At 36.1% G+C, this 72,089-nt stretch overlaps 1 protein-coding gene across 1 annotated transcript; it reads right to left on the minus strand.

The window, feature by feature from the left end:
- Positions 1 to 27,938: 27,938 nt before the first annotated feature.
- On the minus strand, positions 27,939 to 50,197 carry LOC129880618 (uncharacterized). The gene is made up of 5 exons (XM_055954722.1): positions 49,941 to 50,197; positions 49,634 to 49,768; positions 48,407 to 48,514; positions 47,945 to 48,040; positions 27,939 to 28,470 (listed from the first exon to the last, which is right to left on the minus strand). Exons 1-5 carry the CDS (start codon positions 50,103 to 50,105, stop codon positions 28,306 to 28,308), a joined length of 669 nt encoding a protein of 222 aa, XP_055810697.1. The 5' UTR covers positions 50,106 to 50,197; the 3' UTR covers positions 27,939 to 28,305.
- Positions 50,198 to 72,089: the final 21,892 nt, after the last annotated feature.

Genomic DNA, 72,089 nt, shown 5'->3' on the forward strand with positions numbered 1-72,089 from the left:
GAGTCTTGCTTAAGGGTGTGTCGTGCACTATATTTATAATGAGGAAGCTATAAGACATTAGGAATTATTTCACTTCTTCATATTCTGAGTTCATTTGAAAAAGTCTAACTTTGAAAAGTTCCTTCCTTATTCATACGTCATGCGTTTACAAATAATGCCTCCTAAATGTAACAATAGTAAAAGGAATACTATCAGTACTGAGGTTCCACAGTCTGAGATGCCCCCACCTCTGGAGTGAAGATTAGGGGTCGACCTGCCTGAGCTACGGAGGAACCCCAAATGCCTACTACTCAGTCGATTCCTACTTTAGAGGCTAAATTTGAAGGAGAAATTATTATGCTTACTTAGTTGGTAGTAGTCCGTAATGGTAACCAGAGTTCACCAGCTCCTATCTTTTGCTCTCAAGAGTCTTCAGCTTCGGTGAGGATTCGAGATTTCTTAAGGATGAACCCACTAGTCTTCATGGGTTTTAAGGTTGAGAAAGACCCCTAGAACTTCATCGATGAGATGTAGAAAATTCTTAAAACGGTGTATGCTACTAAAGTTGAGGGAGTTGAGTTGGTTTCTTATCATCTCAAGGACGTGGAAAATGTTTGGTATAACCAGTAGGAGGAGAGTAAAGGTGAGGATGTTGACCCTGCTATTTGGGATGAATTTGAGGGTGCTTTCCTTGATCATTTCTTTCTTAGAGAATTGAGGAAAGCCAAGGTTGAAGAGTTTGTGAACCTAAAATAAGAGGGTATGATAGTAAAGGAGTATGGTCTTAATTTCATCCAGCTATCCAGATATGCTCTAGAGATGATCCAGATATGAGATAAAAGATGAAGAAATTTGTCTCTGGCCTTGGTAAGCATGTGAAGAAAGAGTGTAAGGTCTCTCAATTGATTTCTTACATAGATATTTCCAGGCATATGGTGTATGCTTAGTAGGTTGAGAAAGGAAAAAATAAGTACAGAGAGGAGCACTTGAGAAAGAAAGCCAAATCAGCCAAGCAAGACAGTGAGCAAAAGCAAGGTAGAGGCTGCAAGTCCTTCTTTCATAAGAGGTTGTCTAACTATGCTTTGTCATCCGCCATTACATCTGTAACCAACTAAAGGTATGAGCATAAGTCGTAGAGCCAACAGAACTTCAAGCCTAGGGTTCTCAACCCTAAGAAAGTGTGGCTCAAGTTTCAAAGGAGAAGCCACCTTGGTGCAAGTGTGGTAGACTCTATTTGGAAGAATGTAGAGAAAGTTCAAATGGGTGCTACAAATGTGATAAGGTAGGACATTTTAAGAGAGAGTGTCTGATGTAGGGTGATAGAGCCTAGTATTCTACTGCGACACCCACAGTTTAAGGAAATCAGAAAGGTACCACTTCAGGTACAAGCGGAGGTTCAAACTGCCTATATGCTATGGCTAGTTGCTAGGATCAGGAGAACTTGTCATATGTTGTTACTGGTATGCTTTGAGTCTTTTTTTTCAATTTTTATGCTTTGCTTGATCCGGGTGCCATGCTGTGTTTTATGACTCTTTATGTGGCTAGCAAGTTTGAGATTCTTCCTTAGTATTTTCTTGATCCTTTCAATGTTTCTACTCCTGTTGGTGAGTCTGTTCTAGCTGATAGTGTATATAGAGATTGTGTAATATCCATCTATCACAGAGATATCATGGCTGACTTAGTTGAGTTAGACATGGTTGATTTTGATGTAATTCTTTGCATGGACTGGCTCTATGCTTGTTATGCCTTGGTTGATTGTAGGACTCAAGTTGTCAAGTTTTGATTTCCAAATGAACCTGTCATAGAGTCGAAAAGTAGTCCAGTAGTACCTAGGGGTAAATTCATTTCTTACCATAGAGCCAAAAAGTTAATCCCAAAGGGATGTATCTAACACATAGTTTAAGTGAGAGATGATAGCATGGAGGCTCCATCCCTTGAGTTAGTTCTTATAGTCAATGAGTTTCTCGAGGTCTTCCGTAATGATCTTCTTGAAGTCCCTTATGATAGGGAGATCATCTTTGGGATTGATGTTCTTCCTAATACCAACCTATATCTATTCCACCATATATAATGGTTCTTGCCTAGTTGAAAGAGAAGCTGAAAGATCTCTTAGATAAGGGATTTATTAGGATGAGTGTCTCACTTTGGAGCGCTCCTATCCTATTTGTGTGAAAGAAAGATGGATCTTTGAGAATGTGCATTGACTATCGTCAGCTGAACAAGGTTACTATAAAGAACAAGTATCCCCTTCTGAGGATCGATTATCTTTTTTACTAACTTTAGGATACTACTTTTTTCTTTAAGATAGACCTTAGATCAGGCTATCATCAGTTGAAAGTAAGAGAATGTTACATCCCGAAGACAACATTTAGAACCAAGTATGGTCACTACGAGTTTCTAGTCATGTCCTTTAGTTTGACTAACGCACCTATAACATTTATGGACCTTGTGAATAGAGTGTTCAAGCAGTATCTAGATATGTTTGTGATTGTATTTATCAATGATATACTAATCTATTCGAGGAATAAGGAGGAGCATGCTAACCATCTCAAGATTGTCCTCCAAACCCTCAAGGAAAATAATTTATATTCTAAGTTTTCCAAGTGTGAGTTCTGGCTTGCGTCAATAGCATTCTTAGGCCATATTATTTCTGTAGATGGTATTTGAGTTGATACACAAAAGATTGAGGCACTAAAGAACTAGCCAAGTACCATGTCCCTGACTGACATTAAGAGTGTCTTGGGTTTAGTTAGATACTACCAAAGGTTTGTTGAGGGGTTTTAATCTATATCATCTCCATTGACTAAGTTGACTCAAAATAAGGTCAAGTTCCAATGGTCAGATACTTGTGAGAAGAATTTTCAGGACTTGAAAATAAAGTTGACTTCTGCTCCAGTTTTATCCCTACCCGAGGGAACAGATGGGTTTGTTATCTATTATGATACTTCTAGAGTTAGATTAGGTAGTGTTTTGATGTAGAAAGGTAAGGTTATTGCATATTCTTCTAGATAGCTTAAGATCCATGAGAAAAACTACCCGATTCATGATCTAAAGTTGACAGTCATAGTATTTTCTCTCAAGATTTGGCGTCACTACCTCTATGGTGTGCATGTAGATGTGTTTACTGATCAAAAGAGCTTGCAGTATGTGTTTATCTAGAAAGAGTTGAACCTAAGGTAGAGGAGATGGCTCAAGCTACTCAAATATTATGACATTAGTATTCTCTACCACCTCGGTAAAGCTAATATGGTTGTGGATGCTCTTAGCAGGTTATCTATAAGGAGTATAGCCCATGTGGATGAAGGAAAGAGAGAGTTGGATAAAGAGGTGTATAGACTTGTATATTTGGGAGTACAACTTATTGTATCTAGTGAAGGTGGCGTTATTGTCCAGAATTAGGCCGAATCATCTCTAGTCACTGAGGTAAAGGAAAGGTAAGACCAATATCTTATCTTATTTCAGTTGAAAGATAATTTTCATAAGCAAAAGTATATCGCTTTTCCAAAGGAGGAGATAGAGTGTTAAGGTACTAAGGCAGGTTGTGTGCTCCAAGTATTGATGTCATTTGAGAGAGGATTATAGCAGAGGCCTATAGCTCCAGATATTCTATCCATCGAGGTTCTACAAAGATGTACCATGACTTGAGGGTAGTCTATTGGTGGAATGGAATGAAGAGAGAGATAGATGATTTTATGTCTAAGTGCCCGAATTGCCAATAAATTAAAGTTTAACATCAAAGGCCTTGTGGTGTAGCTTAAAATATTCAGATTCTAGAGTGGAAGTGGGAAATTATCAACATGGACTTTATCAAAGGTTTACCATAATCTAGGGGGCAGCATGATTCGATTTGGGTGATTGTGGATAGGATGACCAAATTAGCCCACTTCTTTCTTGTTAAGACTATGGACTCAACAGAGGACTATACAAGGTTGCATATTCAAGAGGTAGTCATATTGCATGGAGTTCCCTAGTCTATTATCTCAGACAGAGGTACCCAATTCACTATAAAGTTTTGGAAGTCATTCCAAAAATATTTAGGGTTGAAGGTAAATCTTAGTGTCGCATTTCATTTATAGATAAATGGTCAGATGGAGCGCGCTATTTAGACTCTTGAAGATATATTAAGAACTTGTGTTATCGATTTCAAAGGTAGTTGAGATGACCACTTGCCACTTACTGAGTTTGCCTACAATAACAGCTTGTTTTCATAATTTCATTTTTTTCTCATAAATAATCGCTAACAAGAATTTCGAGTATTCAGATGGCCTGTATGAGGCCCTTTATAGGAGGAGATGTAGATCTCTGATCAATTGGTTTGAAGTTAGTGCAGCCGAGTTGATAGGTCCAGACTTAGTTCATCAAGCCATGGAGAAAGTCAAGATCATTCAACAAAGGTTGAAGACTGCTCAAAGTCGATAGAAATCTTATACCGATATTAGGTTAAGAGACTTGGAGTTTAAGGTAAATGATTGGGTGTATCTGAAAGTTTCAGCCATAAGGGGAGTTATGAGGTTTGGCTAGAAAGGGAAGTTGAGTCCGCATTATATTGGTCCGTAGCAGATTGTGAAGAGAGTGGGTAATGTAGCCTATGAGTTGGAGCTACCGCCAGAGTTAGGTATTGTCCATCTAGTGTTCCATATCTTCATACTTAAAAAGTTCTTGGGATATCCTTCACTTAATGTGCCTACTGACAATATTGGGCTGAAAGAGAGTTTGACTTGTACAGAGTTTCTAGTTCAAATTCTTAATTGTTAGGATCACAAATTGAGAACTAAAGAGGTCCTTCAGTCAAGGTTCTTTGGCAAAATCAGTTCGTTGAGGAGGCTACATGGAAAGCTGAATACGATATAAAAGCTAAATACTCTTATATATTCATTCCTTCTAATGACGATATTGATTATGATGTCCTTTTTCCTATCATTGAGTTGATGTTCATTCTGACTTTGAGTATATGATATGTTTTCTTGAGTCTGAGTAGTGATTGTGTGATTGTTTGAATGTTTGAGTATCTAAGTTCTTATTTTTTATTCCTTTCTTGAGCGAGTTCCCAGCTTGGCCATCATTCGAGGATGATTGATCCCAAGGGGGAGATATTGTAACTCCTCCAAAGTGTCTAGCCTAAACTAACTCTGAAATGATCTGAAATAACACTAGGCAAGGAACACGAGACCAACCATGATCTGTATTTCACTTCACAGTACGTAGAGAGATCCCGTAAAAGGGACAAAAGTCAAGGGAGAAGTTCACGAAGGAACCACAGATCATGGTGAACACCACAGACCATAGTACCTTCTATGGAGTTCACCCCTCAAGACTCCCAAGTCTAGAGATGACCACGATCGAGGATCACAACCCGTAGTGGGGTTCACGAACCATGAAGAGGTTTGTGAATCTTAACCATCTGAACCTTTGGGATGGTTCGACTTCACAAGAGCCTTCATGTCCCGTAGTGACCTCTGTGAAGGTCAACCCCTCCTAATAGATCCCAATTCAAGGACCATGACTACTCAACACAGATCATGGTTAGTTATACGGATGGTGGTGGACGTTCTTGATAGTGCCTGACTAAGTTTTAATGAAGGGCATTCTAATCGTTTCCCATATTTTTCCAATTGAACCCTGTACGTCTAAGGACAAAATATCAATCCTTTCCCATACGCAATAGGGTTTTCTTCTCATTCACACTTGAATCTTCTTAAGAGAAGTGATTGAAGAAAAAAGAAAGAAATCTAGGGTTCAAGCTCTTCGAGCAATTCCTTTGATTTTTGATCGTCCCTTCAATTTCCAGGTATGTAAGGCTAATCACAATGCTAGAATGAGTTCGTCCCATGCCCTACATATTGGTTTCATCATAAATTGAGACAGAGTTTAAGTTCAAATCTTGTTTAATTGGATTCTTAAGTTGTTTATGTAATTAATTATCAAGTTCTATATATATATATATATATATATATATATATATATATATATATATATATATATATATATATATATATTTGTGTGTGTGTATGATGTGAATATATCATGTTGGTGCTTATGATTGGAGTTCTTAATTGATTGTTCATGATTTCATTCCCATGAATCCTTACTGAGTTGATGATTTTTACGGTCTATGCATTTATTTTCAGATGAGGAGAATGGTTTTCATGTATTTAACATATTATGACTTTTAAACTGAGTCTATGCATATTTTATTGAGGTTTGAAAGAGCATGAACATTGAGTCTGAATGAGTTGAGCATCGAGTTACATGATTGATTTGAGATAGAGTCTTGAGTAGTTATGAATGAGTCGAATGTATGTTTCACACATAAGAGTTTGATGATTGAAATGAGTTGAGATTGATAAGAGTCCATTGAGACAAAATGAGTTGATTTGATTATAATGAGTTGATTGAGGTATGAGTATATTGAGTCTTTTTGGAGTAGTATTGAGCACCTATTTGTGTAAGAGTAAATAACAACTCAAACCCCATAAATTACGTGGTTAGTGTAGGATAGAGGATATGCCCATCAAGTTCCTAAACGATTGACTTTGATTGATTGTGGATCCATTGAGGTGATCATCCCTTACCCTGGCAAGGTATTGGATGACTGCAGCAATGGAATTACAAAGTGTTGTATCATCACTAGCTCATAACTGATGGTTGTCGGTTAGAGAAGCTCCCTAAAATGATTTGGTTTAATTTGGTTAAGTTGGATACTATTGAGTCTATTTTCAAAGCACTATTTATTTCTATATTGCATGCTTAGTGAGTTGACTAGATTTCAGAGTTGAGTCTTTGAGTTGAGTTCCTTTGGTGTTGAGTTGTTGAATTATGTTTCTTTCAGCTATTTTACATACTCGTACATTTCATGTTCTGACACCATTTGGCCTGCATCGTTTTATGATGTAGAAACAAGTGTTAGAGATCATCAACCTGTTGATGCTACAACACCGCTCTTACCGCGAAAAAGCATCTAGGCGCTCCATTGAAGATCATTTCCTTCCTGATAGTGGTGAGACCTCCGATTTTTGGAGAGTTTGGGATTTCATCTCATGATTTGAAATAATGAGATGAAATTGCATATGCAAACGTTGATTTCATCTAATGATTTCAAATCACGAAATGAAATCACATGTTTAAATGCCTACTAAATCTCATACACTATATTTTAATTTTAGAAGTATGATTCAATCAACAAGTTGTACAAAGTTAGAGAAAAAAGAGAATGAGAACAAGCCACAAATTAAAACACTTACTTTTTGTAAAAAAATTTGTATAATTGCATATGTTGGCTAGCAGGAATAAATTTACTTAAGGCTAAGGGGTGTCACGTGACACTACTTCATTGAGAAAAAATATTAAATACGTATATATAATCGAAAAGAAAAAACAAACAAAAGGATAAACTTAATTGTGAATGCTTGTCACAAAAATCATTGTAGCTCATTCGGTCAGGCCTCATTTTTCAACTTGAAGTCATGTGTGTTGGTGATTGATTTGAAAAAAGAACAAAAAAAATTTATTCAAAAATGTTGGTTATCCCACATCGGTGGGATAGTGTAACACTCCCTAAAAACATTGTATATGATGTTCCAATTCTCGATGAAAATGATATCGCTTCTGTATTTTGGGCATAACTAATAATAGAATGGTCCAAATTAGGTGATTCAAATTTCTGAATAATTTGAACTTCATTACCTACAATTTTTATAAAAAACAAAATTTTAAGTTTTGGAGGTTATGTAGGTCAAATAAACTAATTGTTGCAAGACATGGTCTTGTGATGAAATAAAGTATTAGTAGAAGAAAAATCATATCTCACTGTAGGATGCTCCAAATCGTTTAATTCTTAAACGACATAAAAGTAGACTTCTAGATAAACAATTCATATCAAGACACCAAATCCTAATGAGGAAGTTATCTTTTTCAAATGCAGCTCCAAAAAAGGATATTCCGTTAAAAGAAAGGTTCATCTCACCAACCATGGAAAGATCTAGATCCATTTGACATCACCCATGATATCAATAGTCCTACATTTGACATCACCCACGACATCATAATCTTCTATTAAATTTTCAAATTTTTCTTTATAATTATTTTAATTATTGTTAGGTCCCTCATTCACACCTATAAATACCCACTTTATTTCATCATTTTATTCATAAAGCTTTCTCAAGAAACTCTTCTCTCTATACACTCCTTTACTCATTCTCAAAATATAGTTTTAGTTCTTAGTAGTGTAGAAATACTATTTCAATAATTCATATACTCCGGATAGTACACAAAATGCTCCGGCAAGGAGAATATGCTAGGATTCAAGAGTGTTTATTAAGTTCTTCGATTCTGAGTAACGCTTCGGATTCCAGGTATGTAAGTCTTCATGAGATTATTTCTTTCATTCTCATGCCTAAATTATTTTGATTATATGATAAATTATGTTTATTTTCTTTAAAATTTACTCTAAGGTATGTGGACGTTTATCCATGAATTCTTCCACCCACGGAGTCTAAAGCTCTTCCAACTAAACATCTTGATTTCAAAAAGGATTTTCTTATGGGTAATTCTTATTTCTACTTAATAGCATGAATCATGATTAAACTAATAATTATTATTCTATTTTAATGCAAAATAATTTCATATGTATGAATTGATGGTTTTCAAATATTTTTCCCTATTTAGCTCTTTAAAGGTTCTTGAAATTCATGGTGGTTGTTTAAAGCATGATTTTTAATTGATAAATTTCAAAGTATTTATGCATATTCATTTACATACATGTTTGCAAGTTGAAGTTATTTGAACTCACCTAGTTTTACTATGTTTTCAATGAAGTTTGACTTAAAAGCTTTGACTACAAATGAATGTTTATGAAATTAATGTCTATGATAAAAAGAGAGTCTGATAAAATGAAAGAATGATGAAATTATGAAAGCCATGTCAATGATCAAAAGGGAGTCTTATGAAATAAAAGAATGATAAAATGATATGAATAATGGATTCTTTATGCAATAAGGACAATTCTTGCATATTTGAATAACCAAATGTTTTAATGAGTTATTCCACTGAATATGATGTTTTGAATTCTCAAGCTATATGCTATGAATATTTTGAAGTATTAAATTATTCTGTGGGATTGACTTAGCATCGAATGGGGCATTGAGGTGGGATTCAAGGGAATCCTAGTAGAAACCCTTTGTCTCATTAATTATGTGCCAACATTGGAGCCCTTGTAGTCTTAGGCTAATGGATCCACAAATAGATCTTAAAGTTAAAGTTAAAGAAATGAATGAAGTTGACGGAGTTCTACCAGGAAAATAGTCTCTCCAACCAACGTAGGGGTTATATTGGATTCCATGATTTGATTGGTTGGTTTGAACTGACCAATCAAATTTCTTTGGTGAAGAGCTTTAATTTGATTGGTCAGAACATGTCACATATACATGTGACATTATTCTAGTGACTCATTTAATTTGACTTAATTTGCAACATAACTTTGACATGTAGCATGAGTTTAGTGGCTTATTTTATTTGACTTGGATTGCCACCTAACTTTGGCACATGGCATAATTCTAGTGGCTTATTGAATTTGACTTGAATCGCCACATAACTTTGGCACATGACATAATTCTACTGGCTTATTTAATTTAACTTGGATTGCCACATAACTTTGACACGTGGCATGAAAGTGGGCCTCTAGGATGAGATGATATCGGGCTTAACAAAGTGGGGTCATCTTTATAGCCCAAATTAATGAATTTGGATTTTTTAATTAAATCCACATATATTGAACTTAAATAATTGACCAAATTTTATTAATCTAAAATATTTATTTGGACTAATATATCTTGAATTTAATATAAATTGAATCATTCTATAAATTTATATTTAATAAATTTTAAATGATTACAAGTGGTATCAGAGCTTTTGGTGTGGAATAATTCTTTTGAAATTTTAGTATGCTATGTGGAATAATTCTAAGTGTATTCGTTGTGATCCACCTCTCTTTCTTAAGAACTAATTTAGTGGGTACTAGATTTGAAAAGTTTGGTTAGAGAAAGAGTTTTGGAGCTGTTTGCGTGAGAAAATAAAGTCAAAGTTGATGAAAAATTATCTGCAAAGTATTGTCAAAATCTAGTATGCATTAGTTAAGGGATGAAGAAGCTTCAGCAGTGTTTCTTGAACTATGGCGGATGTGATTTATGACATGTATGATTGCGGTGGGGATGTAGCTTTGAGAATTTTGTGGTTCTTTGTTAATGCAAGGAAGAATCAAAAGAGCTGGTCAAAGATTCAAGTCTGCTCAAATGGTAAAAATAAAATTGAGGATTTAACTAGTGGAATTTTAAAATCTCTGTGGACTAGAAATTTTGATCAATAACTAGTAAACTCGGACAAGGTAGGATTGTAAGGAAAAATTTGGCAAAGGCTCCGACAGTACGCAGGGATAGGTATCCTTATGACATGTTGTGATTCTCCAAGGTTTGACATGATAGAGGATAGTATAATTCTAGTGTGCCCACATTTTCCCATGGGCATTGGTTGATAGGTGATGCTAAGGTGTGTGGTGGAAATCATGTCGAGGGCTAATGCACTCTCAGGAAATCAACAAGAGGGTTGCACCATAAGTTATTAGCAGGTGTAGTCATTTAAAATTTATTAAGTATAAATTTATAGAATGATTCAATTTATATTAAATTCAAGATATATTAGTCCAAATAAATATTTTGAATTAATAAAATTGGGTCAATTATTTAAGTCCAATAAATGTGGATTTAATTAAAAAATCTAAATCCATTGATTTGGGCTATAAAGATGACCCCACTTTGTTAAGCCTGATATCATCTCATCCTAGAGGCCCACTTTTATGCCACGTGTCAAAGTTATGTGGCAATCAAAGTCAAATTAAATAAGCCACTAGAATTATGCCATTTGCCAAAGTTATGTAGCGATTCAAGTAAAATTAAATAACCCACTAAAATTATGTCATGTGCCAAAGTTAAGTGGCAATCCAAGTTAAATTAAATAAGCCACTAAAATTATTCCACATGTCAAAGTTATGTGGCAAACTAAGTCAAATTAAATGAGCCACTAGAATAATGCCACATGTATATGTGACATTTTCTGACCAATCAAATTAAAGCTCTTCACCAAAGAAATTTGATTGGTCAGTTCAAACCAACCAATCAAATCGCACCCTTATACCACTCCCTACAACTATAAATAGGGGTCCTCATTATTCTTAGAGGAGGGTTTTTCAAGAACAAGAAGTAAGAAGAGAGCTCGTGAATCAAAGACCACAAATTCTCTACAAAGATACAAAGTTCAAGTAATCAAATTCAAGTTCAAGTTCACGATCAAGTTCAAGATCAAGAACGAAGAAAAATATCAAGAATATCAAGATCAAGTTACTTGTTCATATTTACTATTCTTCATAACCACACAAGTGTTCGTGACGAATAATTCAAATCCAAATTTGAAGATGAAGATTCAAGATCAAGCTATTCAAGCCCATGACTCTAAATCAAATTCAAGTTCAACATGTTCCATATTATTTGAAGAATCAGAGGATTATCATAGAGATTGTAACACGCACTACATTTTAAAATCAAATATTACACTTTTACTCCAATTTTCCAATTTTGATTATTTATTTTTCTCAGCTCAAAAATGTGTTGTTTACACCACTTATTAGCACGCCCAGTGGGACGATCTCTACCTTTCATCTCTTTACATCGATCATCAAACTTCAAGAATACTTAAATGGCATCTAAGAAGTTTGACTCCAGAACTATTATTGCTAAGGCTACTGATTCCAAGTTTTCCTCTAAGGTGGAGAACATACTTGATGCAACTATGGGGAGTTTGGGACCCATCAGTAAGAACCGAGCAAACTTGCTAGGACAACAAGCACTCCAAGTTCCGTCCGTATTGGTTCCTTTTTTTGATCCTTCATCTTTAAAGGGGCAAGATTCTTTCCGAATGAATTGAAAGAAGGAGAGAATATAGCTGATATTATTGAAAAGACGTTGGCTGGACTTAGTCTTTTTAACACAAGGAATTGCACTATTCAAGATGAAGATGATGTCTTGATCACTAGATCTTCCCCAATCACTCCACATAACTTGTTTCAGACAAATTTCAGTTTGAGGAAAAATTCATGCTTTGATCCATCATCCATAATGGTCATCCAAGCGATGATGACTAACGCCTCAACTATTGAAGAACAACTGGCGAGTTTGACAAAGGCAATTGAAGGTCTAATAAAATATGTGCAAGATCAGGATAATCGAATTGTCAAGTTGACGGACAGAGTTGAAAATGTTATGAAAGGGGACTCAAGTAATGCACCTGGAAAACGTCCGATGATACAAGAAAATGGAGATTCAGTTATAAAGAAAATAAATATGGGTGATGAGCCACAAGTATCTGCTGAAGGAGGAATCCTCATTCATCAACTAAAGGACTTCATTATGGGAACTATCAAAGATAAGTATGACGTGTCTTCAAAGTCATCATTTACGTATGCAAAGCCATACACTTCAAGAATCGATATTTTGAAGATGTTTGTAGGTTATCAACCTCCAAAATTTCAATAATTTGACGGAAAGGAAAATCCAAAGCAACACATTGCCCATTTTAATGAAACTTGCAATAATGCTGGAACATATGGAGATTATCTGGTCAAGCAATTTGTGTGCTTCTTACAAGGAAATGCCTTTGACTGGTATACGGATCTCGAGGCTGGCTCTATTGATAGTTGGGAACAACTTGAGCATGAATTTCTCAATCGTTTTTATAACATAAGGCGTACTGTGAGTATGATTGAACTCACAAATATACGTCAATGAGAAGATGAACCTATCATTGAGTTCATCAACCAATGGAGAAATACAAGCCTCAATTGTAAGGATAGGCTTAGTGAAACTTCTGGAATAGAAATGTGTATTCAAGGAATGCGTTGGGGACTTTGTTATATCCTATAGGGTATTAAAAGAAAATTATTTGAGAAACTAGCCATACGTGCTCATGATATGGAGTTGAGCATGTCTGCAAACGGGATTGAAGGACCACTTATTTATGGGACTCGCAAGGGAAAAGACAAAACAGAGGTAAAGAAAGGAGAAAAATCGACACCTAAGTTTGGAAATAAGGAGTCGATAAATGTTAATGTCGTACCTTTGAAAGTGGCTACAAATCTAAGTAAGAATCAAAGGGTGAAGACCACGACTTTTTAAAATAACACTGGTAGAAAGCTGACTTTGAAGGAAATGCAGGCAAAAGAGTATCCTTTCTTGGACTCAGATGTTCCAGCAATTTTTGAAGAGCTTCTAACATTAAAACTCTTTGAGCTACCTGAAATGAAGCATCCAGATGAGGTTGGGAGGACTAATGATCCAAATTAATGCAAATATCAGCTTTGATAGACCATCCTATCAAAAAGTATTTTATCTTTAAGGAAAAGATCGTGGATTTGGCCCGTGAAGGAAAGATATTACTTGAAGACAAGAAGGAGAGTTCAAATCAAGTCTCTATCACTTTTGGTTTACTCGACCCCATAGCGCTTTGCAACTTTATCGAAATATATGATAGTGGTGATGACCTAGCCACATCACCACCAAAAATGATTAAATTTGGTGACTTCAAACAAATAGATATTAACGCATCATTGCTTGTTCCTTTGATGAATGAAGTAATAAGGGAAGATAAACCTCTAGAGGAAAACTAATCTTGCGATGCTTATACTGATGATGAAGGATGGATTTTAGTGACACAATGAAGATGTTGTAAAATGAGCTTGAAAAGAAAACTAAATAAGCAAGTGACAAGAGAAAAGATGAAGAAACTACCTGAAACTCAAAGGGTAAAGAAGAATGTGAAGAAGTCAAGATTTGGGGGAAATTACTATCAAAAGCAACGTCCTCAGGTGATATTAGAGAAATTCTTGCCAAGTTGGTTTCGTGAAAAGATTTTTCATTATGAGACCAAGGCCTCATGTTGTAACATTGATAAATAAGATACAATGGGAGAAAACCCATTGCCATCATTACCTCTATCACATAAAGGCCCTATAAAGCCTCACTCTGAAGAAGTGGACACTTGTGATGCAAAGTTTACATTCACTAATGATGATCTTTTATTGGGTGAAGTATTGCATAATCGTACTTTATATATGATAGGTTTTGTGTGTGGACATAAAGTAAATAGGATCATGGTGGATAATGGATCTGGGGTCAATATTCTCCCTATTCGTACTATGAAGGAACTTGGAATCCCGATAAATAAACTGTCTGAAAGTCATCTAACGATTCAAGGATTTAACCAAGGGGGCAGAGAGTCATTGGTGCTCTCAAATTAGATATAACGATGGGAGATATGTGTTTGAGTGCATGGATGCATGTTATTGACTCAAAGACCTCGTATAATATCTTGTTAGGAAGGCCATGGATACATGAAAACAAAGTGGTGTCGTCCACCTACCATCAATGTTTCAAATACTTTGAAGATGGGGTTCAAAAGAAGGTAGTTGCTGTTGATTAACCTTTCACCGAGACAGAAGCACACTTTGCTGACGCAAAATTCTACTTAAAGAATCATGTTTCAAAAGAAGTCAAAGTTGATAATGCGATACCTGCTGACATTACAAAAAAGGTTGATGTAGCACCTGATAATGTGAGGGTCATGATTGAAAAGAGTAAAATGTTTTCAGATATGAGTAAAGTACTTAAGATAAATGAGGCATCTTCAAGTAAGAGAATGATTCATATTTCTCACTATGTTCCAAAGACAAACAAAGTCAAGATCCCACCCTCTGAGTTGCAGAGTAGCAAGTTGACATTTCCTATCAAGCAAATTGATGCAATTAAATCACCTTCAAAAATGATACAAGGATTTGTCAGACCATCGAATCATGATTCACATGAATCACTTCCTAAAAAGAGTACAAATAAGGGTTTTGACCCGAATGCATATAAGTTGTTGGTGAAAGTAGGATACAATCCCAATGAAGCTTCTAAAGTAGGGAAGCTTCCAAATGAAGTTATTGAAAGGGCAAATCATGGCCTAAATCTAACTCAAAGGATGATGATAGAGGGGGGTATGATGTCAAGAAATCGCGCGAAGGCTTGGGTTACAAACAACTTCACCAGTCCGAATCTCTATAAAAAGGATGAGCATCAACTACATTACCCCTGTGGAAGAACCGATGATATTCAACAAGAAGCCTTCTGTATTTGATCGACTTAGTGGCATGACTCCTAACATTTCTACATCTGATCAGCTAATAGAATCAACTCCAAAAACTTGAGTGTTTGATCGATTGGGACCAATGAAGAAGAAATACAAGCGCCAAGGAAATTATAGAACAATGGAAGAACGGGTACATGCTCGGGAGCATAATTCACCCAAGAATTGGCCCAGTGTTATCCCTTCTAGAATGAGGCGAGAAACAAAACTTGTAGTTTTATGTAGACATGTCTTAAGAGCAAGAACTCATAACATAGTTCACACTAGGGAGCGAGATGAAGATGAGAAAAGTGTGGGATCATCAAATAACATCACAATTTGTGACGAAGAAAGTACTCCACTATATGCAAAAATTGAGGATGGGTTTGTTGATATTCATGCATGCCATCACATATATTTTAATGATGGTGATCCTTAAGAAGATGAGGATGCTGAAGATGCGCCACCTTAACTCGAGGAAGGGATAAAGAATATTGTTGATGCATTAAAGGAAGTAAATCTTGAGGTTGATGATGATATAAGGCCTACATATGTAAGTGTTTCACTAGATGGCGATGAAGAGAAGAAATATATTGAGCTGCTTATGGAATTTAGGGATGTATTTGCTTGGAGTTACAAAGAGATGCAAGGATTAGACCCTAAAGTTGCAGTTCATCGTCTTGCTGTGAAACGAGGCACTCGTCCTGTTAAATAAGTGCAATGTCGCTTTAGATCTAAACTGGTTCCTTTGATCGAAATTGAAGTTAACAAGCTCATTGAAGTAGGTTTCATTCATGAAGTCAAATATCCTACATGGATTTCAAGCATTGTACCTATAAGAAAGAAGAATGGCCAAATACAAGTTTGTGTTGACTTTAGAGATCTTAATAATGCATGCCCTAAGGATGAATTTCCTCTTCCAATCCCTGAGCTTATGATTGATGCTATAACTAGATACGAGGCAATGTCTTTCATGGATGGTTCATTTAGATACAATCAAATTCGCATGGCACCAAGGGATGAAGAACTTACTGCATTTTGCTCTCCTAAAGGTATATATTGCTACAAAGTAATGCCTTTTGGTTCAAAAAATGCTGGAGCTACTTATCAACGAGCCATGCAGAATATTTTTGATGACATGCTTTATAAAAAAGTTGAGTGTTATGTCGATGACTTAGTGGTGAAATCAAAGAAGAGTGATGACCACTTGCAAGATTTGAGAATGGTGTTTGAACGACTTCGAAGATACCAACTCAAAATGAACCCTTTAAAATATGCCTTTGGAGTTACTTCGGGAAAGTTTCTCAGTTTTATTATTTGACATCAAGGAATCGAGATTGACCAAGATAAGATAGATGTTATTTTGAAGATGCCTGAGCCAAAAAATATTTATGACTTGAAAAGCTTACAAGGAAAATTAGCATATCTTAGGAGGTTTATCTCAAATCTGGCTGGGAGATGTCAACCATTCAGTCGCCTTATGAAGAAAGATATTCCTTTTGAATAGGACCAAGCTTGTACCAATGCTTTTGAGAACATAAAGTCTTATTTGATGAAACCTCCAGTACTTGTAGCTCATATACCTGGAAAACCATTGATTTTATACATTGCAGCACAAGAAAGGTCAGTAGGAGCACTTCTCGCACAAGAAAATAATGAAGGGAAAGAAAATACCCTATATTACTTGAGTAGGATGATGACACAAAACGAGATCAAGTATTCACCTATTGAGAAGTTATGTCTGGCACTCGTATTCTCAATTCAGAAGATGAAGCATTACTTTCAAGCTTATATTGTGCAACTTGTCTCTAAAGCAAATCCTATCAAGTTTCTCATGTCCAAGCCTGTCTTAAGTGATAGACTAGCAAGGTGGTACCTCCAGTTTCAATAATTTGAAATTGTAAATATATCTCAGAAGGCAGTAAAAGGACAAGTGTTATAGATTTCTTGGCCAATCATCCAATTCTGAATGATTGGGAGTTATCTGATGAATTACTTGATGAAGATGCAATGCTAGTGGAAATTTAACCACCTTGGAAGATGTATTTTGATGGTGATACACATCGTGAAGGAGATGGTGCTAGAGTGGTATTTGCCACTTCCCATGGAGAAGTTTTGCCGTACTCCTTCACTCTAACACAACACTACTCCAATAATATTGCTGAATATCAAGCACTCTTACTTGGGCTTGAGATGGCCATTGATATGAAACAATTGTAACTATAAGTTTTTGCGGATTCCAAGTTGGTGATCAATCAAGTCTTGGGTAATTATGAAGTAAAGAAGCCTGAGTTAATCCCATACTGCAATTACTCTCAAACGATGATAGGGTGGCTTGGAGAGGTGACTATTCAACATGTCCCAAGAAAGGAAAATAAAAAGGTTGATGCATTGGCAGCTTTAGCTTCTGCATTAGTATCTCCTGATGAAATGCAAGTTGTGATTTGCCAAAGATGGATAACCCCACCTCCTGATGAGCATGAAGAAGAATTTCGATAAGTGATCGCCACTTCGGAAGCTGAAATTGATGATTGGTGACAACCAATAATAGATTATTTATGTTATGGAATATTACCAAAAAACCTTTGAAGAAGAACAGAAATTCGACGATGAGCCCCTCGTTTTCTTTATTATAAAAATATACTTTACAGGCAGTCATTCGATGGAGTTCTCTTACGATGTTTGGGGGCAGATGAATCTACTCAAGCTATGCAAGAAACACATTCTGAAGTATGTGGAGCGCATCAATCTGGGCCAAAACTTTATTTTCAAATAAAAAGGATGGGATATTACTAGCAAAGCATGGTGAAAGATTGCCTGGATTACGTTCAAAGATGTAAAGCTTGCCAATTTCATGCGAATTTTATACATCAACCCCCAGAAGTATTGCACCCAACTATTACTTTATGGCCATTTGAAGCTTGGGGTTTGGATGTTGTTGGACCATTGCCTAAGTCCTATGGTGGACATTTGTACATCCTGGCTGCAACTGACTACTTCTCAAAATGAGCAAAAGTTGTTTCTCTTAGAGAAGTAAAGAAAGAGAATGTCGCCAACTTCATTCGAGTCAATATTATCTATCATTTTGGTATTCCTCGATACATATTGACAGATAATGGCAAGCTATTTGATAACAAGTTAATGACAAAGATATATGATCTTTTTGGCTTCAAGCAATGCAATTCCTCTATGTACTATGCGGCTACTAATGGTCTTGCTGAAGCATTTAACAAGACACTTTGCAACTTGTTGAAAAAAGTTATTTCCAAGTCTAAGAGAGATTGGTATGAAAGAATGGAAGAGGCTCTTTAGGCATATAGGACTACGTATCGCACGCCAACACAAGTGACTTCCTATTCTCTTGTTTATGGAGTTGAAGCAGTTTTTCCACTTGAATGTCAAATCTCGTCATTGCGCCTTGCCATTCAAGAAGGGCTCACTGATGAAGAAAATTCTTGGTTATGCCTTGAAGAATTGGAGGCTCTTGATGAAAAAAGACTAGAGGCCCAACAAAGTATGAAATGTTATCAAGCTCGTCTAGCTAGATCTTTTAATAAGAAGGTTCGTCTTAGATGCTTTCAAGTGGGTGATCAAGTTCTTGTTGTAAGAAGGCCCATTATTACTTCTCGTTGGTATGGAAGCAAGTTCTCTGCTAAATGGGATGGACCATATATGGTACAAGAAGTATACTCAAGTGGCGCTTACAAACTAGTTGACTCAGAAGGATTGTGCATTGGCCCTATTAATGTAAAGTTCATAAAGAGATACTATCCTTGAAGAAAAGAAACACTCCTTAAGGTACGAGTATAAACTGCATGTTACTCCTGGCCCACAAGAGTATAAACTGTGCACGACACCCAAAAAAAAAAGCAATGTCTGCTAGGTTGAAAATCTCAAAAGAGGCGGCCTAGGCAAAAGCTAGGACACCAAAAAATATATAAATAAAAAAATCACTCTTTCAGAACTACGTTATAACTTGATCCTCTTCACTGAGGTATGTAGGTGCTTAGAATTACATTCTGAGTTCAGTCGCATGAGTATCCAAAGAACTCATAGTCTTTCTTGACCCTCTTCACCGTAATTCATAAGTTACATCCTAAGTTTAGTCTTATAAGTTTAAAAGAAATGGGGCACGCTATTATTTGAGCATCATAATGTTCTTGTAGATTATCATATATAACGTGTGAATTAGAGAAGGCCAATCAAGACAGAATTTGAATTGACTTCAAAGAAATATTTATACAAATCCATAAAGCTATTAGTTGTGATTATTGTACACAGTGTAGCTTTATGAACCTTCTTTTCGACTTCTCTACACTGAGATATGAGTGTTTTTTTAATAAGATCATGCGAATATGAATCTGTCAGTTTTCCTGCATGTGAAGTTCATTTTTGAAGTTTGTTTAGAACGATCCTAAGCGACTTGAGCTATACATTTTGGATATGTTTTATATTAAGAAGGTTGGTTTCTGATAAATTAAGTCTCTCATGGCTTTGGTGCTCTCATACAATGATATATCTCTTGTACTATCGAAACAAAAAAGGTATCGCAACTCTGAAGAAGAGGAAGTCAAAACTCTAAAGTAAGCCATGATTCAATCTGTAAAAAAGTGTTTTATTAGCAATTAAATTAGTAATTCAATAATCATGGTCATGAATCTCAATAATGAACGATTATATTCTTTGAGCAAGACCTATGTCTGATCTAGATGGTGGAAAGTCTTTATAAATCAGGTAAAGTCTTTGCCTTAGATGGTGTAAAGTCTTTCGCTTGGACTATGGAATGCCTTTAACTCAGATGGTGTAAAGTCTTTGCCACAAATCATGTAAAGTCTTTGCCTTAGACGATGTAAAGTCTTTAGCTCGGACTATGGAATGCCTTTGACTCAGATGATGTAAAGTCTTTGCCACAAATTATGTAAAGGCTTTGCCTTAGACAGTGTAAAGTCTTTAGCTCGGACTATGGAATGCCTTTGACTCAGACGGTGTAAAGTCTTTGCCAAAAATTATGTAAAGTCTTTGCCTTAGATGGTGTAAAGTCTTTAGCTCGTACTATGGAATACCTTTGACTCAGATGGTGTAAAGTCTTTGCCATAAATCATGTAAAGTCTTTTCCTTAGACGGTGTAAAGTCTTTAGCTCGGACTATGGAATGCCTTTGACTCAGATGGGTGTAAAGTCTTTGCCACAAATCATGTAAAGTCTTTGCCTTAGATGGTGTAAAGTCTTTAGCTCATACTATGGAATGCCTTTGACTCAAATAGTGTAAATTCTTTGTCACAAATTATGTAAAGTCTTTACCTTTGATGGTGTAAAGTCTTTAGCTCGGACTATAGAATGCCTTTGACTCAGACGGTGTAAAGTCTTTGCCACAAATCATATAAAGTTTTTGCCTTAGACAGAAGTCTTTGCCACAAATCATGTAAAGTCTTTGCCTTAGATGGTGTAAAGTCTTTATCTCGGACTAGGGAATGCCTTTGACTCAGACAGTGTAAATTCTTTGCCACAAATCATGTAAAGTCTTTGCCTTAGATGGTGTAAAGTCTTTAGCTCAGACTATGAAATGCCTTTAACTTAGATGGTGTAAAGTCTTTGCCACAAATCATGTAAAGTCTTTACCTCAGATGGTGTAAAGTCTTTAGCTCGGACTATGGAATGCCTTTGACTCAGACGGTGTAAAGTCTTTAGCTCGGACTATGGAATGTCTTTGACTCAGACTGTGTAAAGTCTTTGCCATAAATCATATAAAGTCTTTGACTTAGATGGCGTAAAGTCTTTAGCTCGGACTATGGAATGTCTTTGACTCAAACGGTGTAAAGGCTTTCCCACAAATCATGTAAAGTCTTTGCCTTAGACAGTGTAAAGTCTTTAGCTCGGACTATGGAATGCCTTTGACTCAGACGGTGTAAAGTCTTTGCCACAAATTAAGTAAAGTCTTTGCATCAGACAGTGTAAAGTCTTTGGTTTGGACTATGGGATGCCTTGGCCTCAGATGGTGTAAAGTCTTTGCCACAAATCAAGTAAAGTTTTTGCCTCAGACGGTGTAAAGTCTTTGGCTTCGACTATGGGATGTCTTTGCCTCAGATGGTATAAATTTTTTGCCACAAATTATATAAAATATTTGTCTTAGACAGTGTAAAGACTTTGGCTCAAATAATGCGGCACCTTCGGGTCAAACGGTGTAAAGTCTTTGCCAAGAATAATGTGAAACTATTTCCAGCAATGCGACACCTTTGGTTCAAATTATAAAAAAAAAAGAAAAAAAAGAAATAAAATAAAATAATGCATGGCTACGAAGTCAACAAAAATTAGCTTCTTCAACAGTATGATTGAAGTCTTTAAATCATACCAAATGTGCATGTTGAAGTCTTTAAATCCTCCAAATATGCAAGTAGATAACAAAAAAAAAACTACTACCTGTCAAGTCGAGGAAGCCACACTAGACTAACCAGGCTAGACTTGAGATAAGATTTTCTTAGTGATAATAATGTCCTTGAAGTCTAATTTCTAGCAATCCCAATCCTTTTCGGTAACGATGTTCCTACATCATGATATAAAGTATTTTGTGAGGCAACAAAAGAAAAAAAAATTAGAACGATATTGAAGGAGTTTAAATCTAAATTTTGGATATGTTGTAGTCGTTCTTATCTAGTTTATGGAAAATTGAGAGAATTGCAATTTTGATACTTTTACATTGAGATAAAAAAAATGGTGCCTTCATGCAAATCTGAAACTTTTGGTGCGCCCAAATCTACAGTTGACTTCATAAAAATATCTAAAATAATTATGAAGGTATTAAATTTTGAATTTCGGATATGTTGTAGACCTTTGTGTCTAGATTCAAAAAAATTAAGTGGCTTGTGATTTCATCATTCCTACATCAATATATAAAAGTTCTAGTAAAGCCATACAAATCTAAAAATTTTAACATGGCAGAATCTAGAGCTAACTTCAAAAAATCATACAGAACGGTTACCAAGATATTAAATTCTGAATTTTGGATATATTGTAGACTACGAAGACTAGTCTCTGGAAAATCAAACCGTTCATGATTTCAACGTTTCTACAATAAGATATGAACTTTCTACAACAGACATGTCAAAATGTGAAAAAGGTTGGTGAAAATCAAAGAAAAGAGAAGAAGAAAGTATCACGGCGCTGATTGTCAAGCCACATTGATGCAAAACAATGAAGGTCAGGCGTCTATTTATAGAGGTTTATTAGCACCTATTGTAACTAGACTCAAACTTGGATTAGGCTTCTACAAAATTGACTCCTAAGCGAATTCCAATTAGTGGTGGAATCTTGCACAACAAGCAAATATATTATTTTTTTCCTCTAGCCTAATTGGTCAAAAAAAAGGCTGGTAACGTGCAAAAAAAAAGAAGTAAAAAAAACGGTTGGTAACGTGACAAAAAAAATTCTTTCCTAATCCTGATTGGATAGAACTAATTTGCTACATCTCTACTCCAACAATGATGAAAGGGTGTATCAATATAGTATGAATTCACGGTGCATCTCAAAATACATGGCATGTCATTATCCTACAATTAATACTTCAAGCCTAGTCTTCAAAAGATAAAATATCTCGACAAGACTTGAAGTAGGAGGCATTTGTAATCATTTAAAATTTATTAAATATAAATTTATAGAATGATTCAATTTATATTAAATTCAAGATATATTAGTCCAAATAAATATTTTGGATTAATAAAATTGGGTCAATTATTTAAGTTCAATAAATGTGGATTTAATTAAAAAATCCAAATCCATTGATTTAGGCTATAAAGATGACCCCACTTTGTTAAGCCAGATATCATCTCATCCTAGAGGCCCACTTTCATGTCACGTGTCAAAGTTATGTGGCAATCAAAGTCAAATTAAATAAGTCACTAGAATTATGCCATTTGCCAAAGTTATGTGGCGATCCAAGTAAAATTAAATAACTCACTAGAATTATGCCATGTGCCAAAGTTAGGTGGCAATTCAAGTCAAATTAAATAAGCCACTAAAAGCATGCTACATGTCAAAGTTATGTTGCAAACTAAGTCAAATTAAATGAGTCACTAGAATAATGTCACATGTATATGTGACATGTTCTGACCAATCAAATTAAAGCTCTTCACCAAAGAAATCTGATTGGTCAGTTCAAACCAACCAATCAAATCGCACCCTCATACCACTCTCTACAACTATAAATAGGGGTCCTCATTATTCTTAGAGGAGGGTTTTTCAAGAACAAGAAGCAAGAAGAGAGCTCGTGAATCAAAGACCACAAATTCTCTACAAAGCTACAAAATTCAAGTAATCAAATTCAAGTTCAAGTTCAAGATCAAGTTGAAGATCAAGAACGAAGAAAAATATCAAGAAGATCAACATCAAGTTACTTGTTCATATTTACTATTCGTCATAACCATACAAGTGTTCGTGATGAATAATTCAAATCCAAATTTGAAGACGAAGATTCAAGATCAAGCTATTCAAGCCCTTGACTCTAAATCAAATTCAAGTTCAACGTGTACCATATTATTTGAAGAATCGGAGGATTATCATAGAGATTGTCACACGCACTACATTTTGAAATCAAATATTACACTTTGTTACTCCAATTTTTCGGTCTTGATTATTTATTTTTCTCGGCTCAAAAATTTGTTGTTTACAGTCGGTTTTCTTGACATGAGCCGAAACTAAAAATGCTTGAAATTGGGAAATAATTTCAAGTGAAAATTCTTGGATTGGTGATACTCAATCTGAGTGGAGGTACTCTTTATGGTGGGGGTATGATAATTCTTGATATTAGAATTATGATTTTCGGTAACAGACAATGTGATGGTTACAGCTGCGCATAGTTGATCGGATTTTGAGTCAGGTGGAGAATTGACTCTCTTATGTGTAACTAAACAACTGTAAAGGCCAACGGGTTGAATTTTTTTCTTCTTCTTTTTCAAAGGTGGAGATTTGTTGGTGATTGATTTGAAAAAAAAGAAGGAAAAAAATTCAATAAAAAATGTTGGCTATTCCACATCGGTGGGATAGCAAGTGAAAATAGTTTTTGTTAGCTATTTAAGGAGCTTAGCTCCGTTGTTTGTATCTACACCAAATATACACCAAATACAAAAATGTATAAAATACATGATATAATATTTTTTTTACCATTGAGAGATTTAGGGTACGTTTTCTTGGAGATCTCTTGGGTATAGTATTTTAGGTATTTGGATGTGTGAGAGAAATATTGTGTATTATATGGTTGTAACAATTTTTCATATAGTGAATATTTTTCTGAGTGGTCCGTGTTTTTCCGCATTGGATTTCCACGTTAAATCTTGTATTGTTTTTATTCTCTTTAAATTTGTCTGTTATTATTTTCTACTTGAAGGCAGTCCGAAAGGGACAAAAATTAGTCGATGCTCTTTTCCCAACAGTGTATTCTCTTCATCTGTTTTTTTTTCTCAAAAATATTTTCGCCTCATTTATACAAATAAAAAAAGATGGCTTGTTCATGTTCAAACCGTAGACCTCTCGTAAATTAACAAAACTTTGAACCAAATAGGCCAAAATAGCACCACTAAAATTATGCGACAAGATTAATTAGGTCTTTGAAAATGATACTACTTTTCCCTATTTAGTTTTTTCTATTCGAACTTTCCCTGGTTAGTTCATAGTTGTTGTTCTATTATTTATTTTTTCCTATTCCTTCTCGTCAATGAAATAAATTAAGATTAATTTATTGAATTAAATAAATAATGAAATTTTCGTTATCATTGTTTCAACAAAAAAGTATTTTAGTATTATTTTTAACGGAAAAGGTTCAAAAATGCCCTTAATTTATTTGAAATGGTTCAGAAATGTCCTCCTTTCGTCTATTGAATTAAAAATGTTCTTAACGTATAAAAATGGTTCAAAAATGTCTTCCTTCCACCTATTGGATCAAAAATACACTTAACCTATTAGAAATGGTTCAAATTTATCGTCCTTCTACATAAAAGTATGTTTATCAACTATTAAAGACTATTTACTATGCCTGCATTTCGTGCGATCTTAATATATTTTATCAATAAATATAATATTTTTATAATATCAAAATATTTTTTAAAATTCTTTTAAATTTGAATAAATTAAAACTCAATTTTTTAATTCATTTTACTTCTATTAGCATCTTACTCAATTATATTTTTCCATTGTCTAACAATTTTAGTCTTTTAACACTACTGAAATTTTTGTATAAATTATGTTAAATGATGTTGTATTTACACTTAGAAAAAAATTCAACAAAAATTATCTTTTTATGGGCATACATAATGAAACTCCTCTTCTTTGTGACGAAGACAATGTTTTTATACAACATACATTCGAGTTAATTCACACATTAGTTCATATATTTTATTTAAAGCAAATACTTCTATTATGTAAGACAAACAAGCAATAATTTTTTTTAAAAACAATACAAATAAAAAATCAAATAATTGTCAAAGTACTGTTAAAAAAATTATTGACATAAATAATTAGAATTAGTAAGTTTTTGAGTCATTTCTAATATGTTAAGGGATTTTTTATCTAATAGGTAGAGGGAATGACAAATTTGAACCATTTCTAATAGGTTGAGGACATTTTTGATCCAATAGGTGGAAGAAGGGCATTTTTGAACCATCTCTAATACGGTAAGGCATTTTTGACCCAATAGATGGAAAGAAGGGCAAATTTGATATAGATAGAAGGAGGGTATTTCTGAATCATTTGTAATACGTTAAGGACATTTTTGAACCTTTTTTCATGAGGTTATTTTCAATCCATTTCAAACAATGAAAATTCGAGCAGAGTGATAGTCATATACGTGAGTTATATTTTATTTTTGTTGTATTCTATTTTCAATAGAGATAGGTGTCAAAAACACACATAAACTATTATCTTTTTTGAGTTTCATACCTAAACTATTGGAGTGTGAGAGAAATATTTTAAATTTTATTTTTAAAAAAAGAATTATTTTTTAAAAAAAAAATATTATTTTTTTGGATAGTAATACCTTAAAAGTTTGTTTTATTTTGTCAAGGTGGAATATTTTATTCATGTGATGAGGTTTTTTCAAATAAAAGAGAGTGTATTATACACAATACTGAAGTGTGTTTTTATTCACACTCCCAATAATTTAAGTGTGAAACTCAAAAAAAAGTGATAGTTTAGATGTGTTTTTGACACTTATCCCTTTTCAATATGATGTAGGGGGTCATTTGGTGTGATGGATAACATCAAATACGCATTAAATTATAGTGTCACTTAATTTTGTTGTTTGGTTGGCAAGACCGAAATAACTAAGCCCGGGATTAATAATTAGTTACGAGATAAGTTATCTATTTTCTTGGGTGGTATACTAATCCCGCGATAAGTTATCCTGGGATAAAATAGAGAAAATGACAAAAACATTCCTTTAAACCCTTTTTATACATTCACATTCATGTATATTCATATTATTTTTAATACTACGTATAATAACATTTACAATCTTCACTACTCTTTTTTATGATAATTCTTTATATTTTTTAAATTAAAAAATTAGACTATACAAATATAATTTTTTATTTATTAATTTAATTGATTAATTCTTATGTTTATTTATATTTTGATTTCTATATTACTAAATTACATGTTTTTAATTATAATTCACTTGAAAGCTTGTATTTTATATATAACTAAAATGAAAACTTTAGTATTTTATAATGTAAGAGTTATATGTGCTTAAATGAAGTGATATAAATAATAAATCTTCTTTTATTTTAACAAATTTAAGATGAAAGTTCTATTTTTAAGCTAAAAAAGATGAAAATTTTATTTTTAAATACATATGATACCGTCATGGGAATGCACACACAAAAATATTTAAGCTAAATAAGATGAAAAAATTATTTTTAAGAATAAATAACTAAAGCTTGCAAAACAAATATAAAAAAAAACTAAAGAAAGTGAAGGGTATTTTTATAAATAAACAACTTGTTCTTAAAATTTATGCAATGCATATTATTTTGAATACAACAAACCAAACAATCAATAAGAAATAATCCCAGCATAACTAATCCTAGCATAACTTATCGCATCATAACTAATTCTATTATAACTTGTATTCAAACCAAACGACCCCTAAATGTATTGTTTTTTAAAAACTAAAAGGTGACACCACTCATAAAATATTTTGCATGCGCCATTGTTGACTCAATAGGAGATTGCAGTAGATGATTGAGACGTCTTGGTTAATCATTCATATAGCTGGCTCGTCATGTTTGGACTAGAGCAAAATAGTTATAGCTGTTGTGTAGATTACTTACAAGATAATTACATATAAATATTTATGATAAGACATTATTTGATAACCTAATAAATTTGGTAACCAATTTCCTGTCACATGTAAAATTACATTGATAGAACAATTAATCTTGACACTGTAGTATATGTAATTCAAATCAAAACAGAAAAAACATTCCAATTCTAAATGTGGTTATTAACATATAATTGTGTTCCAAAGATGAGAAGAAAACTCAGACAACTGCTGGTCTACTTTGGCAAAGCAAAATTTGCAAGAAAAATCACATTACGTAAAGACAATGATGATAACTCCTATGCATCTACCATGCTTTAAAAATTAGATTAATTAATTAAAGGGATTTTTACATTATATAGTCATCCACCAAAATAATAGCCGAAAAAAGTACATCTTATATATATAGATAGATAGATAGATGCACATATAATATACATAACTAGTGTAGATTTTATGTATTTTGACTAGCAATTGTAATTATTTTTTGCCAATGGCTAAATGTGTAACTTTACCAATTAATCCACATATGAGCTACAATTATACTGATCAAAGTTGTAGCCTGCAGAGAGAAGATACACGAAGAGAAGGGGCAAACAGTCCCAATTATGTCATCATCCACCAAAAATTTCCAGCAGGTTAGTCCAAAAATCTAAATAGCTGGACAAAATGCTTCTTTTTCTGCCAAAAGACAAGAAAAAAAATGCTAAAACTACAGATGAACGATAAAGCTTAGGCCATCATCACATTCGAAAGCAGTGATCATTTAATTTATGTCACAACTACTCTGTATTATGGATGTTCTCGGAAGTGTTCTCTTCATTTGCCCCTAATTTTGACTTGCAGAACCCATTGGACCTTACCTTCTGGCAAAGGAATGGACCTTGGCATCCGCAGTGGCACTTCAAACTCACTCATCACGTGCAAAGGTGTATCCAGAATCAAATGTTCAGGTTCAATATGAACAGAGATCTGTCTCGCCACCTGGTAAAGAAGAAAGCATTAGGCAGCACAAAACTAGCATTACATTTTGAGCATTACCTTAAAACTGAGTAGCAGAAAATTAGAAATTTCATTCTAGAATAAACAGCAAAACTCGAGAAGTGTACCTTTGAATCACAAACACAATGTAATGACAAGAAAAAAGACAAAATAATGAGGTTTTGTCAACAAATCAGGTATCTTCAATTGTACATTGCTGTACTTCTATCAATCGTGTGATGGAATTAAAAGACAGTGGACATAAGACTCCCCTCCTCATTAGGGCTTTGCATAAGAGAGCTAACCCATTATGAGGAGACATGTCAAATTCTCTTCTTCTCTTTTTTTTTCTTTGGTGAGGAAGGGGGAGACATGTCAATCATACATCACAATCTCCTATTGGATGCCATTTCAAGGTCAATCTTGGAGATAGTATTTACAGAAACCAACAGCAATATTGGTCAAGCTGTTATCATTATGTTAATAAACAAACTCAGGTGTCTCAAGGTAATAAAAGGAGGTAGATTTCATCCAGTAGATAATGATTTATTGTGGAAAAGCTTGCCCTTATTCTCGCAAAAGGGAATCATGCCGATACCAAACCATAACATACCTAGCAAAGATGTGATATTCTCCATAAGTTTCAAAACTCCTCAAATCAGCTCTTCATGACATTACATGATGTGGTCTTGCAGAAAAAAAGTCCCAACTTTGCAGGACACAACTTATGCCCCTTACCAACCACCAATAGAAGGATATGGGCCAATGAATTGGAAGTGCAGATCTAATAAAGATTGGACTTGCAAAAAGAACCAAAAATAACATCCAAATACTTATGGAGGTTTGACATTGTAGTTGGTCACACAATAATTACCATGCAACATAAAGTTTGCAAAGACTAAAGTTGGTTTTCCCTCTATACACAAACAGGCATATATGTGTGTGCACTTACTTCATATCATTAGACAAAACTTCCCTCTTACATAATATCATTGCAAAGGGGACTTATATAGGTGCTATAGAGTCTTCTAGAGTCGCAACAATTAAGTACTTCCACACACTTGAATCTAACCACACTGATACCATAAAAATCACCTAGATAACACAAATGATCACGCCCCTAGGAAAATTTAAAGACATAAATCTAGACACTTAAAGCATTTAAGTTTACTATTTTCAACATTATTTTCAAACTTAAATGGCTTCTCATATTCTCCAATCTTTCATGACCATTACAGCTTCATTTTCAGCATCCTCTTTGTGTACGGATTCCAAATTTATCTTCAAACATAATCCTCACAAAAAACTAAGTAGGTGACATGAGTTTTACCTTTCATCATTCATAAATTGTAGGAACTTTCCAGCAATTCCTTCAAAATTGGGTTAAACCGAACAATTACATGCAATCCATTCTCCAATTTCTTCTAACTTTTGGCTATTGCAAATACAATCTCATGGAAGACTTCTCTGGTCTTATCTGTCTGTCTTGTGAAGTCATTCAAGACTTGCATCTCCTCGACGGGTTGTTCTTTTCTTCACAAACACAGAGGACTCACTCTTCTGCAATTAGCTGTCCTCCACAAAGATCCTCAAACCCGGAGAAACACCTTCAATGGAGAGTGCCAAATTTTCGCCTTCATATCTTTCAGGATCAAACCAACGCCCCGTTACCACTTGTTGGAATGTTAGGCAGACCCTTGATCACATCATTAACACACAAAGTGGATGGAACAGGGGGATATATTAAGCTCACTTCATATCATTATAAAACTCTGCTCTTACATAATATTATTACAAAGAGGGCCTATACATGTATAGTCTTCTAGACTCCCACCTATTAAGTGCTTTCACACACACACTTGAATCTAGCCACATTGATACCATAAAAGATGCCTAGATAATACAAATGATCATGCACCTAGGATAACTAAGAGACATGTGAATCTAGATACCGAAACATTTATGTTTACTACTTTCACAAATTGAAACTACAGGATTACACCCTTTTTAAGGGGGTTCATCAGGGAACTTTGAGGTAACCAGTTCAAAACCGTATTTGAGTTATTTATATGATTAACCATGAATTCCAAGATCGAAACTAAGGATTTCAAGTGTTCTAGGATGGGTTTTAAGCCTAAGTTCCAAATGACAATTTCATTGATTTGACCAAGTATATTGGATCAAGATTAGATTATCATACATATTTGGATTCCTTAGCTACTGGGTAACGTGTCCATGTAATTTATTTTGAACTTCGACCCACTGACCCAAGGGGTAAGTTTGAGTTGACCAAGAATTGACTTTGACCAAAGACATCCCAAAATTATGAGACCAGTTCTCCAAGACTAGTTTGGACCCGTCATTCATGTTTTTGAATAGATTGAGGTCATCAGAGTTCATTTGAGTGGATTTGAGCGATTCAAATGAAGTAAAGTTGTGGTGTTCGAGGCAAGCAAGACTTTAGCTCTTAGTTTTCTTGCTTTTCATTAGAAACATGATATGTGTTACATATGTGTAATTTAAACTATCCAGTTCATGTACGGGGCGAACATGAACTAGTTTAGTCAGTTCTAATGTAAATCGCATAGACCGTGAGGGTCCTAGCATATGTATCTATATTGTTTGATACTTTCAGCAATTAATAAACTCTTTCTGATATAGGTTAGTTGTTTAGCATGCATTATCACATAATTAGTATCACACACAACTTGGGCACGATGATATCTCAAGGCCAGCTAGTAGATTGAGCAGTACCAGGTAACATGTAAGGTTGATGCACCGCGCCAGGTGGGGCAGACATGCACTAACACATCGAAGATGGGTAAGGCATGTGGTTGATGCACCGTGTCAGGCGGGTAAGAGAGGCAACCTACGTCCCATAGTCATTCATTAGCAGTTCTATCAGCTCTAAGAAGTCGTTTGGTGTAAGGGACAAACATAAATAGTCCAGAGATAAAATTTTGGTGTTTTGTTTGGTTGGCAAGTTTGAGATAACTTATCCCACCATTTATACCATAGTGATGAGATAAGTTATCCCATATACATGGTGGGATAAGTTATCCACCTTATCCCAGGATAGCTAGTCCCGAGATAATTAATCCTGGGATAACTTGTTTCCAACCAAACGACCCCAAATAGTTTAGTAGCATTAAGTAGGATCATGATTATCCCGTGTGATTATGTCCATGATCTCCATTCTTATAAATGATTTTATACATGTTATGCCTTGATTGCTATTTATGCACCATCAGTAGTTTTCCAAAGTCTTCTCTTAGGGGTGAGCTGAGGGAGTGGGTCTATAAACTTGTTGGGTCTCTTGACTCACACTTGTTACTTTGGCATGGGGTCTGTTGATGGTGGTCTAGTGGTCGACCCATGATATTCATTATGTTCCAAACATATCCAGCTGAGGTGAGTCACCACTCACCACTAGTCCGTGGAGGCCCTTTTCAGTCATCATCATTTATTATTCAGTATTATCTTTACTTTCAAGCTACATCTTGTACCTCAGATATTCGTAGTTCCATGACTTGCTCTTTTATTTGGGTATTATAGGTTATACACTATATCCGATATTGTCTTCATTTCCACATTTCTATTATATCAAACTATTGTAGTTTATCTTTTGTCTTACTTATTTTACCATTATAAGCATTAGCATAGAGGGTTTTTCTAGCGAGGTTTATGGTTTTTTGAGAATCCTATCACGACCTTGCGAGGGTAGTGGCTTTTGGGTCCTTTGTCACGACCGAGGTGCCAGAATTGGGGTTATGAGAAGAGTATTTCAAAGTGAACGAGATTTAGTTGAGGCAAAAATCCAGATGTACTTGGCTCATGAATGAGATAAAATGCTAGATTTTCCCACAAAACAACCCAATGCACACAAGCGCTATAATCATACTAACAGCTTCTGGTGAATAACGGAGTAGTTCAAGAAAAACAAACTGTCCATGGTAAATTCCTAAGTTTTTTAAAAGTTCATACACAAAGACAGAACAATATAAGTCAAAGGCGTTTTTGGTTAACAACTTTCCAGAGGAATGAGGGGTTGCAAAGGGAATTTGAGGAAGACAATTTTAGGAGTCATTCAGCAGCACAGTGATAAAAATATCATGTCCAGAAGATTTCACTCTAGATTCTACAAAAAATGCTAGAATGTGATCAGAATAGACTTGCACCATTTTTTATTAGACATGCCTATTTGGAAAATGTTCCAAGCGGCGAGCAGAAGAAGTTACGAGACCACATACCGAAGATTGTATCCAAGCTACTGTCGGAAAAATGGAAGAAAGTCATTGATAAATTTGTCGGCAACTCTCAAATGGCATTCATAAAGGTCAGAATGTCAGGGTGTTAAATGGTTCTGTAAAGGATTTTCTTTCAGACACACAGGGCAATAAGGCAGGGGAATCCTCTTTTCCCTTTCCCTTTCATAAGTGTAGAAGGAGGTCTTGGCAACATTCTTCAATTTGCAATCGAACAGAGTTGGATTATAGGTTTCTCATCATGGACAAGATACCAGGAAAGGCTTGCCATCTCAACACATTCTTTATGCGGATGATACTTTAATCTTGTGTGATCCGACTTGACACACACTATAACTCTGGCTTTTGAGACTGTCATAGGCCTTCATATAAACTTGCAAAAAAATGGTTATCACACTCACATTGAATGTTGTAGCTGGGATTCAAATATGCAATCTTGTACTTGGAATAAACTTTTGCTCAATGCTTAAAACTTTTATGCTCTCGGGCACTTTTTTTGAGGCATCCTTCTGAGGCCCCTTCTGGGCTTTAGGAACCCCACTCCGGTGGAATTGCTCCATCGGAAAACTATTCTTTCTTCCTTTTTCTTTCTCTTCTCTAGACATCCTGACCCTCATGGATGGAAAATAGAATTAATTTCCGCTCAGGGGGGAAGTCATACCATATCACCGAGTCGACATTAAAAGTGGAGACATGGTATGACTGGGTAGAGAGTGGCAGAAAGCACATGAGGAGAATGATTCTGAGTAAGGGAGCTGTCATATGGATCTGCAAAAGACTTAGCGAAGCAACGAGATTCAGAGGGAACACATTTAAAACTTGGAGATGCAGGGATTATGTCACCAATATTTTTGTGTCTTTGAAGTCCAACATGTACAACAGATTTTTATCTTTAATAACCGTTAAAGAAAGGAGAGGGCAGTTATTATACTACCAGAAAATGCATTTAATGAGGGGTGGGAGCTGTTAGCAAACAAAATAATTTCCTTCATTAATAGGATGTCAACCACCACAAAGGTGTTTAATTACACAGGGGAGGTAGCTCATGCTACAAACAGAAGGAAAGGCAGTTACAAGGAAATGCTCAAAAAAATAAATGGACCAAAAAAGAAACAGAGGCTGCTACAGAGACGGTTGAAGATGTCGGAGAGGAGGTGATCAAGGCCAAAACTCAACTGGCTGATGAAGATCTGCTGAGTAGATGCTTAGTGGGGCACTTTTCCGGCAAGGGAGATGCTCCAACCAGATCTAATGTGAGAAGATGAGCTCATCATACTTGGAAAGGAGCTCAGGGAGTCATAGTTTATGACATGAACGGAATAAATTTCCTGTTTGAGTTCCAGTCGAGGAAGGAAGCTGAGCACGTTCTGATGGGTGATTGGAGGAGGTAGGGAGATTGTCTAAACTTGCAGTGGTGGTCTGAAAAAGCAGCGTCCTTTCCAAAAGGCCACGAGTTTGAGTGGTATTGGATTAGAGTTCTAGGGCTTCCTCTCAATCTATGGTCCAACTCAATAATAAAGAAAATAGGAGAGAGATGTGGTGGGTGGAACGAAACAAAAGAGGAGACTGAACTGAAAACCATCTCTGGTGGGCACGTATACGTGTCAGAGGACCGGCATCTAAGATTCCGGCATCGCTGGACATTGCCAACGGAGATCTGATTTTCTCTCTACCAATTTGGGTTGAAGCTCCGGCGACCTACCAGAAAATAGAAAAGAGAGAGATGGAAGTGAAAGGACAGAACAAAGGGGGGGCTTTCAAGGGAAAGGACAGGCATAAAACCCTAGGTACAACTATTTTCAACAAGACAAGAGTAAGGAAAGCCTGCAGAGGGGTCTTTCATATCCAGAAGAAAGACGTCTTTTGGGTGAAAGTAGTCAGATGAGGAGCCATGTGCATGCTGACTCCACTACTATGACGTTATTACCAAACAAACCAATTGGGCCATGTATTTTGAGCCTGGAACAAAGGCCTATAAGGAATGTTGAGCCCTTCATTAAAGAAATTAACATTTGGCCTTCCTCCAGTGAAGCCCATAGTAATTTATTAAGTCATGTTGACCACGTTATGTTCTCTGAAGCTACTTCCCCAGATGCACTATCTTCATGCAGATTTGCAAATTCAGAAACATGCAAAATTGTCGAGTACGACTGAAAGAGAAGGGGATTGTAACGAGATAAATATTGAAGATCAAGAAAATATTAACCAATTAACCTTCTTGGGTGATCCGATACCAATTAATTCAGATGTTTCCGAATGCAGTAAAAAAGCAGAAGGAAAGGCAATCATCTGGGTACAGAACAACATTCTAAAGCTTAGCCAAGAATTTGGGGTTGTGTTTGACGGGTGCATAGAGGAGGCTTCAGCTTTATTGCTGAAAATCGATCAGAGAAGGGAGAGAGATGACCCAATTCTTCCCTCGTCTGCAAGTTCTGAAAAAAATTTGCTTCCCAATGAGTTGAAGAATCTCATCTTTGATGTAAAATACAAGGAGGGGGACTCGAGGAGTGAGTCAAAAAGCAGGGGAAGAAAGATAATTAAACATTCCTGACGAAGCTAAAAATATTAGCATGGAATGTGAGGGTATAAATAGGGAGGAAAAAAAGGAATCTGGTGAGGAGTAGAATTCTTCGGGGGGGGGGGGGGGGGGGGGGGGGGGGCAGATATTATAGTCCTGCTAGAAACTAAGCTGCAGGGGGAGGTTGGGAAATTTATACAGAAGCTAGGGGGCAGTAGGTGGATGGAGGGAATATGGTTAGAAGTTATGGGGACTAAAGGAGGCATCTTGATTATGTGGGATAAGAGAGCTTGGAAGGGGGAAACAGTGGAGTATGGAGGATGGAGGGAATATGGTTAGAAGTTATGGGGACTAAAGGAGGCATCTTGATTATGTGGGATAAGAGAGCTTGGAAGGGGGAAACAGTGGAGTATGGTAACCAAACGATCACCTGCAAGTTGACTGATCTACACAAAGATACAATCTAGTTTCTCACAGCTGTGTATGCATCACGTGATTGAAAGGAGAGGGAGGGGTTATGGGAAGAGCTTGGTGCAATGAAGAGTTTTTGTGTAGGTCCTTGGGTGGTGTGTGGTGACTAACACAACAAGGTTCCCTTCAGAAAAAACAAACTGTAACAGATTGTCCGGAGATATGGCAGATTTCTCAAGTTGCATTAATGAGCTAATAGATCCCCCTTTATTTGGGGATCTATACACTTGGAGAGGAGGAGCAAGATTCACAAATGCTTCAAGGATAGATAGATTTCTTTACTCATTTCCCTGGGAAATGTTCACACAGATTAGGCAAAGCACTTTTCCTAGACTAGGTTCTGACCACAATCCGATATTGCTGACATGTGGAGATGAAGGTTTCAGAAGGACATACTTTAAATTCGAAAAGTGGCGGCAAAATATGAAGGGCTTCAAAGAGAAGGTGCAGGGGTGGTGGAGATCTTTTGAGGCGATTGGAACACTTGATTTTATTCTAGCCAAGAAGCTGAGTTTGCTGAAAATCAAACTTAACGAGTGGAGTAAAGAAAATAAAGTGAACTGGAGGGCAAGGAAGGATAATATACTAGAAGAGATTGGAGAACTGGAAGCAGTTCAGGAGGCCAGATCTCTAACTGATGATGAACAACTCTTGAAAGCTCACTTGGCTATGGAATACGGGGAAGTGGCTAGAAATGAGGAAGTCTTTTGGAAGCAAAGGTCCAGAGTCCAGTGGATCAAAAGTGGTGACAAGAATACTAAATTTTTCCATAAAATAGCCACAGCTCATAAAAGACAACACTATTGATTCTTTAATGATAAATGGAGAACATTCTAATGATCCTGCTTCTATCAAGGATGCAATAGTTGCTTTCTATCAAAATCTGTACAAGGAAGATGAAGGTTGGAGACCGAATCTAAACATTCTAGATGTACAAGAAATAACAACAGAGGAGCAAGAGGGGCTAGAAAGGGCATTTGAAGAGGAGGAGGTGCTGGAAGGATTGAAGTTGTGTGCAGCAGACAAGGCTCCTGGGCCAGATGGGTACCCTATGGCTTTCTTCCAAGCTTTCTGGGACACAATAAAAGATAATTTGATGCAAACATTCCACAGATTCCACTCTATGCAGAGGTTTGAAAAAAGCTTCAATGCCACTTTTGTGGCCTTGATTCCAAAAAAGGTGGGGGCAAATGATTTAAGAGATTTCAGACCTATTATCCTTGTATCAGGGGTATACAAAATAATAGCCAAAATATTGTCTGAGAGATTAAAGAAGGTGATGAGTAAGTTGATCAACAATCATCAAATGGCTTTTTGTCAAAGGGAGACAGATAATGGATGCTGCACTTATTGCAAGTGAACTAATTGATACCAGAATTAGAGATGATGTGCCAGGGGTGATGTCCAAGTTAGACATAGAAAAGGCTTATGATCACCTTAATTGGAACTGTCTAATCAGCACACTTGGACAGATGGGGTTTGCGGCTAGGTGGCTCAAATGGATTGAATTCTGCATTAAAACCACTAGGTTCTCTATTTTGATAAATGGAGAACCTGCAGGTTTTTTCCCAGCAGAAAGGGGTCTTAGGCAAGGGGACCCATTGTCACCCTTTCTGTTTATTATTGCCATGGAGGGACTGGAAAGTTTGCTAAGAAAGGCTTCAATCAATAGCTGGATAAGCGGATTCAACATAAAAAAAGGGCCAATGAAGTTATGGAATTGACGCACCTATTATATGCAGATGATCCAGTGGTGTTTTATGAAGTGGTACAGGAGCAAATATGTTACCTCAGGGTAATATTGGTGGTTTTTGAACAATGCTCAGGGTTGAGAGTGAACAGGAGGAAAAGCAGCATTTTTCCAATCAATGAAGTTCAGGAGATACAGATACTAGCAGATATTCTACAATGCAAGATAGAGAAAATGCCCACAATCTATTTAGACATGCCATTGGGTGCTAAACACAAGGCACTCCACATTTGGGATGGAATAATTGAAAAAACTGAGAGAAGGCTGGCCTTATGGAAATCACAACATCTTTTACTAGGAGGGAGAGTTACATTAATCAATTCAGTACTGGACAGCTTACCAACATATGTAATGTCTCCTTTCCTATTCCTGGGAAAGTGGTTAAGACTCTAGACAAGCTAAGAAGGAATTTCTTATGGCAAGGGAACAAAATTGAGAAGAGCTTCAATCTGGTGAAGTGGGCTACTGTCCAACAAAGCAAAAGATATGGTGGTCTAGGAGTGAGAAAACTAAAATTACAAAATGAAAGTTTGATCATGAAGTGGCTCTAGAGGTACAATCAAGAGGACCAATCCTTGTGGAAGGGAGTGATATCCCATAAATGGATGAGCAGTGTGTACAAATGAAATGATTACCACCTATGGAGTTGGAGTTTGGAGGTCCATTAGAAATCTCTGGTTGACACTCAAGGCTAACACAAAGGTCAAAGTTGGAAGGGGGGATAAAATCTCTTTCTGGAAAGAGGATTGGAGTGGTCATGGCACCTTACAGTCTCTATTTCCAGGACTCTTTTCTCTGTGTGTAAACCCTGAGTGCAGCATACAGGAAATGTGGCCACCTCCAAAAATTTACAAATGGGGATTAGCAGAAACTTCAGGTAGAACAGCAGGCCCTTGGAATACCATTTGGAGGAGTGTGGCTCCACCAAAGGTCAAGTGCTTTACTTGGTTAGTGGCTAAGAGAGTGCTTGACACATGAGGATATGCCGAAAAGGAAAATTAATATAGCCTCCAGATGTACACTTTGCAAAGAGGAATTTGAGACAAACAAGCACCTCTTTCTTCAATGCAAAGTAACTGCACAAGTGTGGGAACTCTTCTTCGGCATAGCTAATCTGAACTTAAGTATGCCAGAGCACACAGCAGACCTCCTTACCTGCTGGATGAAGAGAGGAGGTAGTAAGAGTCAAAAGAGGTGGTGGAGAACAGTTCCAGCCTGCATATGGTGGATTATATGGAAGGAGAGAAATCAGAGGACCTTTCAAGTGAAAGAATGCTCTGTACAGAAGATTAAGTGGAAAGTTATTACTATGTTAGGTTTTTGGTGTAAAGAACAGAATATAGAAGAAGAAATCCAATTAGTGGATTTTATAGGATCCTTGTAAGTATCCATGACTCTTTTGTAAATTTTTGGAGGTGGCCAGCATAGCCCTAAATGCTGATGAATACAAATTTACCAATTTCAAAAAAAAAATGGCTATTGCCCGTAAATGAATTCCAGATTCTCCAACAGTTGGCTAGTATTCTTTGGTGTAATGTTGGGTCTTTATCTTCCACATTTGGGACTACCACTGGGACATAAACACAACTCGTCTCCATATGGAATGGCAGTATTGTAAAAATGTGAAAGAAGGTTATCAAATTGGAAAAGAATCTCTCTACGAGAGGAAAGTTTAGTTCTAATAATAGTGTATTGGATTCACTACCTACCTACACTATGTCAGCATAAACTTAATGATGAAACATATATAAAACTTATACCTTACCTATGCAAAAAAATGCATTTTATGTTATCATATCCATAACATTGACATGTAGTACATTCGAGCAAAAGGTATCGGTGCGGTGTGGATGAAGTGGAGGCTTGCCTCTGGAGTCTTGTGTGATAAAAAGGTACCACTGAAACTCAAAGGTAAGTTTTATAAAGTGGTGGTTAGACCGACATTGTTCTATGGGGCAGAGTGTTGGCCAGTCAAAATCTCTCATGTTTGGCAGATACATGTTGCGGAGATGAGGATGCTGAGGTGGATGTGTGGTCATATTAGAAGCGATAAGATTAGAAATTAGGACATTCGAAATAAGGTAGGAGTCGCCTCCATGGTGGACAAAATGAGAAAAGCGAGATTGAGGTGGTTTGGACATGTGAAGAGGAAATGGATGGATGCATCAGTGAGGAGGTGCGAGAGGTTGGTTATATAGGGTATGAGGAAAGGCAGAGTTAGACTGAAAAAGTTTTAGGGAGAGCTGATAAGACAGGATATGACACCACTTAAGATTACCAAGGACATGACCTTAGACAGGAAGGTGTGGAGGGCACGTATTAAGGTAAAAGGTTAACAGGTAGTGTAGTGTTGTCTTGCTTAGGGTGGTTGGTGTTTGTCATTGTACTAGTTGTATTACTGTAGTTCTTGTTTTGATATCCATCATTATTTATTATTGTTCTCAATAATCTATCCTAGAATATTGTTTATTGTATTTCGATTATTGCACTATTTTGTTGTTGATTGTTGCTCCCTTCTAGTAGACTTTGCACTGGTTTCTTGTTATTTTCTATATTTTCTTCTTTGTATTTGGGATTGCTGAAACTGAGCTCGAAAACAGTCACTCTACCTCCACGAAGTAGTGGTAAGGTTTGGGTACACTCTACCCTCCCCATACCCTACTTGTGGAATTTCAGTGGGTATGTTGTTGTTGTTGTTTCTTCAAACATGATTAAGGAAAATGGCACTAAACCAGAAATCTTCCACCATATGAAGTATGATTATTTAACACTCAACTTTGATAGATCCGTGAGGACATCAAACTTTTCATCCAACACCACACATTAGGGTAGTCTTCAAACACTCATCCACAAGCAAGCAAGACACTGGTCCTCAAGGATTTCTCGGTGATATAACAAAAGAAAGACACTGGTCTAGTGTCTCAATAGTAACATGTACATCAAATCATTATCCCCTAACAACATAATCACAGAAAAGATTCAGAAGGAATAAAATTGCTAAAAATTGGAGGTAATCTATATCTAGCCTTTCCACACACAAATTGGGAGCAGGAAGGTGAAGTATCAGTGACCCAAATGTACAGTTAAAACAGTAAGGCTTTCAGTTTACAATTTAACATATGCCACCAGAAAGAAAATCCACATAAAGAAAACAATATAACAGCTCTAAGGTACAGCAAAAGGAGAAAGAAAATTGCAGCCAAATCTCGGTGAGGGGATAGGCTTTCCTCAAGTAACTTTCACTTGGCTGTTGACACCAAATAGGAAACAGAAAAAGGTCAAGAAGTTGGTAAAAACTGATATTACTAGAGCTGACGACAACTGGCAAGAGTGAAACAGCATTAATTTTAGTTCCCCAAACGAAAACCTTTAGACTATTTCCTTCATATTTTGTTAGTTTTGTAAACCTTCATACTAAAAACATTTGTTTGTTTTGATGATTTCTACTCCTTCTTACTGAACTAGAAAAGAAAAACATTTGAAGCACATGGCTTTAGTTAAAGATATATGCCTCATGCCGAAAATTACAACATAGATTTGCTACACCTGACTGTCTTCAGCCAATTAGGTTTTGAGTAACATGTCCCCGTTAAAACTTTGATATTGATCCTAGTTCAGTTATAGGGAAATAAAGAAGCCCAGAGATACTAGCTGACTCAAGCTACAGAAAACAAGAAGTTCTTTAGAACAGCTGTTAGCAATTATGTTCATAGGAAATGTACAGACTATAACCGTTGTCAACCTTACAAAAAAAAAAAGAAACCTTAGTCAATCTACATTAGAAAGAGAATGAATTAATTTTCCACAATCAGCAGTGGTGCAAATCATATTGTGGCTACTAAGCTTGTGCAAAGTAATCTTATAGTATCTGTTAAGATTGCGTCCTATATGAGATCTCAAAAAATACTCCAAAAGTCGATCTTAGGCATTTTCTGCAGAAAAGTAATTCTAGCTCAAAGGGCTTAAAAATGGGTAAGGATTTATAGCAAATTGGACTATGAAGTAGCAAGATGTAAACCACGGTATGAAATCATGCCGGAAAAACCAACCGGAGAAGATGAAGCACATTACCCAGATAAAGGCCTTACCCAATGGGTAAGAGAGGAAAGCCTCTGTGAAGAAGTACAAAAATCCCTTCACATCAGGGATTCTGTCAGAGGGCAGCAAGTGGGAACAACTGGAAAAAGTGTATCACCAAGAGCACATGGTAGGCACATGCCTCATTTAAATGAGACCTCTGTAGTGGGATCCGTTCACATAAGCCCACTTTGAAAATACCACAAAAACTATTTAAAGGCCCAGACTTAGCTGCACAGTTTATTTTCAACAATCTACAAGAGGAGAAAGGGAGTCCCACAGAAGCCCACAGTGCCTTTAGTTTTGCTGAAGACATAACAACACATATCTCTCTACATGTATCCTCTCCAGGAGCAGAACAAAGGAAATCCTATGCAAAGATGGTTATGACGACAACTGAGTTCGTGAATAGGGAAGGTTTGCCGACACCAGACAAGGAGGCAGATTGGCAGACGGTAAGAAACTGCGACAATAGAGGTGCAGAAAGTAACAATTACAGGATAATTCTTCTGAGTGACAACACAGAAATTGTCAACTGGGAGGTAGAAGAAGTAGAACCAATAATGATGCAACAACAACAAAGCATGCAAGGAAGAGAAAACGAAACATCAGTCTGGGTGCAACAGAACTTGATAAAACTGGGGAAAATATTTGGGGTTGACTTTCAAGGACTTGAGAAGGAGGCTATAGAACTCTTAATGATATATAGTTGCAGGCAAGCAAGAAGAATGGAACAGGATGTTGAAGTCAAAAAAACAAGGATCAAGGAGGCACAAGAACTGAAAAGTTTAGTATCCTTTGATGTTAAATTCAAAAATACAGGGGACAGGAACAAGGGGAGAAGTACTAGCTCTAGTTCTCGATGAAGTTCAAGTTAGTGTCTTGGAATGTTAGGGGCTTGAATAATAGAGAGAAGAGGAGGTTAGTAAACAGTTTGGTTTGGGGTTGGAAGGCTGACATTATTTGTCTTCAAGAGACAAAATTAGAAGGGAATGTCTCAGAAATGGCTAAACAAATTTGGGGTGGGAGATGGGTTAGACAAGCGTATCTGGAAGCAAGTGGAACGAGGGGGGGTATTTCATTGATGCGGGATGAGAAGTTTTGGAAGGGTGAGGTCCTGGAGATAGGAATGTACTCTATAACTTGTAAGTTTGAGTCACAACTTCAGACTTTTAAGTGCCACATCACGGGAGTATATGCTCCTAATTGTTACAAAGAAAGAAGAATAGTTTGGGATGAATTGGGTTCTGTAAGGGGACTGTTCGAGGGGCCTTGGGCCATTTGTGGGGACTTCAATGTCACTAGATACATCTCCGAGAAGAAGATTTGTTCAATCAGAACCAGAGGCATGAAGGAATTTTCAGACTATATTGAAGATATGAAGTTAGTTGACTTGCAACTGGAGAATGCTAATTATACTTGTTTCAAAGGAGACAAACAGGAAACAGAGTCAAGGATTGACAGAATCCTAGTTTCAGATGAGTGGGATGACAGTTTCCAAAATCTGAAACAACTTCCACTTCAGAGATTGAGCTCTGATCACATCCCTATAGCACTACTTGGAAGGTCTTGGAAAAAGAGCAAGAACTATTTTAAATTTGAAAATTGGTGGCTGGAAACAGAAGGCTTTATGGATAGAGTCAAAAACTGGTGGTCCTCTTTCAAGTTCTTAGGGAGGTCTGACTATGTCCTAGCATGCAAACTCAAAGCTCTGAAGTCCAAACTCAAAGAATGGAGGAATGGGGAGACTGGGAACTTGGGCATACAGAGGAAGAAATTGCTTGAACAAATATCAGACTTGGATACTGAGAGGGAAGATAGAGTATTCACTGATGAGGAGACAACTAGAAAGTCTGAATTACTTTTAAAATATGAGGAGCTGTTGAAGGAGGAGGAGATTTCATGGAGACAAAAGTCACGAGTTCTTTGGTTGAAGGAAGGTGATAAGAATACTAAATTCTTTCACAAAATGGCAGATGCTCATAGAAGATACAACAATATAGACCAGCTAGTAATACATGGAGAAGTTACCAAAGAACCAAGCAGAATCGAAGGGGAAATTGTGGGGTATTACAAAACTTTGTACTCAGAAACCATCCAGTGGAGACCTACCTATCAAAATACTCAGTTCCCAGTTCTAACAGAAGAGGATAGGGTGTCTCTCCAAGGCAACTTTGATGAGAGTGAAGTTTTGAGGTGCCTCAAGATGTGTGCTTCTGACAAAGCGCCAGGGCCAGATGGTTTTACTATGGTTTTCTTTATCAAGTGATGGGAGGTGGTGAAGCAGGACATCCTGGACACTTTTCAAAACTTCTATGATCAAGGAGTGTTTGAGAAGAGTTTTAATGCAACATTCATAGCACTTATTCCTAAGAAGAAAGGTGCCAAGGAGTTGTGGGACTTTAGACCTATAAGTCTGATTGGCAGTATTTACAAGTTGCTCTCTAAAATATTGACCAAGAGACTGAAAGGTGTCATTAGCAAGTTGGTAGATTATCAGCAAATGTAATTCATTAAAGGGAGACAAATTATGGATGCGGTCTTGATTGCCAATGAAGCTGTCGATTCCAGAGTTAAGCAGAAGAAACCAGGCATTCTATGTAAGCTGGACATAGAGAAGGCTTATGACCATGTTAACTGGTGATACCTCTTGAAGGTATTAGAAATGATGGGTTTTGGGCAGAAGTGGCTGAAATGGATGGAGCAATGTATTTCAACAGTCAGCTTCTCAGTTCTAGTCAATGGTTCTCCTGCAGGATTCTTCCAATCACATAGAGGACAAAGGCAAGGTGATCCTTTGTCACCTTTTTTGTTCCTAATTGCTATGGAAGGACTGAATAACATGATCAAGACAGCCAAGTTAAAAGGTTGGATAAAGGGTTTTGAAGTGGCCAGAGAAGGGATTGACAGTTTGGAAGTGACACATCTACAATATGCAGATGACACACTTATCTTTTGTGATGCTGAGGAAGATCAACTGAAGCACTTAAGAGTAATTTTGGTTCTGTTTGAAGGGGTCTCTGGTTTGCATATTAACTGGAGAAAGAGTTTAATGTACCCTATAAATGAAGTCAACAACATGAGCTGGTTAGCAACAATCCTTGGTGGTGAAGTTGACACTCTGCCAACTAAATACTTGGGTTTACCTCTGGAAGCCAAATCTATGTCCATAGATATATGGAACAGTGTGATTGAGAAGTGTGGAAAAAAAAACTAGCCAGGTGGAAATCACAATACTTGTATATGGGTGGAAGATTGACACTAATCAATTCAGTACTTGATGCTCTACCAACTTACATGATGTCCCTTTTCCCTATCCCACCAGGGGTCACCAAGAGGTTGGATAGTATTAGAAGAAAATTTATGTGGCAGGATGATAAAGAAAAGAAAGGATTCCACCTGGTAAAGTGGAAATCAGTGATAACTGGGAAGAAGAATGGTGGTTTGGGGATTAAGAACCTAAACTTGCAAAGTAAAGCTCTTCGAATGAAATGATTATGGAAGTATGCAAATGGTAGCCAACTGTTGTGGGAAAGGGTGATTGGGGCTAAATATATAGCAGAAGACAAATGGATGACCAAAGAGGTGATTACTCCTTATGGGGTCAGCCTTTGGAGGTCCATTAGGAATTTGTGGGATGAAGTGAAGAACAACTCAAAGGTGAAAGTTTTTGATGGGAGAAAAACCATGTTTTGGAAGGATAACTGGCATGAGAAAGGCAACTTGGAAGAGTTATTTCCTGATGTTTACAATTTAGTTACATTTCAACAAGTGTTTATAGCAGACTTATGGTCACTACAGGGGTGGAACTTCAACTTCAGAAGACAGCTCAATGACTGGGAGGTTCAGAGAGTAGCTGAATTTCTCACCACAGTGAAGCATTTCAATGGACTTCAAACAAGGGAGGATTTTCTATGGTGGACAGGAAACAATAGAGGAGTATACAAAGTCAATAGAGCTTATAAACTGATGGATCAGACAACCCGACAAATTACTAATTGGCCATGGAAACAAATATGGAAAAGCAGAATACCCCATAAAATATCTTGCTTTGTCTGGTTGTTGGCCTAAGAACCAACTCTTACTCAAGACAATGTCATGAAGAGAGGGATAACCTTATACTCTAGATGTTTTCTTTGTGGGGAGACTTTAGAGACTGTTAACCATCTGTTTCTACACTGCAAGTACACTCAACAATTATGGAGAATCTTTTTGAGTCTGAAAGGCATTTCCTGGACTATGCCTAGGAAAGTTTCTGAGGCTTTAAAGAGTTGGGAGGAAGCAGGAGTACTGCCAAAAGACAGAGGCAGATGGAGACTTATCCCTGCTGCAATATGGTGGGCAATATGGAAAGAGAGGAACTCTAGGTGTTTTGAGAGCATAGAGAACAACGTGCAGAGAGTGAAGCTCAACTGCATTTTGCTATTATGTTTTTGGTGTAATCAGTTATATTCAAATGATACTGTCTCTTTAATTGATGTTTTAGACTCAATTTAGCCATAGAGCAGTAAGAATTGGGGCCACTTGTATATAAGGTTTCAGCACAACCCATGTATTGTTTTGTGATATAATACAAAGTTACCAAGTTCAAAAAAAAGAATGAAGAGACTTGTGGCCATATATGGTGCTGATGAACACTGCCAAGAAAATAGTACAGGTAATGAAGGCCACCTTCATATCCTATAACTTTTGGGATACAGGAACAATGATTAACCAACTGAACAAACTGAAAGGCTTTAACATTTGAGCCTAACAGAAAAAAAACAAAAAATAAGAAGTTAGAAAGAGATAGAAAATGTTGGCATTACGCTTACCATCCAAGAAACATCACAAGTAAGATTAGAACTACAGAGCATTTTTTTCTTTTTTGGGATAAGTCAAAAAATAATTTCTATTTTTTTAATCAGGAAGTCAAGAAGTTCCATTAATAAACACCAAGTCGGTGTCAACAAATAAGATTTGCAAGTGACTATGCTTGAGTCATACATTTTCCACCAACTTCGACAACTATTCATTCAACTCCTTACACCAAAAATACAAGTCAAATGAAAAAAATCTCTTAAAGCTTTCTACACCACTCATTTGAAACAATCTCCTATTCTTGGGCATAAGGGGTATGAATGTAGCATTGAGGCTTCTTTCAAAACCTTCTTTTTCATAGAAGTTTTGGAAGGCATTAATGATGCCCTGCTTCACCATTTCCCAGCAATTAATGAAGAAACCCATGGTGAAACCATCTAGGCAAGGTGCTTTATCAGTTTGCACACATTTTTAAACATCTCAAGGCTTTATCTTCTTCAAATTAAATTTACTCAGGGACTCCTTTTCCTCCTCCGATAATACTAGACAGTTTGTAAAGTGACAATAAGGTCTCTCTTTACACTTTCTTAGTATAACTTCTAGTAGTAGTCAACTATTTCTCCTTCAATTATGGCTGGTTCCTGAGTTAGTTCACCCTGTATAGAAGCGGGTCAATATTGTTGTATCTCTTATGTGCATTTGCCATTTTGTGAAAGATCTTAGTATTTCTATCACCTTCTTTTAACCAAGGACCTTGATTTGTGCCTCCACGATGTTTCTTCATTTTTAATGAATTTTTCATATTCCATGGTAACTGCTGCCCTCCTAAACTGTCTCCTTTTCTGTTAGAATTCTGTCTTCAAGAATTCTTGAAGTTCTGCTATCTTCCCTAACAGTTTCTTCATTTGAGAGCCCAAATCTCCGTGTTTACTCTTACTCCATTAATTAAGCTTAGTTTTTAAAGTTTTTAACTTACAAGCCAGTATGAAGTCAGGTCTTCCAGTGAAGTTAAACGAATTCCACCATTCTCTAATTCTATCAGTGAATCCTTCTGAACCTAGCCACCAATTTTCAAACTTGAAATAAGTTTTGTTCATGTTCCAAGAACCAGCTTGCAAGTCTTAGTGGAGTGTGATCCCACTCTTCAGAGATCAAAATCCTGTCAATCCTAGAGGCTATTACTTGGTTACCCCTTTTAAACCAGGTGAAAGTGGCATCCTCCAGTTGAAGATTAATAAGGTTCTTAGTGTACTACTGAATTTAAAATCCTTGCCAACCTGAGTTTGAAAATCAATGAGAAAATAAACTAGCTAGTCCACTAAACTACTTTAATATCCAGGAGAACCCAGCTATATTTTTTTCGGGATAATCAAGAAATCTCCAAAGGCCACTGGTGCATGGTTCGAAGCTCGATGGTGATGCACCTCGCAGTTTTAAAAAATCAACTTGCTTTGTAGCTGTCACTAAAGAAAAGCAAGATCCACAAGTATGAACTTTTGTAAATTAACTTTTCCCCGAGCACACCACTTTTTTGGTGAAGGTTATCAATAGAAATGTTAAAAGAGTATAAAGAAACGAATCAGGAACAAATATTACCTCGGCTACAATTTCATCTTTTCCAATAGGTTCCTGAATGAAAGTCCTACCACTGTCATCTTTCGCCAATGGTTTCTTCGCAAGCTTTCTTAGCACCTGAAAGAAATTTGCCGATCAGAAAAAAGATATAGAAGCGAATAACTACGATAGCCCAAAGGTATCTGAGACTGTTACAAAGAACCAAGGGATAACTCTTGAATCTTGAAAACGCTATCAGTATAGCAAGATCCTGTCACTGCTATAATAACTTTATACCAGTTATGTTAGGGTGTCAATATCAACAGTTTGTGTGAGCTAAAAGATGATCAGATAGCTTTACTTTCCTCTTCTGTATTCTCTTTCAGAAGAAATAGCAGGGATAACACCGGATAGTAAAAAGTTCATGATGAATTATAAGACTACTGATAATCATTAATGGAGACTGTTTCAAAATTCCAAAGAGCTTTAGCATTAGATACTGACCAGCATAGTTCTATCCAGGCGGTTTGCTGCCATCTGGTATTCTTTCATCTTATCTTCCTTGGTTGCTGGAACTATTTTAACCTCTTCAACTTCCTCGCGTTGGTAAATCTGGCAGAGAGGCAGCATACTTGAAACACTAAGAAGATGAATACATCATTTCACAAGAATGTGGTCAATATATAAAAAGAAATCACTGAGAAAACCAATGTCATTTTACTTTATTCACAAATGGCACCACTTACAATGTGAAGAAATGTGAAGGCCAAACAAAAAGAATGTGTAGTTGAACGTAAGCATGCCAGGGTATACCACATACTCAACAGAGGTAAATTAGCACATTTATCCCAACATACTCGGCCTTTTTAAATGTAGGTACACTAAGATATTTGTTTATTCTGTGACATAAGAAGTGAAAAATACGCAGAGGAAGAAAGAAAAGAATCTACTTCCTTTCCGTACGATGGTATGCCCAAAAATAGAAGTGCAACACATCAAAGCGCAATGACACAAATTATCAGTGCCCTCTTACATAATATATGAGAAACTTGTATCGTTATGCTAATATCAGTGTTATCAAAAGCAACAAATGCAAAAAAGCTCTAGGGTCCATTGGGGCTTTAAGCGCAAAATGCAAATAAAGTGTGCACTTTAATTTTAAAAAGAGGCAAATGGAAAATATATATATATCTATAGTCCAAGACTAATAATTATAAGCATGAATAACAAATACATGGACAAATAAATTGAAAAAAAAATATGATAAAGTGTAGTTTCGCCTCATTGGCAAGGAAAAGTATGTCTTAGAGCCTTAATGACTACACTTAAGTACACAATGTCAGAGGCAAAGTGCTCAACACATTTTGAGCCTTGTTGCAGTGCTTAAGTGCACCCTTGACAACACTGGCGAATGTTATAGTGAGTATGACATGGGCATAACAGCTGTACCTGCATTGCAACTGTACTTCAAAGAAATGACGCACATAAACAGGAGCAAGTTCCAAGGCTACTAGAATGAGGAAAATTCTGTGTGCTCATCAAAGGGTATACCAAATTCCTCTCTAAGGTACATTAACATCTCATACACTCAAACTTTCAATCAACATTTAAGTTCAGGACAGGAGAATAAAACGAGCAACATATCAAATTTCTGGCAATTACATAATTGTATTCAGAGCGTTATCAATACTTAGAACCGAACACCGACATCATAAATGGAAGGAAGAAAACCTTTCGCTGATCTTCCATGAGATGCCTGTACTTGTCAATATTAGGTACAGCGAGCAATTTGGGCATAAGATGGTTGCGAAAATATCCAGGTGCTACTCTAACAGTTTCCCCTGCTTTTCCAAGCTTGTCTATGCTCTGCTTAGGAAAACACAATATTGAAATTGTTAAAGGGTCAGTAGGAATTGTTAAAGGGTCAGTTCAAATCAAATAATATCGATAAAGAAAAAGAGAGAATCCGGACGCCATTGGTACATTGTCTGTGCAGTAATCGATACAAATTGACGATTGAATGAGTAAAATTACTTACAGTAGTGAGAATGACTTGTAGTTTTCTGTATCGAACACCTTGGGCGGCGTAAAATAGTGGATGATGCAAATATATTTCTCCACTCTCGCACTTCTGCAAGATAGAGGTTTTCACATTCTTCAGCTGTTGCCGGAGAGTATTCCTACCATATTGCAGGCAAGCCATTTCTCGCTCTTCTCTTGTGACGGCCAACGGCGAAAGAAGAGGAACAATGAAGTCGGGATTTTCTTTTCTGTTTTTTATTGCCCTTTACGAAAAAGAATGGTAAAAGCAATTCGCAAGGATATGTATATTATGTTAGAAATTTCACATAATACTATTGTGTTAAATATTTTGTTTTTAATTTATAATTTGTGTTATATTTTCACTTTTATTTGTTTTAGATATATTGACTAGATGTATATTTTTTTGTCACACTGGATAGATTATCTTTTTGTCAAATAGTTTAATAATTTTTTGATATTATATTTATAATATTAATCTTTTTGTCAAACATGGATGTTCATAGAAATTTTGTACTTTCAATTTTATGATTAATTGAATTAAAATACACTAATTTAAAAATATAAATCAATTAATTTTTATAATATTAGTTAAGAACGTATGTTTATTAATTAATATATTTTCAATGGACAATATATATCTTAAATATTTAATTTAATATTATTTATAAAGGCTCTTATTTGTCTAATATATTTTTTTTAATTTTAGACAAGTAATTTTTATTTTTAAAATTTAATATAATCTTATGATTACACTTGTGCATCCAAACAGTACACTTATAACTACATTGTGGCAAACAAACAGGTCATTGTAATTACTAAGTTGTGTAATTATCGAACTGATAATTACTATCCTAGTAATTACACCAATTTCAGTTACCAGGTGGCTTGCCGAACAGACCCTTATTGTTATTTAATGGATCAAAAATATTCCTTTTCAAATAAATATATTATTTTTTTTCTTTTTAAACACATTATTTTCCTAATGATAATTTTTTTTAATTAGAAAATATTTGTCTTACTTCAATTCGGAAAAGATTTAGAAATAAAAATATTTTCTATTTTATTAAAAATTTGTAATAGTTATCTAAATGACAATTAATGACGGAGTTACTATGATCTTATATATATAACCTACATTATTAGTTAAAAAGGTATATGGAATTATTCTATTTTTTAAAATGAGATTTCGGAGAACAGATTATTTCGTACATATTTATTAGATAAAGTAATTTTATAAGAAAATAAACAAGAATAAGTCTTTTTTAAAATAATATTTTTATTGAAATGCACTGAGAGTGATTATTATATGCCCTCATAGTAACTCTGAGTCGCACCCCGAGTCTACACCCTAGGCGTGGCTGGTACTCAGAAATTATTTCTAGTTCCCAAGTGAACCCTTGGATAGGCTAACTACTCAGCGGAAGACTCATCTCAATCATGACAGTGTAACAATGATGGGCATGCAAAAAAAATTAACTTCTCAAAATAAGTCTCAATACTCTAAAATACATAATGAAATACTGTTTAAAAATAGATTCTGAAAGGTTAAACCGCCTCAATTCTATCTTGTCTACATCTATGAAGGCTTCAATGGCTCTAGATAGTACCGGGACAAGTTCACGGTTACCTCAAAGACTAATAAATAAAAATTGAATATACTAAATGGAGCTCCTCCGAAGGCAAGGAGGTCTCACCAAAAGCTTGAAGGAAACTGATTTATAACGATGCGTCTATTAAGGATCTTTATCACCTATATCTGCATCATAAAATGATGCAACGCCAAACGGCGCCAGTACATGAAATGTACGGTATGTAAAATGACTGAAAAGAAACATACTCAAAAATACTCGATGGAATAAATACTGATATAACTCAATTCAAAATGAAGCATGCAAATATATAATAAGTCAGTGCTTTACAGAAATATAAGTAAGTGAATGTAACTCAATAAAATAACATTTATTCTTTGGAAAGTTTTTCTAACCGACAATCATCATTATGAGTATCGTGATGATACAACATATTAATGTTGTTGCCACAACCGTCCAATATCTTGTCAGGGTAAGGGACACAAACTCATCTCATGGATCTAATAAAAGTCCGTATCAGGAACAAAAGTGAGAAGTCGCCCGAACCAACGGTGTGATCCTATCATACGCTGGCTACGTAGTTTATGGGGTTTGAGTTATCTAGACTCTTATCCAAATCAGTGCTAAATACCACTCCCAAAATATATTAATATGCTCATACTCTAGTGAGTGAAAATACTCATAATTTAACTCAGTTAGTCTCATGGGGCTTTACCTTGAAAAACTCAAACTCTTCTCAACTCATTATGCTTATTCTTTAATCAAGATGCTTATAAGACTACTCATATCTCATCAAAATCTTTCTCAAAAATATGATTTATGCTCAATACTCATACTCATTTATACTTGGTAAAATATACATAAGATCAATAATATATAACTTCATGAACCCATGTAGTATAATGTACTCAAACTCTTTTCTCAATCAATAATTGAAAATATATCCTCTTTAACTCAAAACAATGCATGATAAGAAGCAATTATAAATACTCAAATAGGGTTCATGGGAATGTAAACATGAACAATAAATGCAAGAACTCAAATTATGGAGATAATCATGATAGGAATGGACATACAAGGATCTCAATAAGAGATAACATAATCAACTCGAAAACTCAATATGATCGGATTAATTCTCAAACTTAAACTCACACTAACTGGACGGAGATGCAGGGTGCAAGGAAGAACTCAGACCAACGCTATGATTAACCTACTTAGAAGCTCGGTGTTCTAATCAAAACTCAAAGAACTTAGTTGAAACGCTGGAACCATAGCTTTTCTCCTCTCCAGTCCTTACTCTCAAAATATTTTAAGTGTTAATAAGAGAAAAGTGGCATGCAGTACTGATATGGGATCATTTTATTCACAAAACGTCAAAATTTTGGTTTGAAAAAAGTGAAAAAAAATGATTTTACCCCTCATTAAAAACTGACTAGGATCGTCTACGGGTCATTCTACGGACCGTATAACTTTCTATGGGTTGTAGAATACCCCATAGGACTGATTAATATTATAACTACTTCAACTGTTAGTCATGTTGACCATTCTGCTTGTACTGATTTTTAATAGTTATAAATATAGTAAAAACTTTGTTAACCATAAAACAAATATAAAACAAAAAAAGGACTAAAAATGCATACTTTAAATAATTACTCCTAAAAGTCGAAGTGAACTTAAGAGTAGTATTTGTAAGGTGATGAGTGTCACGCCCCGAGAGGGTACCCTAGACGTGACCGGCACTTGAAAGCCATTTATGACCTTCAAGCGAACCACCTGATTCAATCACTTTATCAATCAGTCATAAACGCTCAAAGGAAGGCTCAATCATGACATACTATTCATAATAAGGGCCGAAGGCCAAACATGTTTAACTCAACAAAATAAGTATAATAGGACTCCTCAAAATAACAGTCCAACCTCCCCACACTCTAGTCTATGAAGCCTCTATCAAAGTCTAGAAGGTGCCAATGACAAGCCCATGGCAACCAACAATCAAGATAAAGGAAGCAACAACAACAAAACTATACAAGGAACTCAACATCCTCCGGAAACTAGGAGGACTCACCAACTAGCTGGGAGTGTAAGTGGATCTTCAACGGAGCGCCGGTTGATGATCTCTGGTACCTGTCGTTGCATCATAAAACGATGCAGGCCAAATGGCATCAGTACATGGAATGTACGAGTATGTAAAATGGCCGGAGGAAACAACATCAAGAAAGCATCAATATCAACTCAGGATCTTAACTCATATATATATACATAACAACTCACTCCAGTGCCCTAAGTCTAACGAGAATAGTTTAGACCGGACCAAATCTCATGCCACTCAACTCAATTGACTCGGAGTACTATCAAGACCTAAATGGGAGTTTCTCTTATCCGACAACCATCACTTATGATCCAGTGACAGTACAACAAAACAACGTTGTTGCCGCGCCCGTTCATACTTTGCCAGGGTATGAACGAATTAAACACTCATGGATCCAATCCAACCAAGTCCTATAATGTCAGGACAAAACTCTCGGGGAAGCATCCGACTTTAACGGTTCAATCCCCTCTATGTTTGGCAACATAGGTATTGGATTCGAGTATGGACTACATTCTTGCCCAATTCAGTGCTCTATACTCCTCCCAAGACTCAATGCTCATAAAACTCCATCCAATCAACTCAATCAACTCATATCGACAAGTCTCATTACAACCTTATCAACTCATCACTCTAACATGATCAAATCTCTTTCAATCATACTATCCGACCAATCTCAATCATATCTTTCAAAAGAAATTTAAAAGCACATTTATAGCAACATATAGATATAACCAATCATTTACTCTATCCGTTTGAGAAATCTTTGAGACTCATCACAACTCAAGACTTTAAAATCAACACTTTATAATAAGCAACACTTCTTAAGAAAATAACATCTTTTATCATGATCCACATAATTAGAACGATCAATAACACATATTTAACAACTCGTATTCATCAATTCATACTCACATAAAGGCTCATTTTAGGAACTTCTTAGCTCAACAACATCGACACACATAGAATCAAATAAGTAGGGGACAAAGTTCATACAAGCATAAACCATACCAAGAAACTCTATTTTCATGAACATCTAACCTCAAAGCAAGAGTAGGGCACATGGGTGGACTCAACCCATGTTTTAGATAGCCTTACATACCTTAGTGAAGACTTGAAGAAAACCTTGTGGTTGGGTCTTCAATGGAAAACTCAAACCTTGAAGCTCTTGGAACTCTTTTTGTTGGAGAGAAAGAAGAAGAGAGAGAGAGAGAAGAGGTTTCTAGGGCTTTTAGAGAGAGAGTGGGGGCTGAAGAAATGATCCCAAAATAGTCTAGGGTGATACATATATAATTTGGGGCAATTCCCAAATTGCCCCTTCTCAAAAGTTCTGAAAAATAGGCAAAAATGCACCTGGCGCGATAGTGGCGCATCGTGCCATTGCAGCACCAGGATGAATATGCCTAAAACCTGCACACCTTGTAGTGGCGCGTCGCGCTAGAGACCAAACTACTGAGGCATGTTTCTGGCGCGATAGTGGCACGTCGCGCCCTTACAACACCAAGGCCAAAGTTTCTGGATTCTGGAAGGTTGGCCTGAAAAACCCTGCACAACTTTTAGTGGCGCGTCGCGCCAAGGACCAAACTACTGAGGCATGTTTCTGGCGCGATGGTGGCGCGTCGCGCCCTTACAGCGCCAAGGCCATTTCCCCAGCAGTTGCAACCCAGGCTAAAAATGAAATTCTTGTCGTGCTAGTTCGTCTTAGGATCGTCATATCTTTTGACTCCAAACACCAAAATGTACGTTCTTGGTGGCGTTGGAAAGAAGACTCGACGAATTTTAATTTAATGGGTCGTGGGCCACCCAGATTTTTGTCTTTCAAAAGATAGGGTCGATAGAAGTCCACCCCTTATACGAACTCATCCTAAAACTTAGCCACGACGAATCTTTGGACTTAGCTCGGTCCTAGGGGTCCTTTGTGACCCCACATCACCTCCAACACTGCTCAATTTCTCAAAGACTCATCTTAACTCATGCCCACACTTCAAGATAAATAAGTTTGACCCTACCCAAGTACAAGAAGGATCCAAATCTTAGGACGAATTTTTGAGGGGTGTTACAATGAGTTAAGTGGTGTGTATTGGACATTGGTTAATGACACGACTCACTTGATTTCGACATAATGGGTCTATGACCACTCTTTTACGGGTTGTAGACCCCTAAGACAGATCCTGAAAGGTGCTCGTGGAATTTTACTGAGGGAATCGGGCTTTGGGACTACAGACCCCTCTACGGATCATACATGGTATTATGGGCTGTAGACCTTTGTCACATGGTCTAGGTACAATTTTCAGTAGCTATTGAAATTGCGTCATTGGGTCTATGAGTCCCTTCTACAAGTCTTAGACTCTTTGACGGGTCGTAGAAATGGTTTGTGGAATAGGGCCTGAAATCTAGGCTCAGGGTTACTTCTCCAAACCTTTCCTATGGTCAGTAGAAAGTTCTACAGGCCGTAGAAACCATATGTAGAAGGAGCCTTACCAAACTAAGATTTCACTAAGTGTTGGGGGGTTCTACGAGCCCACCTATGATTTGTAGAACCTTCTACGGGGTTGTAGGTTCCACTCATGGACCATTGGTTTTGAGGAAAGTTCTAACTGTTTTCTTGGTACCTTCTAAGGCTATGTGCTAGGATTCTTTGGGATGTTACAATATCTCCCTCTTAGGATCATTCATCCTCGAATAATGACCAAGCTAAAATTTACTCAAGGCACGAATGCAATGCAAGAATTCAAATACTCAAACTCATGAATAACTACTCAATATGGAATGGGAAAAGGAATATCACCTTCACCATTGAAACTACGCAAAATAAATAGATACGAGTATTTAGTTTTCATATCATATTCGACTACCTATGTAGTCTTTTCAATAAATTGATTTCTCCATAAAACCTTGACTGAAGCGACCTCTTTGGTTCTTACTTGCGAACTTGATAATCGAGGATTTGGATCGGAATTTTTTCATATGATAAGCTATCTTTCACATCAATGTTTTCTATAGGAACAATGAGTGAATGATCTCACAAACAGTTCTTAATCATAGAAATATAAAACATTAGATGAACGACTGCTAACTCTGATGAAAGCTTTAACTCATAAGCTACGTTACCAGCTCTTTTAATAATCTGGTAAAGACCAATGTAGTGGGGACTAAGCTTCTATTTCTTCTTAAATGTCATAATACCCTTCATAGATGAAACTTTCAAATATACACAATCACCCACCTAAAATTATAAGTCTCTTCTCCTAACATCAGTCTAGGACTTCTGACGACTTTATGCAGTTTTCAAATTTTTTTGAATAATCTTCACCTTATCCATATTGATGAACCAAGTCTAGCCCTATCAACTCCACTTTATCAACTTTGGACCAACCAATTGGTAGGCTCATAAGGAGCCATCTGAATACTTGAGTGAAAACTGTTGTTGTACACAAACTCTATAAGAGGCAAGTGATCATCCTAAACACCTTTAAAGTCAAAGACACAAGCCCTTAACATGTCCTCAAGAGTCTAGATCATACGCTCTACTTGATCATCTGTTTGAGGATTGAAAATGGTATTGAGATTTGCCTTTGAGCCTAATCCTTTATGAAATGACTTCTAAAATTGAGCAATGAATTAGGTACCTCCATCTAAGATAGTAGATAAGGGAACTCCATGAAGTCAGACTATATCACGAGTGTACAATCTAGCATAGTCCTCGGCTGAATCTGTAGTCTTAACCGACAAGGATGGGCTGATGTTGTTATACCCCGCACTTTTGTATATTGGAACATGTTTTTTTTCTAGAAGATTGTCATGTGATCCATGTTACCTATGAAGTTCTATGTGAGTAGCGATGGTTGGAAATAGGTTTAGAGGGATTTGGAAGGAGTTGGAGGCTAAATAATGAGTTGTGGTAATCAACCTACTTACGCAAGCTACCGACTTGGATGTCTTGCATAATTAAGCTACTTGAGTATATGTCGAACTTAAGTAGCAAGGATTACATAGATTCTTAAAGTAAGAAGAGATTATGAACCCACGAAAGAGGAATAAGGAGGCGATGCACCTACTTGGGTGGGCCCCACCCCACCACATAGCAGCCAAGGGGTGGACGCATGGATGAGGTAGCCCAATAAGGGCTGGACACGTGTCACCCTCAGGGGCTGACATGTGTCACCTTCTAAGTAAGGGTATATATGTAAGTTTATGACTAAGTCATTATATTCATCTTCTTTTAACTTAGAAAACTTGAGAGAAGCTGAGAGAAAATCTTAAAGAGCAAGAAAGGAGAGCTACGGCTTTGCTCTTCCAAGGTAAGCCCTTGAATTTTCATTTTGTAAATTAATTATCTAAGGTATTCTTTGATCACGCGGAGGTGTTTAACAACGTAAATTACTTTTTGGGGCAGCAAGAAGGTCCAATGAAACATCCATCAACTTTCAGCCATGTTAAGGAGCTCTTGAGGTCAACGTTCAGCAAGGTAGGGTTCTTCCTTTCAAATTGGAGTTGATGATGTTGTAATAGAGTAGTTTACATTATAATAAGTGGGGTCGGAGGTAAGAAAATCATGTGGGTATTGTTGACGTGATAAACGGGTAGAATTGGAGGCGCTCTAGTTCGATTAAAGTTTGATTAATGTTGTCACTTTTATGGTATTGTATTTAAAGGTAAATTGTATATATTGAACAACTGGAAATGTGGTTATAAGTAAGTATAAAGTTCTGCCACTTGCATCCACGTTATGCTCCTTTCCATGGGGTTGTGATTTTATGAAATAAAGATCGAAAACCGTATTTTGATATCGTAATTTTGGGTGGGCTACTTGGAACTTGTATTAAGTAGTATTGAAGTAATTTAATTGTATATGGATGCTGGTTGTTGTTATTGGGGGGCTTTACTACTTGGAGGTTAATTGGAAGTTCGGATAGGGCAAGTTATAGGGGAGATATTGCCCGATTTTCGTGAACTTCTTAACTAATCAACATACTAGTCGAGGAGTGTGAATGAGGAAAGGTTTCCTATAAATAGTTTCTTATAGATTCATAAGTTAGAATATCGAAGTCTATTCATAATAGTATTACCTTTGTATTAAATAGGTTAAAGGAGTAACGAAGCAAGCATGGATACAATTAATCTATAGCAGGTATGTAAAGCTATCCCTTCCTTCTTTTGGCATGTCTTTGACATAAGTGATGAATTATATGAGCTTGAGGGTAATTCTATTCATAAATGTCGAGCGTAATTCACGATCCTTATTTGTTTTTTGGTGTTAGAACTCTTACAATATTTGAGCTATTACCTCTCAAGTCTTCTATACGTTGGAAAATAGTTAGTATGTAAAGCTATACCTTCCTTCTTTTGACATGTCTTTGACATAAGTGATGAATAATATGAGCTTGAGGGTAATTCTATTCATAAATGCCGAGTGTAATTCACGATCCTTATTTGCTTCTTGATGTTAGAACTCTTACAATATTTGAGCTATTACCTCTCAAGTCTTCTATACGTTGGAAAGTAGTCAATATGTAAAGCTATCTTTGTTTTATTTTGGCATGTCTTAGCTATAAGTGATATGTGATATGAGATTTGGGGATAATGTCATTCATAAGCTCCGAGTATGAGCTATGATTCTTATTTACTTCTTGATGTGAAAACTCTTAAAGTAGTTAAGCTACTACCCTTGAGCCTTCTATATGTTGAATAGTATTTGGATGTATAAGCTCCTACTCCTAAAGACTTTATGATGACAAATGTCTTTGATTCCATAAGCTGTTTAGCATTGTCTTGATACATGTCTATAATTCCTGAGGCTCAATTTGATATGACCCCTAATGATATTTAAAGAGTACTTGAGACGATTACTACCCTGATCTTCAAGTGATGGTTCACTTGACTATTTTATTAAGTATTAGATGATGATTTAATTTGCATATGGTTACTCACCACTCTACTTGTGCATACTATTAATACATCGTTCACCGAGTCCCATAATGGGTTGGGTATATTATCGTGCATAGCTTAACTACCTCTTCATTGAGTCTTGGGTCAGGTATGATATATGTATACGATGATATAATGATCGCACAAAGTCCCTCACTAGAGGGACGGGTACAAAATGATATATATGATGATATGATGATATAATAATGGCACGAAGTCCCATGAGGGGCCAAGTACGGTATGAGTGTACACTACATCTTCACCGAGTCCCTCACCAAAGGGCCGGGTATGGTATATATATTTATTTGATGATATCATGAAATATTTGTAAAATCGAGTCCCACAATGGTCCGGGTATGGTATGTGAGGATGATATATATGATTTCATTTCATACGATGCAGGTACAATGATTTGTTAATTGTTATACTTGTCTCATGCATCCCTACTTCAACTGTAATCTCATTTATGCTGTGTTATGCTTTATATACTCAGTACATATATCGTATTGAACCCTTGTCTTTGGGGGGCTGCATTTCATGCCCGCAGGTACAAATGTTCATTTCGGAGATCCGCCAGCTTAGGATTTCCACTCAACTATTTTGGAAGTGATCCACTGTCTCGGAGCTTAGCTTTTGGGTACTGATCTTTTACGTATATATTCATTTATTCAGGGGTACGACGAGGGCCCTGTCCTACCATATGATACTACTAATACTCTTAGAGGTCTGTAGACATATGTATGTCGGTTATATGTAAGGTTTGTTCAGCTGTGTCTATATGATATGCTTTAAATGTTAATATGTTATGGCAGCCTTATCAGCTTGCGTGCCCTTTTATGATATGATTAATGGTAACTCCTCAGGAGACAAATGAAAGAGGCTATATGTATATGGGAATGTTATCACCCAATGGGGTTTTTATATGTAGTATCATATTGTTCCTAGTTTGAATTGGCTACATCTGATAGATATGTATACGGGGGGTCTAAGTCGGACCCCAGTCACGGCCTACGGGGTTAGGTCATGACAGATATGGTCATCCTATCCACAATCACCCAAATTGAGTCATGTTGTCTACGAGATCATGGTAAACCTGAAATAAAGTCCATATTGATCATCTCCCATTTCCACTCAAGTAACTCTATATTCTAAGCTACACCACAAGGCTTTTGTTGCTCAACTTTGACTTGTTGGCAATTCTGGCACTTAGAAACAAAGTATGTTATATCTCTCTTCATACCATTCCACCAATAGACTTCTCTCAGGTCGTGTTATATTTTAATAGAACCCGGTTGAATTGAACATCTGGAGCTATGGGCCTCTACCATAATTCTATATTGAAGACTATCAATAGTCAGAATACATAGTCTACTTTGATACCTCAACACACCATCTCCCCCTTTGGCAAAAACCATTACTTTCTACTTGTGAACATCTTTCTTTAATTAAAGTAGAATAGGGTCTTGGTCTTACTTTTACTTTACTCTACCATTAGTGAAGACTCAACTCCATTTTGAATAATGATACCACCTCATTTGAGTCCACAAGACGAACTCCCAAACGTGCAAGTATATGCACTTCTTTAGCCAACTCTTTCATTTCCTCCTCCACATTAGCAGTACTTCCATGGACAACCTTCTAAGAGTATCATCAATAACATTAGCTTTACTTGGGTGGTAATAATGATCATGTCATAATTCTTGAGAAACTCAAGCCATCTCCTCTACTTCAGATTCAACTTTTTTTTATTGAAAACATATTAAAGACTTTTGTGGTCAGTGAAAAATCCAAAAGCAACACATCCACATATATGCTATAGAGATAGTGACGTCATATCTTCAAAGCAAATGCTATTAATGCCAACTCCATATCATAAGTCAGATAATTTCTCTCGTGGATTTTAAGTTGTCTAAAAGCATAAGATATAACTTTACCTTTCTGCATCAACACACAACCCAATCCAACTCTTGACGCATCAAAATAAATCAGAAACCTATTTATTTCCTCGAGTAAGGACAACACTGGAGTAGTAATCAATCTACTTTTCAACTCTTAAAAACTTTTCTCACAAGCATCAAATCATTAGAATTTAGTCTTCTTCTAAGTCAACTTAGTCACTAGAGATGATATAGATGAGAAATTCCTCTACAAATCTTATATAGTAACAAACCAAACCCAAGAAACTTCTTATGTCACTCGAAGATGTGGGTATGGGCCAGTTCTTTACTGCCTCGATCTTTTGCGAATCTACTCAGATATCGTCAGCAGAAATAATGTGGCCTAGGAATGCCACAGATGAAAGCCAAAACTCATACTTAGAAAATTTAGCATAAAACACTCAGTCCTTAAGAGTTTCGAGAATAATTCTTAGATGACAGGCATGTTGTTCCTCATTTCCAGAATATATCAGAATGTCATTAATAAACAAGATAAAAACATATCTAGATACTGCTTAAACACTTTGTTCATGAGGTCTATTGTCACTATCCAATCTAGGCCCTAGCGCGACATAGATATTAGAATCTTGAAGGACTCCGACCAATCATCTTAGCATATCATACATGAGTATACATAAGGCAATTAACAACATAACAAGAAAAATCATCAATGCAAAATAACAGTCTTAAAATGAATATCTTAATAAAGGAGAAATCAACTCCGAAAGAACATAACGACGTAGACTCCATGTCTATCTAACATGACTTTACTAGTTTAGATGGGGCATAAGACAAGCTCCTAGATCAACAACATAAAAAATAAATGTCATAAAGAATAATAAAAATCATAAATGTCTCCTAAAATCATGAGGACTCACCAATAGGAGGGAAGTAAGCTCAAAACATAGCCACGAGAGGAGTGCCTATAGTGAACGTTCGACCCTACATTATGATATAATGTAGGCAAAAAGTATGTGTTAGTAAATGAAATACACTTAGTATGTGAGAAGCGTACATGAACAATGATAATCGGATATAGTCAATATGAACATGTGATGCACGACCAATATCTTAAAAACATGAGTACAACTTGAAAAAAATACTTGAAACATATCATATGGTCAATATGTCATAAAACATTATAGGAGCTTATAACATAGCATATACATATGTGAAATATTAACCTTAATCGATATGTAAAACTATGTGAGGTATAGCATATGTAACTCCCACAATAAGAAGAGAGAGGCTATTTTCCAAGATAGACTCTGTATTATAAATATAAATATGAGTTATATGTGGATCTACTAGTTAAGCCATAAAGGCAACCTATGGTGGCACGTAGTTTTGGAACATGAGTTGCTACTAGGGTTGTCTCGTGGATCCCCACCACAAAATTCACTCGGTGCTAAGATAATCCCAACGGAATACATAAAACATAGTCATTAGAAAATGTAAATCAACCATTCTAACATCATAAAAATATATCATAAGAATAACTCCTTGAAAATCAGGATCATAACTTGAACTTGTAGATACTAACCTTTCTAAGCATCCAAATCATCATAAATTGCATATTGTGAAAAAACCTTTCACAATTCATGATTTTATACTTGAAAACATATTTGAATCATAATACATAACTTTCATTAATCATACCTAAATCCTTGATCATAAATTCATAACTTAAAAATTGAAATTCACAATGCATGGGTCCTTGTAAAATACATTGAAAACATGTAAATGAATTAAAATTATGCATGAATAAACCATTGGAATAAAGTAAAAGCATAATTGAATTGATCCAATGTAATTTGATAAAAACCCTAGAATTATTAAATTGAAATTGATAGAAAAAGAGAGAAATCTTTGGGACTCCATGGATGGAAAGAATACATGGATGAATTTCTAATATACCTTGATAATCAAAGCCTTAAAATAGTATAGCTTGAATAACTTGAAGATTGAAATTCTAACTTTTCTTCCTTGAACTTGAGAGAGAATTTTGAGTAGATAAGTTGAGAAAATTTGAGAGAATGATGAAATAAGAGAGAATAAGACATATTTATATTTAAGGCTAAAAATGGTTATGGGGGGAGGGGGTTAGCTATACCTCCAAAATAACATAGTTTAGGGGTTAAATTAGTGGAAAAGGTCCCAAGTACCCCCACTTAAAAATCCGTCAAAGGGACCTATGGGTCATAGGTCGGTGGAAGGATCATAGGGACTAGTCGTCGAATGGGTGCACAAAATTTCAAGCTACTGAAATTAAATCGTGAACCTACAAGTCAAATCTACGGGTCGTCAACTCTTCTATGGGTCGAAAGGATGATTCGTAGAACCCACCAACACTTAACCAAATTTTCTAACCTTAGGACCTAACTTATGAATCCCATCTATGATCCTTCAAAAGTCCTACCGATCATAGACCCTGCTCGTCCTACTAACTTTTCAAAATCTTAGAATCCAAATTTCTAAAATTCATCTACAGGTCCTTCCTACGAGTTGTAGAAACTCTTATGGTCCATAGGAACACCTCATAAAGTGGGTCCATACTTAGCAAATTTTTCATTTCTCAGAATCCATCCTATGGCTCGTCAAACTTTCTACGGTTCATCAAATTGACTCATCTCAGACAACTTAATTTCCCCCATATGTTGGTATTTCTACAACTGCCTACCTACAGTTTGCAAAACTTTCTACGGATCGTAGGTTGGCTCGTAGAAGCTTGAACCAAATACTTTTTAGCAATTTTTTTACAATATTTTCCCTTTGTTTGGCCTTTCAAATTCCAGGGTCTTACATCCATGAATGCTGCAGGAGCGTTAGTCAAACCAAAGAACATGACAAGAAACTCATAATGACTATATCGGGTTTAGTCTTGTCTAAAGGAGTCTATAGAAATTGTCCAGTTATAAGTTTTCATAAAATCACCTCAGTTGATCTTGTAGAGCTTGATATGATCGATTTTGATTTTATTATTAATATGGAGTGGCTTCATGTGTGTTATACTTTTATTGATTATAGAACCCGTGTGGTTAAGTTTCAATTTTCTAATAAGCCAGTCCTAGAATGGAAATGTAGTAATTCTATATTTAAGGGTCAATTCATCTCGTGCCTTGAAGCTCGAAAAATGATTTCTAAAGGTTGCATCAATCATCTTGTATGGGTTTGGGATACAAATTCTACAACTCCTATTCTTGAGTCAGTTTTGGTTGTTAATAAGTTTCCAAAAGTGTTTCTCGATGATCTTCCAAGTATCCCTCCCAAAAGAGAGATAAATTTGGTATTAGTCTTCTTCTCAATACTCAACCTATATATATCCCTCCTTACATGATGGTTCTGGCAGAGCTCAAAGAGTTAAAAGATCAGTTAAAGGATTTGTTGGATAAGGGTTTCATTAGACTGAGTATCTCTCAATGGGGTGCTCCAGTTTTCTTTGTTAGAGATAAGGATGGTTCTCTCTACATGTGTATCAATGATCGATAATTGAACAAGGTCATAATAAAAAAAAAGTACCCCATTTCAAGGATTGATGTCTTGTTCGACCAACTTCAAAGAGATAGTTATTTTTCAAAAATTAATCTTCGATCAGGTTATCATCCACTTCGAGTGAGAGAATGTGACATTCTAAAGATGGCTATTAGAACTTAGTATGGTTACTTTGAATTTTTGGTTATGTCTTTTGGACTAAAAATTGCTCCTACAGCTTTTATGGATTTGACGAATAGGATGTTCAAGCAATACTTGGATATGTTTGTTATCGTGTTTATTAATGACATATTGTTCTATTCTCAGAGTGAGGATGATCATGCCGATCATTTGAAGATTTTCTTGCAAATTCTTAAGGATCATATATTATTTGCTAAGTTTAGCAAGTGCGAGTTTTGGTTGAGGTTGATTGCGTTCCTTGGCCATGTTATTTCCGGTGAAGGTATTATGGTTGATCCTAAGAAGATTGAGGCAGTAAAGAATTGATCTAGACCTTTTCTCCTTTTGATATTCGAAGTTTCTTGGGCCTATCTAGTTATTGTAGATGATTTGTAGAAAGATTCTTTTCTATTGCATCGCCCTTGACTACTTTGACTCTAAAGAAGGTGAAATTTCAATGGTCCGAGGCATGTGAGAAAAATTTTCAAAAGTTGAAAGATCAACTTTCTTCTGCTCCGGTGTTGACTTAATCGGAAAGGTCCGATGGTATTTTGGTTTATTGTGATGCTTCAAAAATTGGTCTTGATTGAGTTTTGATGAAAAATGGTAAATTGATCGCTTATGCTTCTAGGCAACTTAAGGTGCATGAAAAGAACTATTTGACTAATGATTTGGAGTTTGGGGGTAGTTGTGTTTTCTTTGAAAATTTGGATACACTATCTCTATGGTGTCCATGTTGATGTAGTCACCAACCATAAGAGTTTACAATATGTAATCAACCAAAAATATTTGAACCTTCGACAAAGGAGATGACTTGAGCTATTGAAGGATTATGACATGAGTGTGTTGTTCTATCCGGAGAAGGAAAATATGGTTGTTGATGCTCTTAGAGCCAGTTTGGATTGGATTATAAATTACTTATAAGTTATTTTCAGCTTTTTGAGTGTTTGACTAGCCAACTTAAAGTCATTTTATGCTTAAAATAAGCCCAAATATATGATTAGATATGTTCGACTTACCTTATCTAAAGCTTAAAATAAGTTAAGCGAAACAGGCACATAGTAGGTTGTCCATGAATAATGTTACCCATATTGAGGATGAAAAAAAAAAGTTAGTTTATGTTGTTCATAGACTAGCTCGATTGGGTATTCGCTTGGTTGATTCTGAGGATGGTGGAGTTGTTGTGTAAAATGGTTACAAATCTTCTCTTGTGGTGGATGTTAGACAAAAAAAGATAACGATCCAATTTTAGTTGAGTTGATGAAAGCAATTGCTAAAAAATCTATGAGGCTTTCTCCCAAGGGGGAGATGATGTGCTTAGATATCAAGGTCGACTTTGTATTCCTAATGTTGATGGCTTGAGGGAGATGATATTTTCTAAAGCTCATAGTTTGTGATATTTTATTCATCTGAGATCCACAAAGATGTATCAAAATTTGAGGAAAGTGTATTGGTGGAATGACATGAAGAAGGATATTGCAGAGTTTGTGTCTAAGTGTTCTAATTGTCAGCAAGTAAAGTTTGAGCATAAAAAATTGAGAGATTTAACTCAAGACATTGAGATTACTATGTGGAAGTAGGAAGACATGAATATGGACTTCACTATAGGTTTGCCTCGTACTCGTAGGCAAAGTGATTTTATTCAGGTTGTTGTTGATCGAATGACCAAGTCATCATATTTTCTTCTCATTAAGACTTCTTATTCGGGTGAGGACTATGATAGAATTTATATTCGAGAGTTGGTTAAGTTACATGGGGTTTCGTTGTCTATTATTTCAGACCAAGGTACTCTGTTACTCAATTTTGAAGATCATTCCAAAAGGGTCTTACTATAAGTTAAGCTTAACACAATTTTTTACCCACAGACCGATGATCAAGCCGAGAGTACTATTCAGACTTGGGAGGATATGTCGAGGACTTGTGTAATTGACTTCAACAGGAATTGGAATGATTATTTTCATTAATTGAGGCTGCCTATGACAACATTTATCACTCGAGTATCCAAATGACTTCATTTGAGGCCTTGTATGGTAGCAGGTGGTCTCTTATTGGATGGTTCGAGGTTAGTAAGGCTGCTTTGATAGGGCTCGAGTTGCTTTGTGAGGCTATGGAATTTTTTTGACTCATTAGCAAAAAATTGAAGATTGCCCAAAACCGATAAAAGTCCTATTTGGATGTAAGGAGAAGAGAGCTTGAATTTGACGTTGATGATTGGGTTTACTTGAAAATCTCACCTATGAAGGGTGTGATGCAGTTTGACAAGAAAAAAAAGCTTATTACCCATAATGTAGGCCCATATTAGATTTTGAGGAGCTTTGGTAAGGTGGCTTATGAGTTAAAATTGCATTCGAAGTTGGTATTGATGCATCTGGTGTTTTATATTTCATTGTTAAAAAGTGTATTTGTGATCCTACTACTATTGTTCTAGTGGACAGCGCTGGTGTGAAAGAGCGTTTATCTTATGAAGAGGTTTCAGTTGAGATTTTAGATCATCAAGTCCATAAGTTGAGAAATAAAGAAGTTGCATCCGTGAAGGTTCTTTGGAGGAATCAACTAGTTAAGGGTGCTACATGGTGGTCGAAGTCGATATGATGTCTCCTTATCCTTATCTCTTTCCCTCTTCTCCAACTTTAGGTACTAAATTCCTTAATGTTCACTCCTTCAAATTCATTTGTTTCTGTCACTCCTCGAGAGGATACCCTGGACATGGCCGGTAATCGAAGACAATTGCTGGTCTCCAATTGAACCACCTAGTCCAATCACACATCCGTTCATGCAATTAATCAGCGAAAGGCTTAAAATAAAAAAATAATTGAGTGGGCAACTCAAATCATCAATCTAACTCAATAAAGAAAGGCCAAAGGCCAACAAATCAAACTTCAATCTATTTCATTAAATAGTCTGACAAGAACAATTTAAGGAAATAAAATACTCAATCGACTCATCACTATCTAGTCTATGAAGCCTCTATCACTACTATCTAATTGGTGCCAATGACAGGTTCATTGCTACCTCAAATTAGAATGAAAATACTAAACTGAACGCAAGAATAACATAAGTCGTGTCCTCCGAATGTTGGGGAGGACTCACCAATAAGCTGAGTGTGAACAGATCCTCAACGGTGTGCCTATTGATGATCTCTTAAACCTATCTCTGCATCATGAAATGATGTAGGTCCAAATGGACGTCAGTACGTGGAATGTACGAATATGTAATATGATAAATTGAAACACGTGTCAAGATAGAACAATACCGGTTCAAATATCTATAGTCATAAAGATAAGAGAGACTCAATCAAGATGTCATAAGTCTAAAGTAAGGACATAGTTTAGACAGAGACCAATCATATACAATCCCATCCCATCCAATCCAATCCAATCATGTACAATCCAATTTAATTTAATCACATACTATCCAATCCAATCCAATCATGTACAATTCCAATCCAATCATGTACAATCAACTCAACAATAAACTCAAAGAACTCAACTCAATAGATATGCAAATTAGAATTTAGTAATATTATACAATTCAACTCAATCATATACAATCATAATCAAACCAATCATATCATGCACAATTCACTCAATTTGGGAGTTTCTCTAACCGACAAACATCACCTATGAGCCAGTGATGTACAACAAGCCGACGTTGTTTCCACGTCCGTCCATACTTTGCCAGGGTATGAACGAATCAACCAATCATGGATCCATCAATCAATCAAGTCCTATCATTTCAGGACAATGAAATGAGAAACATCCGACTTTAACTGTCCAATCCCTTCCTACGTAGCTATGTAGTTCATGGAATTCGAGTATGGACTATACTCTTACCCAATTTGGTGCTCAATAGTCCTCTCAAGACTCAATACGCTCATATCTATCAGGTGAGTAAAATACTCAAAATACTCATTTAGTCTCTTTGGACTTAGTTTCAAATCAACTCATTTAGTCTCATTGGACTTTTTTCAAAACTCAATCAATCTGGTCTCATTGGACCTTCTTTCAAAACTCAATCAACTCATCTCAATCATCAAACTCTTCTTTTTTTAAATTTGATACAATCTCAACTCAATGAATGCAGTAAATATTAAATCCATTTAAAACATAATTTTAACTCCTGAACTCAATTTCAAAATAGACATTTTAATATAAAAATACTCAACTCATTTATACTCAAAATACTTATGTTCAAAATAATAAATAAAAAGACTTCTCAAACTCAGCTCATGTTTAATCTCTTTCTAAATCAAAGATGAAAATAATCATTCTTTAAACTCAAAATAGTGCATAAATAATTTATGCAAAAACGTTCATAAATCATTTTTAAAACTCCTTCTCAAACAATCATTTATACTCATATGACTCCAATCAAATCAATTATGCAAATACATATCATGTAGTCACATTAGACTCCAATCCATTTCATCTCAAACATCATCATCAACATAACTCTTCATCAATCATTCTACCTATGTTAAAGATAACCATCATTCACATCATCATCAAACATCTTGCTCCAAAATCCCCATTTATCTCTATATTCAATTTCATTCACACTCATTAACAAAAATACATCATCTCCCTTTGAAAGCAATATTTACATAAAAACTATCAATCTCAACCTCAAGACAATTTATAAAAAAAAGAAATCTCATATTGGATTCATGTGAATGAATACATGAATCCATACTCTCAACAAAACTCAACTTGAGAACACCATCAATACATATGAATTTATATACAAAAATTCATTGTAGTCAATATGTAACTACGGTTTGTGAAATAATTATGAATGATAATTATTCAAGAATTCAAGTCATGAAAATCATCAATCAATTAATAGTATATAAAAATATTTTATAGTTTAGCAAAAATTTCAAGAAAATCTTCATAGAAGGTTCAAGCCTTTCACAATCTTCATCCAACACATCTATGGGGCATATGGAAGAACTCAATCCATATTTTAGGTTAGCCTTACATACCTTAGAATAGATTTTGAAGAAATCTTGATGTTAGGTCTTAAATGGAAAGCTTGAATCCTTGAGTTTTGAGGGCAAATCTTGTTGGAGATGATTTGAGAGAGAATAGGATGAATATTAGGGTTCTTTGGAGGTGAAAGACTGCAAAATTTGACCTCAAAACGTTCCAAGTTCGTATATATACATATTATGTAATTTTCCCAAAATGCTCCTACAAAATCTAGAAAACTGGACAAGTCCGCGACAGATCTGCGACGCAGACTTGTCACGCACCTTTCTAGTCGACAAAAAAACAAAATTTGGAAAAACTGGGCAAGTCTGCGACAGGTCCGCGTCGCAGACTTATCGTGCACCTCTCTGTTCGACTAGGCATAACTTTTTACTCCGAGCTCCAAAAAAAGAAATATTTATGATATTGGAAAGAACACTCAAATATATTTAATTTGATATGTTATAAGACACCAATTCATTATATTCTAGGAGATATGGTCATTTGAAATTGACCCTTATACGAACTCATATGAAAACTTAGCCAATAGAAATTCTTTAGATTCGGCTTGATGTTAGGGATCCCTTATGACCCTAAAACACATCTAATATACTTCAAATACTTAGAAATTTATCCTAACTCATATATACAACTAGAAGTCATCGAGTTCGATCCTATACGCACATGAAGAATGGTTCGAGTCTTGGCAAAAAAATTAGGGTGTTAAAGTTTCAGTCACTCTCATGTTTTTGTAAGCATGCATGTTCATGAAATAAATTTTAAAGTTATATTTTAGCTTAGGTTTGATTACTTCTTGGTTTATGAAATTTTTAATGTTTCATAAATTCCATGTTGGGTTGTTATATCTCTTTTCCTTCTCTATTCATGCTAGCATGAGTCTCATTCGAGGACGAATATTCCCAAAGAGGGATATTGTAAGACCCCAAATGTTAAAAATCCAAATTGAGAAAAATTGAAGCAAAAAACGATCTAGTGTAGGCTCCTACGAGCCAGCCTAGGGGCAGTAGGAGGACCTACAGGCCATAGTAAAGGCAGTCGTAGGTCAACCTAACACTTGGGAAATATTTTGGAAATTTTAGAGTGGGTCGACGAGGCCCCTTGATGGGCCGTAGGTAAGATGGCGAGCCGTAACTATGGATCATATGAAAGATACTGAGAAGGGGAAAATTGACTAAGTGTCAAGTCACTCTACAAGGAGGTCTTAGGGTTGATCCTTAGAGAAAGATCAGAGACTTGATTTTTGGGTTTTTGGAAAGTTGGCAGGACGAACAAGGTTTATGATCCATAGGGTCTAAGTTCAATTCTAGTAGCTTCAAGTTGTGTGCATGACTTCTATGAATAGGTCGTACGACCCGTAGGACTACCTACGACCCATAGGTGGAGGTCGTAGGATGAACTTCAGAGTATATGATTTTTGGACCCTAGTCCTATGAACGGTTTGCATGATCCGTTCCTCAACTTAAGACCCATAGTTATCCGCTCGTAAGACTCTCTAGCAGTTTTAATGAGGGATATTTTGGATATTTTCCATTCTTTATACACCTAAGCTATTTAGTTTTGGGCTATTTTGGATGTCCTATAACTACCCAAACCCTTCAAACTCACCCCATTCCCTCCCATTCTCTCAAAATCACCTAAGGATTCAAGGTTTTCTCCCAAGTCTTTTTCCCCAAGAAAGAGCTAGGGTTTCAAAGATCTTCAAGGTTTCAACTTTCTATCTCCATTGCTTTGGAATTTGATGTCACAACCCAAGCCTAAGTACTAGATGTAAAACGGTGAATGAGAAATTCGTAGGTACCTCACCTAAGTCTCATAGCATTCATTTAGCCTTTCATAAGTAATGACAATAAACAATAAGCGAAAATAAAAAGGGGAACGAGATTAAGGGAGAACATCATAGAATAAGAGTCGTCGTCAAGTTCAAACCATCATACATTTATGTCCAAACATACCTCTACTAGA

The sequence above is a fragment of the Solanum dulcamara genome, chromosome 2, assembly GCF_947179165.1.
Source record: "Solanum dulcamara chromosome 2, daSolDulc1.2, whole genome shotgun sequence".
In the NCBI taxonomy this organism is placed as follows: Eukaryota; Viridiplantae; Streptophyta; class Magnoliopsida; order Solanales; family Solanaceae; genus Solanum; species Solanum dulcamara.

Excerpts from the sequence above, each read along its gene's own strand:
- LOC129880618 (XM_055954722.1), bottom strand. The coding sequence starts at position 50,105 with ATGGCTTGCCTGCAATATGGTAGGAATACTCTCCGGCAACAGCTGAAG. Across the intron at positions 48,515-49,633 it reads TCATGGAAGATCAGCGAAAG|ATTTACCAACGCGAGGAAGT; the intron begins GTTTTCTTCCTT and ends CCTCTCTGCCAG. Across the intron at positions 28,471-47,944 it reads AAGATGAAATTGTAGCCGAG|GTGGCGAGACAGATCTCTGT; the intron begins GTAATATTTGTT and ends CTTCTTTACCAG.